The sequence below is a fragment of the Astatotilapia calliptera genome, unplaced genomic scaffold (assembly GCF_900246225.1).
Source record: "Astatotilapia calliptera unplaced genomic scaffold, fAstCal1.2 U_scaffold_20, whole genome shotgun sequence".
Classification (NCBI taxonomy): Eukaryota; Metazoa; Chordata; class Actinopteri; order Cichliformes; family Cichlidae; genus Astatotilapia; species Astatotilapia calliptera.
The window spans coordinates 162,672-234,760 of record NW_020535730.1 but is presented as its reverse complement, the minus strand read 5'-3'; the positions used below and the strand labels follow the sequence as shown (position 1 = coordinate 234,760).

At 42.7% G+C, this 72,089-nt stretch overlaps 1 protein-coding gene and 1 long non-coding RNA gene across 3 annotated transcripts; one reads left to right on the top strand and one right to left on the bottom strand.

Moving 5' to 3' along the window:
- Nucleotides 1-13,865: 13,865 nt before the first annotated feature.
- Nucleotides 13,866-55,289, top strand: LOC113017801 (CMP-N-acetylneuraminate-beta-galactosamide-alpha-2,3-sialyltransferase 1-like). 2 transcript variants are annotated; one of them, XM_026160905.1, is made up of 5 exons: nucleotides 13,866-13,925; nucleotides 21,410-21,698; nucleotides 21,918-22,114; nucleotides 22,307-22,474; nucleotides 54,928-55,289. In XM_026160905.1, the coding sequence occupies exons 2-5, from the start codon at nucleotides 21,450-21,452 to the stop codon at nucleotides 55,004-55,006; spliced, it is 693 nt and encodes a 230-aa protein (XP_026016690.1). In that variant the 5' UTR covers nucleotides 13,866-13,925; nucleotides 21,410-21,449; the 3' UTR covers nucleotides 55,007-55,289. The 2 variants fall into 2 exon arrangements, with proteins under 2 accessions (XP_026016690.1, XP_026016691.1); XM_026160906.1 differs by lacking the exons at nucleotides 13,866-13,925; nucleotides 21,410-21,698; nucleotides 21,918-22,114; nucleotides 22,307-22,474 and adding an exon at nucleotides 41,017-41,572 and having other exon boundaries at nucleotides 54,928-54,986.
- LOC113017802 (uncharacterized) lies at nucleotides 38,316-39,617 on the bottom strand. Its single transcript, XR_003271581.1, has 3 exons — nucleotides 39,337-39,617; nucleotides 39,119-39,261; nucleotides 38,316-38,633 (listed from the first exon to the last, which is right to left on the bottom strand). It is a non-coding gene; the product is annotated as an uncharacterized LOC113017802 (long non-coding RNA).
- Nucleotides 55,290-72,089: the final 16,800 nt, after the last annotated feature.

Here is a 72,089-nt window from a genome sequence, read left to right as displayed (position 1 = left end):
CAGTGTCTGGGAGGCTGTGGTTGCTGCTGCACGCAATGTTGATGGTGAACAGATCAAAACACTGACAGAATCCATGGTTGGCAGGCTTTTGAGTGTCCTTGCAAAGAAAGGTGGCTATATTGGTCGCTGGTTTGTTTTTGTTTTGTTTTTGAATGTCAGAAATGTATATTTGTGAATGTGGAGATGTTATATTGGTTTCACTGGTAAAAATAAATAATTGAAATGGGTATATATATATTTGTTTTTTGTTAAGTTGCCTAATAATTCTGCACAGTAATAGTCACCTGCACACACAGATATCTCCCTGAAATAGCTAAAACTAAAAACAAACTAAAAACTACTTCCAAAAACATTCAGCTTTGATATTAATGAGATTTTTGGGTTCATTGAGAACATGGTTGTTGTTCAATAATAAAATTATTCCTCAAAAATACAACTTGCCTAATAATTCTGCACTCCCTGTATGCTCCGTAAAAAAAAACAAAGTATATATCCACAGGACAACTTTGTTACAAACCTTGTTCCCTCATCAACCAGGTGCTAAGAAACTGCTTCCAACTCATTGTTGCACCTGAACAGCCGTTCTTTTTCCCATTCCCGTCCATTAACCATAGAGCACACCTTCTCTCTGTGCATTAAAACTCGCGCTTCTGCTATATGGTTTACGCCAGTTAATTTACGGCGGCTTGTCGCTCTGTGACTTTCAAAATAAAAAAAATCAATAAAGATCCATTTATGGCAAGCTGTGATGAAGCCAGTTTTGTCTTTAATTATATTCAACAATATGACATATTCGACCACTTTTAAGTGATTTTTCTAACTTTCATACGCTAACGTTAATGTCATATACCTAATTTCTAGTAAGTGGCCCAGCCTCTCCAATATTTTTATGTATATGGCCCTCAGTGAAAAAAGTTTGGACACCCCTGGTGTAGACCAAAATACTAAATTTCGCTCTACAAGGACCTGATATCCACTTACGAGGACATTACACTGCCACTGTTCTATCGAAATTTAAAGTGAATTTCCTCTTATGTGGTATTGTTTTTTCTCTGAAACAAAAATCAGGTAAAAAAATTCTGGTAATTCTTGGTTTTTACATTCATCAGGTCCCAATCAGCCCAAATAGCAAAGATAAATTAAAAATGCATGCCATGAAAGACTTCGGGTCTTAGGAGGATAGTATATACACTATCTTTTCCTTTACAGTTTGGATGGTACTGTAGCTGCCCACTTGGAATTACCACTCGTGACGCAGAGAGCTTCGACTGATGCAACTTTATTCTCTCCTCCTTTAACCACCGACAATATGGCACCATGAAAACTATAAAGATGCACAAACAAATACCATTAAACATTCAAGTAGAAAGTGCAGAAATGTTCGCATTTTACTATAGAAAATTATTTTGATTAACCCAAACAGTGATATTGACATAAATGAATAGTTTTTAAACTATTTATGTTACAGCATTTAATAAAATGAATTAACAACAACCTTTCTGTCTCTTAAATACATAAACAATCGTTTGCAATCATTAACCAACCTCTTTCTGCTTCCAAGGGTGCTAATCATGCTGAATCAGCTAGCCAACCTCCTCCATGCGCATCTTTTAGCCAGTTCTGAAGCAACGTGTTTGCGTCGCCTCACCGAGAACAGAACAGGAAGTCTGACACAATAAAAGAGGAAGTGCTAAGGTACTCTTCAAAATAAAAGCGCAAAGTAAAGTGGCTTTGCCGGCATTTACACTCCCACCAAATCCTGATACAATGAACGAACAAATTCCCAAAGCAAGTGAGTTGTACAGGATTTCTTATACTAATAGATGGATGACTGAATTGAACTATTAGAGGTATACAGGTAAGTGTACTTTATGCATTGAGGTAGTGTATAAACATAACTATTATTGTCTTAACATATTTTGTTTTATTTAATTCTCAAGGAGTAGTACTAGTTTTTGGATTGGTCTCTCAATAATTGAAGGTTTAGAAGGGGCATCTTGCTTTCTTTGAGGCTTTCTCTCTCTCCAACTCGCACTTTAACTCGACGGACTAAGCCATCATGGTCTTGAAAGGTCTCCACAACTCGACCTAGTTGCCAATGGTTTCGTGGGAGATTGTCGTCCTTGATAACAACGATATCATTGACTTTGAGGTTACGCCGAGGTAAGTGCCATTTTTGCCTTGTTGATATGTTGAGCAGATACTCCCTTTTCCAGCGGCCCCAGAACTGTTCAATCAGGTATTGGACTCTTCTCCATCTTTTTGTAGCATACAAATCTTCTTTCATGAACACTCTGGGGGGTGGAAGAGCAACCTTTGTTTTCATCGTGATGAGATGATTCGGCGTTAAAGGTTCCAGTGCATGAGGATCGTTGATTCCGTCAACTGATAATGGGCGACTGTTGACAATAGCCATGGCTTCATATAGCAGCGTTCTGAGGGAGGCATCATCAAGCCGACCTGGGCACTGTGCGAAGGTTGCATTCAACACATTCCTAACCGTTCTTATTTGCCTTTCCCAGACACCTCCTGCATGGCTGGCAGAAGGGGCGTTGAAGACAAATTCGCACTGTTTTTCAGATAAGAAGGTCTCCAATTGCTTGGCGTCGCATTGCTTAAGTGCTTCCTTGAATTCGTTCCTGGCACCAACAAAGTTAGAACCTTGGTCACAGTGTAATTGTTGGACAGCTCCTCTAAGACTGATGAAGCATCTCAATGCATTGATGAAAGAGTCTGTTGACAAATCTTCAAGCATCTCAATATGGACAGCTCTTGAATACAGACACGTGAAAATCAGACCATATCTTTTGTGTTCTTTGCGTGCTGTCTTCACAATGAACGGGCCAAAGCAGTCCATCCCGCTAAATGTGAAGGGTGCTGAGGCTTCAAGACGTTCTTTAGGGAGTTCAGCCATTCGCTGGCTCTCTGTAGGTCGTCGAAGTTTCCTGCAAAGCACACAGGTGTGTATCATTTTGGCCACCAGCTTGCTCCCACCAATGACCCAGAATCCATTTGCTCTAAGCTCCATTTGTGTCTGGCTTCGACCTTGATGGCATGTCTTAGCATGGTAGTGGGACACAATGAGCTTGGTTATATGACTGTTGCTTGGTACGATGAGTGGATGCTTCACTTTGTGGCAAAGAGACGACCACTTTAATCTCCCACCAACGCGCAAGAGTCCATCAGACCAGATGGGGTCAAGACTGAAGAGAGAGCTTGAGTTTGGAAGGTCACCTTTGGCTTGAAACGTTTTTATTTCATGAGGGAAGGCGTGCTGCTGTACGATCTTTATCACTGCTTCAGCAGCCTTCTCACGCTCCTCGATCGTCACATGTTCAGTATGCTTTTGTTGAGATCTCAGTCTTTTGATTCTTGCAACCACCTTTATGAGTTTTGTCCAAGATGAAAACTGATTCAGACGATCGAGAATATCATTGAAGGTACTGACGTCAGTTGCGAGCACCTGAATTGTCTTGACTTCGGGATCACCAACAAGTAACTCAGCTGGAGTGCTAGGTGTTAGACGTAACTCACGTTCCCAGAGAAACTTTGGTCCTTGCAGCCAGTTTGTAGAGTGGATGTCTGAAACATGAAGCCCTCTGAATGCATGATCCGCTGGGTTTTCTGAGGTGTCCACATAATACCATTGATTGGGATTGCTGTTGTCTCTAATGAGTTGAACACGGTTTGCGACAAATATGTGGAACCTGCGAGCGTCATTGTTGATGTAACCAAGTACCACTTGGGAATCGGTCCAGAAGAACTCATCATCAATTTTCATGTCAAGCTCAGCCTTTAACAGGACGCTTACTTTTGCAGAAACCACCGCTGCTGCGAGTTCAAGCCTCGGGATACTTGTGACCTTTGAGGGTGCCACCCTTGCCTTTCCCATCACAAGGCTGCAATGAACCTCGTCTTTGTCATTTTTATATCTCAGGTAAGAACATGCACCATATCCTAAGCAGCTGGCGTCCGAAAAATGGTGTAGCTCTACTCTGACAATGTTTTGGAAGTCGTGTGGGTGGTAACATCTTGGAATTGAGACCTCCTTCAACTTGAAAAGACCATTTATCCATTTCTCCCACCGTGGCTTCACATCTTCTGGGAGTGGGTCGTCCCATCCAATGCCTCTGTGACAAAGCTCTTGTAGGATAAGTTTTCCACTTAGGCTGAATGGAACGATAAATCCAAGTGGATCATAGAGTGAGGCAATGATGGACAAACAACCACGGCGAGTCGAAGACTGATCTTTCAGGCTGATGTTAAAACTGAAGGTGTCTTCCTTTATCGACCACTGAATGCCAAGAGCACGTTCTGAAGGGGATGGGTCGAACCCACGAGGTTCAATGGTTGCTGCTCTTTCAGAAGGGTCCAGGTTGGAGAGAGCAGCTTCTTCATTTGAGTTGAATTTGTGAAGGCGCATGCCTCCCTTTCTGCACAACTCTTGTGACTGAATGATCAGTTCTTTGGCTTCCTCAACTGATGGAACGCTGGTTAATCCATCATCAACGTAGAAGTTTTTTTTCACAAAGGCTGATGCTAGAGGATAATCAGTTTGATGTTGTCGTGCGAGATGCTTTAAACCGAAATTGGCGCATCCTGGAGATGATGCAGCTCCAAACAGATGAACTGCCATTCTGTACTCCTGAGGTTCTTTCTCCAAATCACCTTCTTTCCACCAGAGGAATTTCAGATAGTTTCTGGATTCAGGGGTGACAGCGAATTGATAGAACATTCTTTCAATGTCACAGATTACGGCCACGGCTTCTTTCCGAAATCTGCAAAGCACTCCAACCAGAGGGTTGATAAGATCAGGTCCAGTTAATAGGGTATCATTCAGAGAGACACCATGGGATTTGGCGGAACAATCAAAAACAACTCTTAGTTTGTCCGGCTTCCTGGGGTGATAGATTCCATGATGTGGCAGGTACCACTCGGTCTGCCCCTGAGATGCTATAGGAGCAGGCTCTGCATCACCCCTGTTGATGGTTTCTTCCATGAATGTTCGGTACTGATCGTAGTATTGTTTGTTGGCCTTTAGTTTTTTCTTGAGACACTGTAGACGTACCGTGGCTAACCTCTTGTTGTTTGGCAGGTGGGGTGGGCTGTTCCCTTTGAAAGGGAGAGGCATTTCGTAATGTCCGTCTTCCCTTTGTGTGATGTGATTACTGAGGAACTGTATGAAATGGACATCTTCTTGGGACACATATTTGTTCTCATAGGTTCTCTCAGCAAAATCTGATTCCAGGGCTTTTAGAACATCTGTCGCTGATGGAACAGGCAACTCTTTTACTGTGAGCCGATGCACAAAGCTTTGGTTTCCTTGTCTGTCTAGGTGGGGGTTTGATGAGCCAATTATACTCCATCCTAGTTCTGACCTTTGTGCGAAGGGTTCATGCTTGTCACCTATGATGACTTCAAGAGGAGCCAGCGCAGATGGACAGTCATATCCAATCAGGAGCCCTACATCACAATCTTGGAGAGGCGGCAACTTTTCCGCCAAGCTTCTGAGATGAGGCCACAGTAATGCTGTTTCCTTTGTTGGGATGTACGACTTGTCCACTGGGATAAAGTCGCGGCTATAAGCCTGTTGTAGTTGGATACAACTCTCAGAGTGGAGTCCTCTAACTTGTAAACCATGAACACTCTTACTCGAAATGACTGTGTCAATAGCCGTCATGGTACTGAGTTTCAGTTTTACTGGTTGGACATCCACATTCAGCTTATCAAGTATGTCCTCCAAGACAAATGTTGAGTCACTTTGTGTGTCTAGCAATGCATAGGTGAGTATTTCTCTCTGTGGTTCTTGTACAGAAGACACAAAGACTGGGACAATACTTGAGGTAGCCGAAACGCATTGTGTTGATGTATGAGACATGACCTTGTGTGTTTCCTGGCTTGCAGGTTCTTCTGTGGGGCTATTTGTTACTGCTTCTGCAGGGTTTTGCTTTCTGTTTTCGTGCAAGCAGGTTGGATGATGACGTTCACAAATGTTGCACGTGTGTCGCCTTTTGCAATCTTTGGTGATATGACCTTTTCTTAAACATCCAAAGCAGAGCCGGTTTTCATGGATGAATACCTTTTTATCTTCAACACTCTTAGCTGCAAAGATGGGACACTTTGAGATTCCATGAGTTTCATTTCTACAAACAGAACAAGGTGATTTTGGTTTACTAATGTTTGTGTCTTGTTTCTCCTGAGCGGAACTCTTTGGTTGCATGTTTGTGTTGAAGACTTTGGCTCTCTTTGGGATTCGATCATCTACAGGTTTGAAATTCATCAACAGTAGAGAAGCTATCGGGTTGCAAGCTATCCGTGCTTCTCCACTCAGGAAGTCTGTGAAGCATGCAAGATTTGGATAGGTGCCAGATTCGTCAAGTTCATCTACGACAATTCGACTCCACTTGCGCACGATCCATTCTGGCAGTTTTTTGAGCAATTTGTGATTTTCTTCACAATCGTTTAGGATAGCTAGTCCTTTGACGTGTGGGATTGCTTCAGAGCATCCTTTGAGGAAATCAGCAAACTCTCGTAGCGCTAGTGGGTCATTTGCACTGATTTTCGGCCATCTCATGAGTTTATCACGAAATGCTTTCTGTATAATGAATGGGTTCCCATATCTAAGACCTTCCATGCTCCCTTGTATGCATTTTCTGAATTTTGGTAAAAGAAACCTTCTACCGCTTTGCGTGCTTCTCCTGCAAGATAATTTTTCAGATAAAACATCTTCTCGCTTGCTGGAAGGGGTTTTCGGTCAATCAGATTAATGAATGACATTTTCCAATCGGTAAACTGGAAAGGGTCCCCACTGAATGTGGCAGGCTCAGGGACTGGCAAGCGATTCATACTTAATGAGCTAGCGATTGCTTGTGCTAAGCTGACAGACTCCTGGGTCATTGTCATTTCTGGAATTGCTTGGTGGGGTTGGAATGATGCGGCATTTGGATTCAGCTGAGGTTCAATTTGCCTTCTGTAGCAAGCAGAGCTAATTTTACTATCAATTTCCCCGTTGTGGTTCTCAAACCCTTCAAGGCTGTTGTACGCCTTCACGTGAGCTATTGCTATAGCAACTTCTTTGTCTGCTTGTGACTGCTGTAGTTTTGCTCTTTCTTGTTCCAACTGTTGTTGCATTTCCACCTCTTTTAGTTTAATTTCTGACAACATTTTTGCCTCTTTGAGTTTCCATTCACTTTCTAACTTGTGAAGATGTGTTTGCTGTGCTCGAATTTCTTCCATAGCCTTTGATTGCTCCAGCTTGGCAGCAAGCTCTGCTTCTGCATCTACTCTACTGCTGCGGGTACAGGATGAGCCAGAGTGACGGCTCAATTGCTCTGACAACTCTATAGAGCTTGCAGTTTCCGTTATGCTGTCGCCAAAAACAGACCTATATTCGTTCTTGCTTAACACTTCTCTTACTCTTTCTTTCTCAAGATGGTTATTATATTCCTCATGAACAGTCTTTAGACGGTCACTTATGAGGTTACATACCTCCTTTGTTAGCGTAACACAGGCGTCCATTTTGTTGACAATGTCAGGTGTGGTGTTACTGTTACGCAGGATAGGTTCATACTGTGAACTTACAGCGTCGTGCTTTGCTTCAATGTTTTGCTGCAGTTTATTGAGGTCTTCTGCTGAGCAGAGGGATTTTAGTTTTGTTCTAGTTTCCCTTGCTACGAGCTTCCAAGAGTTATAAGTCTTGTTGAATGATTTTTCACGCTTTCTGATATCGTGCTTTTGCATCTCTAGGCCTTTCTCTGTTAATTTTCTCTCACGTGAGCTAGATTTGCATGGTGCGTTTATAGGGTTGTCTGTTTCTTCTTCTGATGAGCTGGATTCACATGGTGCGTTTGTGGGGTTGTCTGTTTGCTCTTCCGGTAGTGACATTTTGTTTCTGTAGCTGCCTTAAGTCGATTGTAGCTTTGATTGCCTTACTGCTTGACTATACTTTAAAGCTGTAGTTAATCTTTACCACAGAGTAACGCTATGTCAAACATTTACTGATTATGGACATTCAAAGGTATGTTTAGTGTAAGACAGCAACAACAAATGTTCATAAATTAGCTAATGAGCTTCACCTTTTAAACCTTTTCATAAACAGACATCCTGTGAATTATTATTCCACAAAAAACACATTTCGCTCACCAAGAAACATTAACCAGATTCAGGGATATTATGTGTTGGCAGTCCATGAATTATTTTGGCCTCGTAACATTATTTAAAGAGTTTCTAGTTATGCATTAAGCTTGTGCATGTGTGTAAGCAGTCCCGTGTTTCTTCTTGGTAGTCAATGTCTCTTTCAGTATCTGGAGTCTTGAGTTTTAGTATGCTGTTCTTTCTAACCTTGCGAGTGCAGTTTGTGGATGCGAGTGGAATCAGCTGGCTGGTAACAGGTTGGTAGCTGGATCTCTGATGAAATGGTGTCAGGTTCTCTGCAGGGATGGCAGGTCTCTTGCAGTCAGAGTTTTCACTGTAGCTGCCCACTTGGAATTACCACTCGTGACGCAGAGAGCTTCGACTGATGCAACTTTATTCTCTCCTCCTTTAACCACCGACAATATGGCACCATGAAAACTATAAAGATGCACAAACAAATACCATTAAACATTCAAGTAGAAAGTGCAGAAATGTTCGCATTTTACTATAGAAAATTATTTTGATTAACCCAAACAGTGATATTGACATAAATGAATAGTTTTTAAACTATTTATGTTACAGCATTTAATAAAATGAATTAACAACAACCTTTCTGTCTCTTAAATACATAAACAATCGTTTGCAATCATTAACCAACCTCTTTCTGCTTCCAAGGGTGCTAATCATGCTGAATCAGCTAGCCAACCTCCTCCATGCGCATCTTTTAGCCAGTTCTGAAGCAACGTGTTTGCGTCGCCTCACCGAGAACAGAACAGGAAGTCTGACACAATAAAAGAGGAAGTGCTAAGGTACTCTTCAAAATAAAAGCGCAAAGTAAAGTGGCTTTGCCGGCATTTACAGGTACAAGTCAAACCAAAAAAAATTAAGTGAAACGCAGAGCTTTTACTGTTGGGGTGCCTGGGTTGTCAACCCAGAGTTTTCAGTTTTACATTATTATTGAACTTTGATATTATTTATAATTTCTAGTCTTTTGATTCCTTAGAGTTCTCTGTCCTATGGTTTATGTCTCTGTGTTCCAAAGTTGCTGTCTCCCCTGTCAGCTGTATCCCCTTGTCAAGTCCACGTCTCTGTGCTATGTTTCCTGTTTTACTTTGAATGTCCATGTCTCATGTTAATGTATCTGGTTTTGCTTCGCTTGTCTTGTTAGCCCTGATTTGTCCCAGCTGTTTCCCACCTGTCTCCCATTCCCTGATTGCTCACTCTGTGTATTTAAGCCCTGTGTTTTCTTCAGTCAGTGTTGCGATCTCCCTCATCCCACTCTGTGTGGTCCATTTGCCAGCCTGTTTAGTTTACTGGTATTAGTGATGGCCAAATGAAGCTTTCCGAAGCACTGAAGCTTGCATTGAAAAATGGTTCATTACTTGAAGCTTTTCAACACAGTCCTCTCCGGTGACATCTGGTGGCGAATATTTTGAAGAGCAGCTTGAATCTGCAAAATAAAACGGACTGCTCAATCATCACTGCTCACTCAAGAGTGGAGTTCTCTCCGATATTGGGCCACCGTTCCGTTGCTTTGAACATGTAATTGGTTTTGTTTACTCGATTGGGGGGCTGAAAAAATGTAATGCGTATTTGCGTAATACAGTTTGATAAATAAACTTGCCCTATTTAAACATGCACTATGGTGTGGCCTTTCTTTGCTCATAACTCCTTGATGTTGGTAAATACAATAAGTGAGCAATATATATAATATACATATGATAACGCACAGCACATTATGGAGTATGCCCCTGTTGTGGAGTCCTGCCTCCATCTACTTGTCATTTAATCACTGGACAGCTGGACAGGTTCATACAAAATATTAGATGAGGCCGATTGTCCTATACATATTTTTGACCTAGGGGTGGGATTGATTGTGAACTGGAAAGGGAAAATGCTTAGGAAGCTGAGTACGGCTGCATCGTTACTGATTTGTAAAATCATTTTGATTCGATACAGGATCCGATTCAATTTGATTGGAATCTGGAAAGTTTTGCCTCAGTCAGAAATATTACAATTCTGATCATGTATCAGTATATATCCATAATTTCGTATCTATTAAAAGAAAGCTGACACATGTGAGCCTTAATTAGAGATGTAAACAGAGAGTTATGAAACCCGCAGCTGCAGAAGCCAGCGAAGAAAAAAGAGGCAAACACAGCGCGGACCGGATGACACACCAAAATCTGATTCTGACGCGTCGGGTCCGCGCTCTGTGTTCACGTTTGTATGCAGAATCCGTAAACCTACTCCCAGTTACAGTTTTAGCTGTATGGTGTTTGACGACATGTTGTGGGGTTTAACCTGATATGCTGGCGTTTCAGGCATAATAACGTTAATTTACAAATCGACACAGGATTGTAATGAAAAATCAATATCACTTCATTCAATTTAGCATAGATTGTAATCAGAAAAGCGATAATCAAAACCCACCTTTAATCAAGAACTTGCAAAGTAAAAACATGATCTATGTCAGGTAGCCCTTTTGTTATTTACATTTAAAAAGAGGATTAGTGTTACTGTGTGCTGGCTGAGTCTGTTTCTTTTCTTAGAAATAGTTTCTCCTGCCCTGGAGAAAATCCACTTGCATGGAACAGAAGAGGCTGTGGAGTGCAGGAACTACACTGCAAGCTGGTAGATATGCAGGTATCCCTGGGTCCTGCAGACTATCACCTAAAAACAATAAACAAAATGATTTTCTAAACTGTGTAGCAATGTAATGTACGTATGGTGTCAAATACATTTTGTAGTCTTCATCAGCTTTAATTCACATGGAAGTGTTCCTAAAGTCATATGCTGTAATGATATTTCCATTATGAAAACATGATTTTGGACATTTCAGGTGTTTCACTTCGGCAGATAAAATAAATTGACCAAAATCAACTCAAAATATTCCCACACGCCAGAACGTCCTCTCTTCCTTGCTGGCTCCATATCTGTCAGTGGAATGATCACCTCTTCGCTATCTGTCACCATCAACACACTCCACGAATCCCGTGGATGATTCACTTCCTTATATCCGTTTGAATCAGGTACCGAAGCAGTTACGTGCGTAATGAAGCTTCGCATGTCACTGGTCACGTGACTTTTGCCAAACGAAGCAAGCCTCGACACAGTGCTTCTGAACTGTGTGTTGTTTTTTTCGACACATGCTCCGGAGCGTCAGCTTCAAGCGGGCCATCACTAACTGGTATTTTCAGATTAGTTATTTTATCTTCAGCAATAAAGCTGTTTCTGGAATACACTTTTTGCCTCCTGGAGTCTGCACATTGGGTCCTTCTCTCCTGCTGCACACATCACATAACAGAAGTACAGAACATGGACCCAGCAGACTCGGCTTGGTATCAGCAGTTCACGGTTTGTGCCTTCCCCAAGGAGAGGGTGAGGCAGGAGCTCGAGTCTACGGTTGTTTTTTGGCTCGGGGAGCCCCCCCCTCCCCCCGATTATATACTCACCTCGGAGACTTTTGGAATTTCATTTCTGAATGAATTGTCAGGGGTTGCATGTGGAGGCGAGGACTGGTGATTTATTGCAGAGCACGGAGGAATGAACAGAACATGAGATGGCTGACTTACTGGCCAAATGAAAGACTGACTGAATGGCTGACTGAGTATACGGCACACACGGGAATGACAACGTCAATGACAGGATGGTGAACAAGTGGAAACAGAAGACTTAAATACAGACTGATGAGGATGATAATGAGAGACCAGTGAGTACACAGCTGAACATAATCTGGCTAATGACACATGGAATGAGATGGCATGAGAACAAGTGAAAAATACAGTGAACATGAATGAACTGAAAATACTGGGTGAGCAACCCAGGAACCATGACAAGAATTAGACAGGGAGAACTGTTTTCCTTTCGCTCCTTCTGAGCTGACAAAAGACAATCATATAATTCCCTCTTACTTTTGCTGTTTTGCTTCTACAAAGATAAAAATCACTCTTCCTGTACAGCTCTCTCTGTTTACTTCAAGAACAGTGTTCTATCTCAAATCTCTGTTTTCTGCATTATTCATTTGCTTATTATGCGCAAGTCATGTATATCGCTGTTGGCTGCTGTTTTTGTTTGTTGTTGTTTTTTCCAAAAATGACTTACAATAACAAAGCCTCGTTTCTGCTGTTTAAAGCAAATTTTAACTTTTTTAAATGTTGCCAACTTGCAAAACACTTAGCTGTGCATGGATATCTGTTGACGGTCTTTGTTGGCAGCGGATCACATGCTAAAACACCCAGAAAATGAGTCCCCATTACTAATTCTTTTAACATTCCTGGTTAGTCCTATAGTACTCATTTTTGAGTCTTTAGTTACTAAAGACTCAAAAATGAGTACTATAGTAGTAGGCCAGTAGTACTTGTCTCATGTTCGATATCTCAGTGACTGAATCAAAAACAGAATAACAAATGAGTGTGACTGTACGATTTCTGAAACGGGTTTCTAACCTTATGTTGCTCATTTTAATTAACAACACATTCCCTGAATGACCTACATCAGCTTCTACACACCGGCTCACTCCTTGGCGGCCGCTTATCGGGGCCTGGATCCTGGGGCTCGCTCGGGCCACTTCGGAGGTGGGATGCCCCCGGCCTCTCGGCCTGGGGCTCGGTCACTCAGGCACAGCTGGCTGCTGGCGGAGCTCACAGGCGCGTCACTGCAACCCCCCCTGGCTTCTGCTCCACGGCTGCTGAGTGACCCCTCATCTGGGACTCTCCTCAGCTCTTTCTGGGACAGTGGCGCGGCTGCCCCTCTTTTGGTCTTCCTTGGTCTCTTGTGTTCTGGGGGCCTCTGGATGTCTGAAGTTTTAATCTCCTCCATACCTGCTTTATGCCCTGGAGGACGGGGCTGTGGCCCCCCCACACCCTCTAGCAGATCATTACATGAAGGAACCTTTTAACAAAACAAGCGCGTCCATGCTCACAGGTGTACACACGGGTGATCACACCCACAAACTACACCCTTTTTGGCTCCTACCTCAAAGCACACTGTGTTCTGTTGATCTTATGTGCTGCACAATAATGTTTAATATTTAGTATTTACTGTCATATTCCCATATATCATTGTGATGTTGTTTATTCTATTACTCTTGTTCTCTTCTGCTTGTTTTCTTTTTTTTCTTTCTCAACAGGTGATCCAGGTGATCGATATGAGGATTTTTTTTTCTTTTTCTGCCCATTCTGTTGGTTTTTCTTTTTTGCCCTTCTCCCCCGTCCCTCTTCTCAGCTCTTTCTCTTTCTTTCTCCCCTTCTTTCCCCCAGTCAAGTCTGTCCCGTATTCAGCAAGTGAAAATAAAATAAACAATAAAAGGTGAATCAAATGGACCATTACGGCAAGGCTGGGATGGTCAATTTGGTAAAGTAAATCCGTTGGGAATCTTTCTTTGCCTTTAGACAATAATTCTGATGGCAAAAGAGCCAAACGGGACAGGCAAAAAAAAAAAAAAAAATTGCCTGCTGCAAGCCTTAGGGAATAACATTTGTGTGATTCATTTACAAATTCTTCTCTTGAAAGGTAAACTCTTACAAATAAATTTGCCATAAGGCTGGGGGTTAAAATATACCCCCAATCATAAAATTGAGGTGAACTGTAGTGAACTAAAATGCCCTTTTGTAGTCCAGCTCCTGCACATCTGTAGATAATTACAGGGCTTCACCACAAGGAGGAAGCAGTTCTGAGTATGCCAGGATACTGCAAGTCTTTACCACAAGGTAAAGTTTTTCAGACAAGAAAGAGACTGCAGACTGATCACATCTCACAACTACTCTCTCCACTTTCTTTGTATAAAACAGGTTAGTGTTTTCTGATCTCAACACATTTATAACGACACAAAACTCTTTTCTATGTTATTATAATGAAGTTTTTATTTTATCATTATTTCTATTTTATTTTTTCTCAAATGTAGCTCCTAGACACTTTTGATAGAAATTAGGACAGAAAGTCTTGAATAGATTGACAGATCTAATTTCCATATGATAGAATGATCACTCATGTGATTCACTACTTTAAATAAGGTGTCGTGTACTTTTATTTTGGGAAATGGCTCAATGTGTTTTTATTTATTTCTGTTAGTTCTTTTTACATAAGATTAAACAGATGGTTTTAAAAAGATTACAAATTAGGTAATCTCAGTGTTAGCGTTGCTGCACAGATATATTGGTTAAGCTGGACCAGTGCAGAGTTAAGCTGCAACTTGCGACAGATACTTTGAAATCAGACAGAAAACATTAACCTCCTAAGACCTGGCGTCCACATATGTGGACATCACATTTTGGGTTGTCTCGACCAGTGATTCCCAAACTTTTTCCAGCCACGTACCCCTTGAGACATGTCACCCTCAGCCGCATACCCCTGCTACCAACGACTCTTAATTAGTGTCTATACATTGCAATACCGCATGCATAAAAATAAATACTGCACAGTCTTATTTCTCATCACAAAATGAATTTATTAATATATTTTAGTTATGACAGAATTTTAATAACGAACTTTACTACTTAATACTTGCAGTTTATCAAAAGATTTATTAGAATTCACCGTTTTGTCTAGAGCATAAAGGCCATATATGAACTTTCATTAAACAGAACTTTATTTAATGTGATGGATGTGCTTGAGCAGAGGCACACAGCTCTTCGATGTTTGGCTCAATTTGGGAAAGACTGAGTCTTAAATCGTTTTCCACACAAAGTCTTGCTCTGTATTTTGTTTTCATGTTTGTTAAAGCAGAAAATTCCCTTTCGCATAAGTATGTGGTGGCGAAAGGCATCGGTCTTTGCAGAGCGCTTAGCCAGCGCGGGCTGTTCAGTGCGCAGCCCTATCCAGAAACCCGCCAGGGTCTTTTGAGCGTGTTCAACTTTTAGAGATCCATCTGTGGCGATCTCAATTAGGCTCTCCTGATCGGACGGCGATAACGAAGTAGGCACGGCGGTGAACGGGTGACGTATCCAATCATTTGAGCCATCCGTCTCTGGGAAGTATCGGCGTAACTGCACCGCCAGCTCCTCAAGGTGCACGTTACATTCGCACTTTCTTACTACAGCGGAAAAGGAGTTAAATATATTAAAAAACTGGTTTGATGTAAATAAGTTATCATTAAATATAAAGAAAACAAAATTGATTATTTTTGGCACTAGACAAATGAAAACTGTATCTAAAATAAGGGTTAATGGAATTGAAATTGAAAGAGTGTACGAAAATAAATTTCTTGGAGTGATAATTGATGATAAGCTGAGTTGGAAGTCTCATATAAACCATGTGAAAACAAAAATGTCAAAAACCATTGCTATTCTCTATAAAACAAAGCATGTCCTGAACAAAAAATCATTATACACACTTTATTGTACTCTGTTTCTTCCATATATGACTTACTGTCTGGAGATATGGGGTAATGCATATAAAACGAACACTCTTCCTATTTTCAAGTTACAAAAAAGAGCTATACGAATTATAAACCAATCAAACTATATAGAACCAACTAACATTTTGTTTATTAATCTGAATACCCGGAAATTTTATGATTTAGTTGAATATGAAATGGCACAGATAATGTATAAAGCACAAAATAACTTGCTTTGCCCCAGTACTCAGAAGCTGTTCAAAGTCAGAGAGAGTCAATATGACTTAAGGGGAACAGATTTCTTTAAAAAAAAACAAGATGAGGACAAATATAAAGCAGAGATGTGTTTCTGTTAGAGGAGTTAACCTGTGGAATAGTTATGACAGTGATTTAAAAAGGTGTGGTTCATTTTCCTTGTTTAAAATCATGTTTAAAAATAGAGTATTAGAAAAATATATAAATCAAGAATGAAAAGAGCAAAAGAAAAAAAACCCCTCTTGATTCTTTTGATTTGATGTAGTTACTTAACTAAGGTGGAAAGTTTTTTGTTTGTTTGTTTGTTTGTTTGTTTGGTTGGTTTTTGCTTTGTTTTATTATTTGCTTCAAGCCCTGTGTACAGGAGCTGCATGCAAAAAGATATTTTGTGAAAAGGGTTGGCGTAATAAGCAATGCTTCAGCCAATACCTTTTGATTAGCCTTGACTCATGCTTTCTTGCTTTGTGGTAGATCTTTGTTCTGTTTTCGCTGAGATATTTGAATGCTAATCAATAAAAAATCAAAAAAAAAAACTTTACACTTTTTAATAGTGTGAGATCATTAGAGCGCAGAAAATTATGCAGCACGGGAAAGACTTCAGTGTTGTTTGTATCCATGCAGTTCTTCCAAAGGTTTAACTTCTTTATCATGGCCTCAACTTTATCTTGGACATTGAATATAGTTGCAGAAACGCCTTGTAATCCGAGATTGAGCTCGTTCAGACGAGAAAATATATCACACAGATAAGCCAGGCACGTAAGGTACTCTTCATCATGCAAATGTTTAGACAGCTCAAAGGGATGGTTACTGAAGAAAACTTTAAGTTCATCCCTCAGCTCAAAGAAACGGGTCAGCACTTTCCCTCTGGATAGCCAGCGAACCTCTCTGTGGAGTAATAATGTCTAAGCTGCTTAAAACTGCAGCGCCCGGATTACTTGCGTTGCCAGCTACTTCCGTGTGTAACAAGTGTCACCTGGCAGTTTGTTGCTCTCTGCCAGGTGATTGGCTGAAGAGCTGTAAAAAGGTAGTGGGTGTGTGGGGTAGTGATGGGCAGATGAAGCCTCATGAAGCACTGAAGCTTTTCATCCAATTGGTTCACCCCAACGCGAAGCTTCATGAAGCTTCATTTGCTCTAGTAGGACACCTACTGGACGTAAAAATATTAGTTGGCATGAATTTGAAGAGTGTGGCCTTTTGCACACAGCCTGTAAATGTCAACAACAAAAGGAGTGTGTAAAACATGTATATTGTAGTGATGCAGTGTACTGTGTATATTTATGCTGGCAGTATGGAACATGATTATTTGGAAATGCCTAAAATGGAAATGATCATTTACTGTGAGGTGAGGTGTGGACAGTGGTTGTGCTTTTGTAACATTGAGGCAAGGACAGTGATTAGTGTTTAGGGGACACATCATTGGTTTCTATTTAAAAATAACAGTTTCTCCACTGTGGCAGGTCGTAGGAGATTTCTTTTTTTTCTAAACTGTCTCTAACTCTCCATCAAACACCCACATTTTGAATGAAGTCTGAGGGGTTTATACCGCTGTCATAGCTCGCGGCAAAGTTCGAACCGCTTCCTGAACCAGTCACGTGGTACAGCCGGACAGCGAGGCTTCGGACGTCATCATTTTCAGCTCCTCCCATAAATGAAGCATGCCTCGATACGCGCTTCGCGGAAACGCCCCCTCCATTACTTGACACACGCTTCGAAGCCTCGATACAGTACGTCACATCACTAGTGTGGGGTAAAGTCAGCGCTCTTCTGTGGAAAAAACCAGAGGCAATTAATTCACTCAGGTGCGAGTGGGTATACTGTCGGTAAGAGACTTTTGCCATTATTGTTTGGATCGTTTGCTATTGCATGTGCCTGTTTTTAAGGTGTCATTGGACTTTTTCTTAGTGTGACCACGAATTTTAATAGAAGAATTGATCAAGTCCTAGATCGACTGCGTGCAGGGAAACTGATCAATATTTTAGGTATATTGTTTGTTTTAGCTTCATGATTTTGAATGGTTTTATAAAATTGCTATTTTATTGGGTAATATTTTAATTGATAATGTTGTTTGTTTTTCAGTTGTGCTGTCTCTGCTGTCCTTTTTTCGTTCTTTTGATTGATTTGTAATTTTGTTTTGGTTAGTCCGTCCAGCCGTAAAGGTCGGTTATTGATTGAGAGTAAGTTGTGTAAGGGCGGACTAACCTCCCTTTTTGTTTTTTTTGTTTAATTGTTTGTGCCACTTCCCTTTATCTCCCAGATCGCAGGTCATGCATAGCATGTGTTAGCCCTGTGACAGACTGGCGACCTGTCCAGGGTGTACCCTGCCTTTCGCCCTATGACAGCTGGGATAAGCTCCAGCGCCCCCCGCGACCCTGAAAAGGATAAGCGGAAGCGAATGGATGGATGGATGTTTGTGCCACTTCCCTTTATCTCTCAGATCACAGGCCATACATAGCACTGATTCCCAGGTGCGCTGAGACCCAAATAGTTTGCAGTGTGTGCCACGATTGCAGTGTCGCTAAGCGGGGTGTGACGGTTTGCAGTGTTGTGTTATTTTCACAACGTTTGTGTCGTAAGTCTCATGTGCAGCTGGGATATCAGCAGGATGTGTTGTAAGTCCTGTCTGGAAATGACTGGGAATTATGATCAATTATTTCTTTGCCCCATTTACTCATCCCTTGTCCTCGGTTACATGTGCAACTGATATAACGTGGGGGGGAAAAAAACCCAAACACATTTATGCCTTTGTTATTAGGCAAAGGTGTGCATTTATGGAGCTTTAACGTTTCTTGTAACCGAATTATGACGCTTATCAGAAGGTTGCTTTCAGTGTGTAGCGCAGTCAAGAATGACTACACGCATCACGATGGAATAATTAATGCCTACAGGTTTAGTATGTCTACTCTCGTTGTTCATATTTGTTATTAAGACTGTCGAATAGTAGTTAAAACAATAAAGACCTATTGTGCCAGTATCACCATGACTCTTTCCTGTTTGTTCAGAATAACGACTGAGAACATGGCATTTTAGCGCTACCAAAAAGTGATTGTGGCCTATAACTTGTCACTGAAACAATATTTCGGCTTCAAACTTGTTGGATATATTCCAGAAGGGTTACATGTGATATATTATATCCCCAAAACTCCAAGAACTGCTGAATAACTTGTACAGGAACAATAAAACTGATAATATGCCATTTTCAAGCTGCCAAAAAGTGATTGTGGACTATAACTTGTCACTGAAACAATATTTCTCCTTCAAACTTGGCGGATGTCATTTAGAAGGGTCATATGTCAAATATTACTTCTCAAACAGTCCCTCAGAACTGCTGGATAACCTGTAAAGGAACATTAACATTGATAATATGCCATTTTCAGCCTGCCAAAAAGTGATTGTGGCCTTATCCCCTTATCTATAAGACAAGGCACTATGTGTGTACATATATATATACACACACACACAGGGAGTGCAGAATTATTAGGCAAGTTGTATTTTTGAGGAATAATTTTATTATTGAACAACAACCATGTTCTCAATGAACCCAAAAACTCATTAATATCAAAGCTGAATGTTTTTGGAAGTAGTTAGTTTGTTTTTAGTTTTAGCTATTTCAGGGAGATATCTGTGTGTGCAGGTGACTATTACTGTGCAGAATTATTAGGCAACTTAACAAAAAACAAATATATAACCATTTCAATTATTTATTTTTACCAGTGACACCAATATAACATCTCCACATTCACAAATATACATTTCTGACATTCAAAAACCAATCAGCGACCAATATAGCCACCTTTCTTTGCAAGGACACTCAAAAGCCTGCCATCCATGGATTCTGTCAGTGTTTTGATCTGTTCACCATCAACATTGCGTGCAGCAGCAACCACAGCCTCCCAGACACTGTTCAGAGAGGTGTACTGTTTTCCCTCCTTGTAAATCTCACATTTGATGATGGACCACAGGTTCTCAATGGGGTTCAGATCAGGTGAACAAGGAGGCCATGTCATTAGTTTTTCTTCTTTTATACCCTTTCTTGCCAGCCACGCTGTGGAGTACTTGGACGCGTGTGATGGAGCATTGTCCTGCATGAAAATCATGTTTTTCTTGAAGGATGCAGACTTCTTCCTGTACCACTGCTTGAAGAAGGTGTCTTCCAGAAACTGGCAGTAGGACTGGGAGTTCAGCTTGACTCCATCCTCAACCCGAAAAGGCCCCACAAGCTCATCTTTGATGATACCAGCCCAAACCAGTACTCCACCTCCACCTTGCTGGCGTCTGAGTCGGACTGGAGCTCTCTGCCCTTTACCAATCCAGCCACGGGCCCATCCATCTGGCCCATCAAGACTCACTCTCATTTCATCAGTCCATAAAACCTTAGAAAAACCAGTCTTGAGATATTTCTTGGCCCAGTCTTGACGTTTCAGCTTGTGTGTCTTGTTCAGTGGTGGTCGTCTTTCAGCCTTTCTTACCTTGGCCATGTCTCTGAGTATTGCACAACTTGTGCTTTTGGGCACTCCAGTGATGTTGCAGCTCTGAAATATGGCCAAACTGGTGGCAAGTGGCATCTTGGCAGCTGCACGCTTGACTTTTCTCAGTTTATGGGCAGTTATTTTGCGCCTTGGTTTTTCCACACGCTTCTTGCGACTCTGTTGACTATTTTGAATGAAACGCTTGATTGTTCGATGATCACGCTTCAGAAGCTTTGCAATTTTGAGACTGCTGCATCCCTCTGCAAGATATCTCACTATTTTTGACTTTTCTGAGCCTGTCAAGTCCTTCTTTTGACCCATTTTGCCAAAGGAAAGGACGTTGCCTAATAATTATGAACACCTGATATAGGGTGTTGATGTCATTAGACCACACCCCTTCTCATTACAGAGATGCACATCACCTAATATGCTTAATTGGTAGTAGGCTTTGGAGCCTATACAGCTTGGAGTAAGACAACATGCATGAAGAGGATGATGTGGACAAAATACTAATTTGCCTAATAATTCTGGTGTGTGTGTGTGTGTGTGTGTGTGTGTGTGTGTGTGTGTGTGTGTGTGTGTGTGTGTGTGTGTGTGTGTGTGTTCCTTCTTACCACACAAGAAACAGATCTTTCAGAAAGGATGTGCCTATAATAAAGCCTCCCCCAGCACCAGAGTAGCTGGAGAGTTGGTCAGAAACAAAGGGATGTCTTTGATCATGCTGCTTGAACTAAGACTTTACAAATTTAAGAAACACAATGACAACATTTAACAATTTGACTCCAACACATACTGTACCCTGTTAAGTGCCAGGAGGATTTCCAGGATTTATATATCGGGGAAACCAAACAACCTCTTGCGAAGTGGATGCCATAACACAGAAGAGCTACCTTGTCAGGCCAGGACTGCTCATTCTATTTACACCTACAGGCCAGTGGACACTCTTTCAATGATGAGGATGTACACATCCTGTACAGGGAGGAACGCTGGTTTGAGTGGGGCGTTAAGGATGCCATTTATGTAAAAAGGGAAAGACCATCTCTGAATTGAGGAGGGGGCCTAAAGGACATTAGTTGCATCCTATCATTAAGTCTAAGGGCTTGTTTTGAGTATCATTGTGATAATAAACAGTTTGGTCTTGTTTGCAGCGTGATGACGTGATTCTGTATGGTCATGTGTTATCACATTGTTAAATCCTGTGTTTTGTGTGTATCTACAGAACGGATCAGATCCTCTTTCAAGAATATCAAGGTGTGAAGATGCTTCAGAGGAAACTATTAGTTTTTTTTGTCTTGCTGTGTGCCACTGCCATTGGAGTCTTTTCTAGAGCTTCGTGGATTTTAAATGTGTACCAGGATTTCTTCCCCCCTCAGAATGAAAGTGTTTGTGCCTGCAACAAATGTTTAATGGAATATGACCCATGGCTTAGTGAACTTATGAAAGAATCTCCTGAGCCCTTTCTATCACCCACAAACAATATCTCAGAGGATACATTTAATTGGTGGAAGGTAAATGTTAACTTCTGTATTTTAAACGTATGTATGTAGGTGTGTATACTTTTTTACTGATTTCAAAGACAAGTCGTTATCATCTTTTTAACCAAATTTCCAGTGCTAATAGGGATGGGTTTTTTTTTATAAATATACTCTCAGAATAATCAGTTAGTAAAAAAAAAAAAAAAAGCTAGTGAACTCAACAAAATTAATTAATTACTTTTGTTATGTCAGAACATACAGACAGACAGACGCAACTTCACTTTCTACAATAAAACAGTGGACAAGGTTTTTCAGATCTTCCCAACCAAAGTCAATTTCACAAGATCCAGCCCTGACCTTTGTAGAACTTGTGCTGTGGTTGGGAATTCTGGTAATCTCAATGGATCGCGTTATGGACCACTGATAGACTTTCATGATATTGTCATAAGGTAAGAGTAGAACATACTGTTTTGAAATCTTCATGCATGTGTTATCTTTAAATACCTGTAAACATTGCTAAAACCTTTAAAACTATCTTATTCAATTGAATAAGATATTTTCTTTCCCCAGTATGGACATTCATTCTACATATATCATCCAATAGATGATAATATGAACAATATATCCTCTGTGCTTTTTAGAATAAACCTTGGGCCCACAAAAGGCTTTGAAAGAGATGTTGGAAACAAAACAACATACCATGTGATGTATCCAAGGAGTTTCAAAAAATTGGACAACACCACACATCTTGTGTTTTTTCCATTCAAAATTTCCGATCTACTGTGGCTTATCCGGTCTTTTACTCAAAGGTATGTGTGTATTACAAAGGTAATATTTTTATTTGGTCCTGTATCTTGGTTATTTAACATTTATAATTTGAAAGTGTAGTCTTAATGCATAACTGCAAGACAAAACCCTTTGAATATACACTTTTGTATATATAAAAAGCAAAACATGTTTTATATTTTCTAAAAGAAAAAGATGAATGAAGAAAGGAGAGCCCACAAGAAACAAAAGTAATGGGAAAAAAATGATCAGAATCCGAATCGCATTTATTAGCCAAGTATGCATGCACAAACACATACAAGGAATATGGTTCTGGTCGCTGGTGTCTCTCAAGCACAACAAAGTAAAATACACAATATATGAGCGACACAATGAACAATATACATAAACCACAATATAAAAATGTCTAAATCCTTATATACAGAAAATACAGGATTACAGACATGAATACCACAGAGTGTACATAAACTGCAGTTGCAATCTGGCAGTGTGAAGCAATGTGAAAGTTCAATGGTTTAGTAGGGAAATGGCAAGGGGAAGGAAACTGTTCCTGTTTTGGGTGGTCCTGGTCTGCAGGCTTCTATACCATCTGCCAGAAGGCCACAGGTCAAAAGGTCTGTGTCCAGGGTGTGAGAAATCTGTGATGATTTCCCCTGCCTGTTTTCTGGTTCTTAAGAGGTACGGGTCCTCAATGGAGGGCAGGGGGGGTTCCAATGACCCTTTCTGCTGCCCGTAAAGTCCACTGCAGTCTGCACCTGTCCTTTTTAGTGGCTGCTCCATACCAGACTGTGATGGAGGAGCACAGGACAGACTCAATGACCGCAGTGTAGAACTGGATCAGCAACTCTTGTGGAAGACTACACTTCTCCAGTTGTCTCTGGAAGTGCATCTTCTGCTGTGTCTTTTTGAGGATGGAGGAGATGTTAGTCTCTCACTTCAGGTCCTGGGATATAGTAATACCCAGGAACATGAAGATCTTCACAGTAGACACCGGGTGGTCTGATATGGTGAGATGGAGCAGTGTTGATGTTAATGTCTCCTGAAGTCCACTATTATCTCTACAGTCTTAAGCATGTTCAGCTCCAGATTGTTCTGACTGCACCAGAGTAACAGCGGCTCAACTTCCTGTCGATACTTACAGAAAGACATAAAAGAGAGAAATAGAAAAGTGACATGTATTGAGTTAGGTCGGAGGGGGGGGGGGACAATGTAATTTCACATGAGATAAAGTGGCAGTAGTGAGCAGCAGTACAAATTTGAGCAGTACAAGACTAAAAGTGGCAATTAGTGCAATATTGTCTCATGAAGGGTTTGTTCCCTTCGCCTCCGGGTCGGGGAATGGATCCTGACTGTCATCTGTGCTTATGCGTTGAGTGGCAGTTCAGAGTACCCAGCCTTCTTGGAGTCCCTGGGTGGGGTACTGGAGGGTGCTCTCCCTGAGGACTCTGTTGTCCTACTGGGAGTTTTCAATGCTCATGTGGGCCATGACAGCAAGACATGGAGGGGCGTGATTGGGTAGAACGGCCTCCTTGACGTGTTTGGAGACCACAGACTGGGACACAATGAAGGCTGCTTCTAACAGCTTGGACGAGTTTACGGACACTGTCACCTCCCATATCCACTTCTGCGAGGACAGCATTGTGCCATCACGCACCAGGGTGAGTTATAACAATGACAAACCCTGGTTTACTCCTAAACTCAAAAAGCTGTGGCTGGAAAAGAGAAAGGCGTTCAGAAGCGGAGACAGGGACTGCTACAGAGAGGCCAAGTACAGGTTCACTAAAGAAGTGGACATTGCTAAACATCAGCACTCTGAGAAGATGCAGCAGCAGATCTCAGAGAATGACTCGGCCTCTGTGTGGAAAGGTTTTAGGAATATCACAAACTACAAGCCTAAAACCCCCCACTCCACTGATGACTTGCTCTTGGCCAACACCCTTAACGACTTTTACTGCCGTTTTGACGAGCCATCAGGCAGCCTTCACACCTCCAACGGCCCCAACAATAGAGGCACTTTGGACACTCATTCCCCCACCTCTCCCCCCTCCATAGAGCCATCACCACCTTCAAACTGTTCACCTACAACACCCCCCTCCTCACCCCACACAAAAGAGGATTTCACACCACCTCCTCCCACCACAACTCTTCATATTCATGAAGCAGATGTGAGGAAGCAGTTTAGGAGTCTGAATGCTCGGAAAGCTCCCGGCCCAGACGGTGTGTCTCCTGCCACCCTCAGACACTGTGCAAACGAGCTGGCCCCAGTGTTTTCTGGCATTTTCAACTCCTCACTGCAGGCATGTCATGTGCCTGCCTGCTTCAAGTCCTCTACCATAATCCCTATCCCCAAGAAACCTAGGATCACTGGACTAAATGACTACAGACCCGTGGCTCTGACATCTGTGGTCATGAAGTCATTTGAGCGCCTGGTTCTCTCCTATCTCAAGACCCTCACGGCCCCCCTCCTGGACCCCCTGCAGTTTGCATATAGAGCCAACAGGTCTGTAGACGACGCCATCAACATGGCCCTACACTTCATCCTGCAGCATCTGGACTCCCCAGGAACCTACGCCAGGATCCTGTTTGTGGACTTCAGCTCTGCCTTCAACACCATCCTTCCAGACCATCTCCGAGGCAAGCTTTCCCAGATGAATGTGCCTGATCCCATCTGCCGGTGGATCACTGACTTCCTGACGGACAGGAAGCAGCATGTGAGGCTGGGAAAGAATGTCTCGGACTCCCGGACCATCAGCACCGGCTCCCCTCAGGGCTGTGTTCTTTCTCCTCTGCTCTTCTCCCTGTACACCAACTGCTGCACCTCCACCCACCAGTCTGTCAAGCTAATCAAGTTCGCAGATGACACCACCGTTATTGGGCTCATCTCGGACGGGGATGAGTCTGCCTACAGGAGGGAGGTTGAACGTCTGGTGACCTGGTGCAGCCACAACAACCTGGTGCTGAATGCCCAGAAGACAGTGGAGATTATTGTGGACTTGAGGAAGCACACAGCCCCACTCCCCCCCATCATCCTGACTGACACCCCCATCACCTCTGTGGACTCATTCCGCTTCCTGGGTACCACCATCACCCAGGACCTGAAGTGGGAGCCCACCATCACCTCCGTCATCAAGAAAGCCCAGCAGAGGATGTACTTCCTGAGGCAGCTGAAGAAATTCAACCTGCCAACACGGACGATGATGCAGTTCTACACTGCAATCATCGAGTCCATCCTCACCTCCTCCATCACCGTGTGGTACGCTGGAGCCACTATCAGGGACAAACAGAGACTGCAGTGTGTTGTGCGCTCTGCTGAGAAGGTGATTGGCTGCAGACTCCCATCTCTGCAGGACCTGTACACCTCCAGGACACTGGGGCGTGCAGCTCGGATCTCAGCTGACCCTTCTCACCCTGGACACAGTCTGTTTGACCTGCTCCCCTCAGGCAGGAGGCTCCGGTCCATTCGCACCAGAACCTCTCGCCATAAGAACAGTTTCTTCCCCTCTGCTGTTGGACACATGAACAATAACCATATGACTGTCCCCGCCACTAACACATGACCCCACGCTGTGTCACTGCATCATTTCATGTTTGGCACTGATCACCACCTGCACTCATGTATATATCTTTCTACGTAGCACTCATAATTCTTATTCTCATGTATATATCTCATGTATATCTCATGCACATATCTTTCTACATAGCACTTTTAATTCTTATTCTTACTTTTATTTTTTTTCATGTCTATTTAAGTGCTATTTATGACACTATGTTTGCACTGAAGCACCGCAGCAATTTCCTAATGTTGTAAACCTCAACATCTGGCAATAAACCCCATTCTGATTCTGATTCTGATTCTGATTCTGATTGATCTGAGCCCTAGAAGTGTTTTGTTATTGGACTCCTGTGCAAACCACAGTTTGGCGATAACGAACACCATGTCCCTAAGTGCACAAGGCACCAGGACACACTAAAAAGCAGGTCGATGATCGATTTTGTTTGTATCACCAGACCTGAGGCCACATGTTTGGACATTAAAAGTAATGAGAGGGGCTGAGCTGTCAATTGATAGTTTGATCAGGTGGAGGGGGAAGACAATGGACAGACCTGGTGAACCTAAACGCACAGTGGGGGTGTGCTGGGAATGTCTAGCAGAGGTCTGTGAGATCCTCAACAGCATTGAGTCCGAATGGACCATGCAGCCGCAGCTCAGTGCAGCGGCTTCTGCAATGGAGATGCTGAACAAGGTAGTTGGTGCCTGTTGTGGTGGTAATCTCTGAACCAAATGGTGGACACCAGAGGTGAGGGGAGCCACCAAGCTGCAAAAGGAGTCCTTGGTTAGCCTGTGGGACTCTGGAGGCAGCTGATAGGTACCAACCTGCACTATGTATAGTGCGGGTGGAGTGCGGCTGACTTCGATTGAGAAAATTGTCAGGCAGTGGAAGGAATACTTCGAGGACCTCCTTAATCCCACAGGCACGTCTTCCGTGTAGGAAGCAGAGTCTGGGGACAAAGGGGATAAACTGCCACTCGTGGCAGAGCCCCAGGGATGCATAAGGTCCGCCCCGAGTTCCCGAGCGGAGGGTGTGTTCAAACTACAGGCGAATCACACTCCTCAGCCTCCCTCGGAAAGTCTATGCCAGGGTGCTGGGGAGGAGAGTCCATCCGTTAGTCAAACCTTGGATACAGGGGGAACAATGCGGTTTTCGTCCTGGTTGTGGAACACTGGATAAGCTCTTCATCCTCTCAAGGATTTAGGGTGCATGTGTTTTGTGGACTTGGAGAAGGCATTTGACTGTGTCCCTCGGTGGGTCCTGTGGGGGGTGCTCTGGGAGTATGGGGTTTCTGGCCCGTTGCTATGGGTCATTCAGTCCTTATACAACCATTGCAAGAGCTTGGTCAGCATAGCTGGCAATAAGTTGTACTCGTTCCTGGTGGATGATGGGCTCTGCCAGGGCACCAATTCTGTTCATAACTTTTTATGGACGGAATTTCTAGGCGTAGTCAAGTGGCAGAAGGCTTTCACTTGGATGGTCTCAGGATCTCATCTCTGCTTTTTGCAGATGATGTGGTTCTGTTGGCTTCATCGGGTGATGGCCTCCAGCTCGCACTGGAACGGTTCGCAGCCGAATGTGAAGCGGTGGGAATGAGAATCAGCACCTCCAAATCTGAGTCCACGGTCCTCAGCCGGAAAAGAGTGGAATACCCACTCCGGGTCAGGGACGAGTTTCTGCCCCAAGTGGAGGAGTTTGAGTGTCTCGGGGTCTTCACGAGTGACAGGAGAAGGGAACGGGAGATCAACAGATGGATTGTACCAGACATCCAAGAAAGGGTCTCCAGTATAAAGAGTTGGACAGCACCAGTCTGCAACATGGTACACGCCTACTGGCTGAAGAAGCTGATTGCACTTCATGAGCACCTGACCGCACAAATGAACCAGCTGCTAGTTGACGAGAGACACCCAGAATGGCTTACCAAAGGCCAGACAGTCCTGATCCTCAAGGACTCACAGAGGGGACCGGTCCCATCCAACAACCAACCAATAACCTGTCTCAGTACCCCATGGAAGCTCCTATCAGGCAGATGAGCAGGCACATGGCTCAATACATGAGTGGGGCACAGACAGGGATTGGCAAGAATACCAGATGTGTAGACTGTTGAATTCTTCCAATTCTTTGAATCTTTGGGCTGAAGGAAGGACAATACTCGGTGTATAAATGCTCAATCAACAATCATTTATTTCCATACAATTCAACAATAAGAGCATTACAACGTCCGGACGGGAGAGATGCTACCAGAGGGTCAGGCACATGTCTCAAAATGGTGACGGGTTGCTCAGCTTTTTATAGTCTCTAGTGGCCCCCAGCTAGTCGTAAAAGCCAAAACATCACATTTTTTCTCTGTTACAGCGCCTAAGTTATGACCTCGGCAGTTGTTTCTCTGCTTTCTGTAAGGTGGGGGTGTGGAATGTGGTCTATCTATCTCCCCTGTCTTTAGACAGAGTCTCCTGCTTACAACCTTCTCTTCATGATTCAACAATTAAGCATGTCAAGAAAACAGTGTAACACATTCCCAGCAGATCAAGGATACAGAGTGATGCACATTTATCTAATGAACTAATATGTGAATATGTTCTGTTAACTCAAAAGTATAATGAGAACTAAACTACATACAGATCACACACTCTATATTAAAGGGTATAATGTGATCTACAGCAGTATTCTAATTCAACTACTTTGATTACATATATAAGGTAACATATGATAACAGAATAATCTAATAATTCCCCCTTTTGATCTCTGAAAGAGATCACTTACAACATGCACTCCAGGGTCGCAAGGTCCAGGTTTTCTTGATCCTGAGGCCCTCTGTCCCCCTTTAACGGGTGGACAATATGTGCGATGACCTCTGTGTTCATGCAGTTCAGATGCAAGCAAAGTTAGATTTACAACCATAACAGCAGTTACAGATGACTCTCCCATCACTCCCCAATTCTCCCACAGCTTTATTTTGGTGCTCCAGTTTTCCACTCCCATTTTAATGCCCCCTTATACCTTTCAAATGTACTTAGACTAGAACCTCTGTCTAAGGAGCTTTTAACCTTTATTTTTATTGCTGCAGCTACCAGTGTCTTCCAGTTGGGTGATTCTCAGCTTCTTTCTTCGACCTCCGGGGTTAGACCACCCTTTAGTCATTGCACAGTTCTGGGGATTATTCTGCCCCGATTTCAAACAAAGATCTGTGTATTTTGGGGTCACCGGCGTGTCCCCCTTTTTGCCAAGAGCCTCTTGAACCTCGTTGGTCTGGTGTTCCTGGTTTTCGCCAACCCCTTCATGGTTATTGCTGTGTTTGTGGGATCCGTGTTCTCCAGGAGCCCAAACGCCATGACACTTGACCCCAGTTGCTGTCTCGGCAGTCCCTACATCTATCTGTCCCTGCTGTGAAGGGTCCTCACATCTCCGGGTCCCCGTCTGGTGTCTGTTCCTTTCTCTGCAAGAGACAGAAAACCAAAACACCTCTCTCCCTAGCCTTGATAATCTAATATTGTTATCCATTGTTCTTCTAATGATTCAAATTTGGTTTAAAATATTATGTTCAGGACTTATTCTAATCATAATTTATGTGTGTGTAAAAGAAATCAAAAATTAGTGAACCCTTTCTAAGTCTAACACATTATAAGCTTAAGTTTTACCATAGCTAATTTATTAAACACAAAAATAAACTGTGTGTGTGTGTGTGTGTGTGTGTGTGTGTGTGTGTGTGTGTGTGTGTGTGTGTGTTTGTTTCTCTTCATTCTGAGTCAGTGCATGTAGATGTGTGTGTTTGTGTGGGTGTTTGTGTTCATCACTTTCCTGTTCTGGTGTTCTGGGTAAACCACGGCCTGAAGCATGCCCTGGGGTCCTGCCCCCCTCCTTTTCAGTTTGTTTGCAACCATTGCTGCTGCTGCTGCTCAAAATTCAGTCCGTCCTGGTTCTGACCCCAATTGGGGCAGTCCTTTCTCCAGTGTCGAGGTTCACCGCAGGTGAAACCTGCATCTTCTTCTGTGTTTTTGTCCATTCTGAGGTGCCTTCTGTCCTCAGTTACTCCTCTTGTCTCGGTCACGCCCTTTTTCGCCACCCGATCATCCGTGTTGGTCCATCACTGTCCTGCACAGTGTGAATGCAAAGTTATCAAGGTCAGCATTCTTTCGCTCGGCCTTACTTTTCATTCGGGCTTGGCGGGCGTCTCGTCACAGCTCTGTCAGCTGACGCAGTCTGGGAATTTTCCCCCGTGTAGTGAAACGGGCCTTAGGTTTAGTGCTCTCCGTCTCGGCTGCCTGAGATCACATTCCTGCAGGTCTGTTGACATTCTCAAGTCGTTGTTGTGGGTCCAGCTGTTGCAGCATTTGGTCAGTGTCACGTATGGGGGAGAGCAGGAGTCCAGTCAGCCTCGGCTTTCAGGGCCGGCAAAGCAGCCTGTAATTAAATATGTATAGAAAAAACAAAAACAAAACAAAACAAAAACAAACAAAAAACAAAAACAAACGAACAGGAAAATGATGTTGTGTTGGCTGTGTTATTCAGAGGGGAGACAACGGGGCCAGGCCCTGTGTCAGCCTTCTCTCCCCCTTTTTTTTTTTTTTTTGTCTCCCGATATAATCAACTCCTAACCCACCAAGTTGACAGGACAACACCGGTATATGTTAAAATTCTTAAGATCATGTTTAAAAGCCCAAAAAAGGAACTTTCTTTCATTCAGTAATCACTTTTATTAATCAATCAACAGAAAACATGTCACAATTTGAATCTTTTTACCACTAAATTTGTTGCGTCTTGCCTGGTTGGTTAGACCAGTGTTCCTTTTTTTTTTTTTTTAGTTAAATTGTTGTCCTGCAACCCAGAGGGTTTCTTTGTCAGTAATGTATAGACTTCATCATTTAAGTATGTTAATTTTTCTTTAACCTTGCTGGAAAATCTTCACGTGTTCATGAGTGTAAGCTGTTTCTTCATTGTGTGTATGTGCATTTGTATAAAAGCAGGTTAATTTTATCTTTTCTCAAACTAGGCGTTACCTTAAAAGGAGCCTTTCTCTCAGATTTCTCTGCTTGTGTGTGTTTTTGTTTCACCTTTTTGTTGTGATGCTCCGGACGCCTTCCCAACCTCCACAAGTCCGTTGGCCCCAATTTTATGTGTTAAAACTTCTCTTAATTTCTCCTCTAATTCTCTCCTCGGTGCTGTCTTTTTCACAGCTGCTGATTCGTGCTGGGTGTGGTTCCCATTACCTATAATTTTGCTTCGACCGCTGTGCTTGTGGGGGCAGTTGGTCCAGGTCCGCAGCTTCCTGTATTAACACACTAAGAGATTTATTTCATTTCATTTTCATCACATGTTAAACAGATAAGCAGGCAACCCGCCTACCTTGACAGCGTAAACTGTACGCCAGTCTCCCAACACATTCCTCTCTGTACTCCTCCATAATTCTCCACTGCACACCTCTTACTATCTCTCCTTTTTATTTTTATTACACCACAGAGTAATACACCCAATTATGCCCGTCTATCTCTATGTGGCTCCAAATTCCCTCTTTATTTTAATTTCACACTCGTCAGGGGACAGGCACACAACAATTTCAACCACTGAAACGAGGAATTCAACCTTTTTATATTTCTTTACTAATCTAGACTCAACCTTTGTTCGCAAAATGTGTCTTGTTCTAGTCCGGAATAAATGTGAACCCGTGATTACACGGCCGTTCCAGTGTTATTTCCGTAGCTATGCGGGGGCCCTCACCTCCCCAAGTCACCACCTCGGCACCCGGACGCCGCCGGTCCTGCCCGCGCGTCCACGAACAGGAGGGTCGCTACTCCATAGGCAAAATGTTCCACAGGTACACTAGGCATCAACCTTTGATCCTAAAATGTGTCTTTGCTCTAATGTCCTCCTAATCAAACACATCAACCGTCACTGTCACTGTGTTCACACTTCACACACAGAAACACACTCAGAGCACGCCTCACCCATAGCCAGAGCGCGCCTTACACACACAGCGCGTTTCACCATCAGTGAGACACACAGAGAGCGTTCCTCATCAGTGGAAGATTACACAGAAACTTCTGAGCTCAACTGTTAGATCTTCTTAAAGCACACTGCACCATAGACCAAAATACCCCTTTCTCTGCGCTTATGACCGCCACAACGGGGCAAAGTCGCATCATAAAAGTGATGCTTGCATCCCCGAAGTTATACCTGACATCATAAACCAGGTATTGCTATGTACTTAAAATTTTACTTTGTATTATGACCGCAGCCCTTAAAACTCGACTGACGCCACAAACCACCGTCAAAACCTCTATCCAATGTACTAAAACTAGCACCAACCACTACTGCACTTCACGGCCGCACCACCGGAACACGCCGTATCATAAACCAAACCTACGGACGTGTTTCGCTCTCGCGTTGCCAGCGTTCAACTGCACCGTGAAGCCAGCATCTGCTTTTCCTTAAATCAACTTCTATTTCATAGCCGGCAAAAGCCAGGACGTCACTGACACCATAAACAAAATAAACAAACCTCGACTTCAATGTACTGAACTAATGGCCGCGTCTTCAGAATAAATTCTAACGTATTATTGCTACAGAAGCCAGTATTAGACAAAATTAAATGTGGAAGGTAAAGTGGCTGCAACTAGTCCAACGTAGTATGTTATTAGTATCTCGGTAGAAGCAGTTTACTGCAACTAGTCCAACGTAGTATGTTATTAGTATCTCGGTAGAAGCAGTTTATTTAACACACTGGAATTCAGCCTCAACTTATGTTGTTAGTATCTTGCGCCAAAAACCAGACACCGACAAATTTACTGTGAAAATACATGTGACTCAGTGAACAGATTAATTTGGAAAGCCCAATATGCACATTTGGTATTTATAATACAACAGGCTGTGCTTACCTTTTTATTTTTGGACCGGTCCTCTGTTCACCTCGCCTCACGATCTCACCAAAGGTCAAATCTGCACCTCCTCAGCACACCAAAGATCCGGGTCACACGGCACCAAGTTGTTGAAATCTCCCAATTCTTTGAATCTTTGGGCTGAAGGAGGGACAATACTCGGTGTATCAATGCTCAATCAACAATCATTTATTTCCATACAATTCAACAGTCAGAACATTACAACGTCCGGACGGGAGAGATGCTTGCAGAGGTTCGACAGCATGTCTCAAAATGGTGATGGGTTGCTCAGCTTTTTATAGTCTCTAGTGGCCCCCAGCTAGTCGTAAAAGCCAAAACATCACATTTTTTCTCTGTTACAGCGCCTAAGTTATGACCTCGGCAGTTGTTTCTCTGCTTTCTGTAAGGTGGGGGTGTGGAATGTGGTCTATCTATCTCCCCTGTCTTTAGACACAGAGTGTCCTGCTTACAACCTTCTCTTCATGATTCAACAATTAAGCATGTCAAGAAAACAGTGTAACACATTCCCAGCAGATCAAGGATACAGAGTGATGCACATTTATCTAATGAACTAATATGTGAATATGTTCTGTTAACTCAAAAGTATAATGAGAACTAAACTACATACAGCTCACACACTCTATATTAAAGGGTATAATGTGATCTACAGCAGTATTCTAATTCAACTACTTTGATTACATATATAAGGTAACATATAATAACAGAATAATCTAATAATTGGAAGACAGAAGCAATTTTATTTGGCCCAAGTCATTCTTCTCATACTCTGGATGTTGATCTTGCAGCTTTGACTTCCCAACTAAAGAGTTCGATCACAAATCTTGGAGTTAAAATTGATTCTGCACTCACCTTTGATGACCATGTAAACGGGGTGGTAAAATCAGCATTTTATCACCTCAGACATTTATCAAAGGTTAAGCCCTTTCTTTCCAAACGTGACTTGCAAAGTGTTATTCATGCCTTTATTACCTCACGTTTAGATTATTGTAATTCTCTTTTAACTTTTAAGATGGCGGCGCGTGAACAACGCGAGGCTCAGTGTCTCTCCAGAATCTGCTATTTAGCAGTTTTTTATCTACTTTTAACCGGATTATTCGTCCAGAATTTCTGTGCGTTGCTGACCTACAGCAGCCAAGAGCTTCTGGACATCTGGACTCACAACTCCAACAGTTTTATCGCCGATCTCCGACTCATCCCAGAGATCTCCAGAACACCGGAGGCTGCCCACTCTCCCCGGCCGGGCGGAAGTGCACGCAGACAGCGCCGAGATCGTAAACAAAGGCGAGGTAGGCGCGGAGGGCTAGGGGCTCAGCTAAAGCTAACACCACACCGGCTGCCTTTACCCAGTATTTTCCTCACCAACGTCCGTTCTCTGGCAAACAAAATGGATGAGATACGGCTCTCCATCACTAACAACAGACGGATTATGGACTCAAATGTCATGTTTTTCACCGAAACATGGTTGAACAACAGCTGCCCGGACAATGCTATCGAGTTAGCAGGATGCCACACACACTGAGCCGACCGGCTAGCAGATGACTCCGGCAAGACCAGAGGTGGAGGTTTGTGCATTTATATTAACAATGCTTGGTGCATGAACTCCACTACTACCGAGAGTCACTGCTCACCTAATGCGAAGTTTTTAATGGTCAAATGCAGACCTTATTATCTCCCCAGAGAACTCACTTCGATCATACTCACTGCCGTGTATATCCCCCCCGACGCTAATGCTAGGTTGGCCATGAAAGAACTTTCTGCAGCCATTAACAAACACCAGAATAAACACCCCGAGGCTGCTTTTATTGTTGCTGGTGACTTCAACCACACCAACTTAAAGACAGTCCTCCCCAGATTCCACCAACATGTCTCCTGCCACACCAGAGGAGACAAGACTTTAGACCATGTGTATTCCAACCTGGCTGGAGCCTACAAAGCCACACCCCTCCCCCACATTGGACAATCGGACCATCTCTCCCTTTTCCTCACACCTAGGTATTCACCACTAGTCCAACGTGTGAAACCTGCTGTGAGGACAATTAAAGTGTGGCCAGAGGGGACAGAGGCAGTGCTCCAGGACAGATTTAAAAACACAGACTGGAATATGTTCACCCACACAGACCTGGACCAGTATGCTTCATCTGTACTGGATTACATCTCCGAAACCACAGACAGTGTCACCACCCAGAAACGGATCACCATGTACCCTAACCAGAAGCCTTGGATGAACCGGGATGTTCGTCCCCTCCTGACGGCCCGCAACACTGCCTTTAGGTCAGGAGATGCACACGCCTACAGTACAGCCAGGGCTAATCTAAAGAAGGGCATCAAAAAAGCCAAACACCATTACAAAAAGAAGGTAGAAGAACACTTCTCCAACTCCAACCCCCGACGCATGTGGCAAGGACTCCAGACCATTACAGACTACAGGACCACCAAACCCTCCCCCGCATCCTCTGATGTCTCCTTCCTCAACGAGCTCAACAACTTTTATGCTCGTTTTGAGCGAGGGAACCCCACAACCACAACCAAAGCAGACGTGACGCCAGACCACCAACCTCTGACTCTCTCCCCCACCGATGTAGGAGTGGTGCTGAGTAGGATCAATGTCCACAAGGCTGCAGGTCCTGATGGCATCCCCGGGCGTGTTCTCAGAGCGTGTTCTGGGGAGCTTGCAGGAGTGCTCACAGACATATTTTTTTGTTTTTTTTTTTTAAAAGAAACAGAATACATGGTTTAAAAAAAACAAGGTTAAGTATAGGAAGCATGCAGAATAAGAATAAGCAACCTTTGTAAAACTCCGTAACCAAACGCAGCTCCCCGATTTTAACTACATCCTGACCCACCAAATTGTCATAAGCGTCTGTGATGGCGTCAAAGACTTTCCTCACCGATTTCAGCTCATGAAGCAAGGTCTCCGCAACCATCCCGACTTTAACATCCTCAGTTTTGATGTTGCGGGCAATCAGCAGACGTTGAATGGAAGGGACAAAGCGAGGAGTGAGCAGTTTCTTTCTGATGTTATAATAATTGTCGGAATAAAAATCATCCTCCAGAATTTGCAGGCACTCGTGTTGTCTCTGGCTGGGATGGTCTATCTTACATCCATTACATTCGTCGGTGCGGTGCTTGTTTATCACCAAGTTGACCAGATGATACACAGCAGTTTTCACAGTGTCGATGAATAAAGAAGACGCCCAGCCGTCCATCTCGTCGGTATGCTGCTGCCGCCTCTGGCGCTTCAGAGGCCAGTAACCGGGAGTGTCGGTTACCAGTTCACCCTCGTCAGAAAAACAATCGGTGAAGCTGGTCTCCTCATTGCGAAGCAGGGGTGCAGAGTCCATCTCTCTCTCTCTGAGCTAAAAAAAAGGCTTTTTGATCGGACTTTTAAAACAGAAGGAAGGGGGGCGTGGTCCGGGAGGGGCGGGGATTTTCAGAAGTTGAGACATTTCCTTACTCCTACGGCATCCCTCCAGCAGCGGCAAGTTTGAAAAAGAATTGTAATATCCTTCCTCACTTGCAGCATTCTTACGACCCACTCTTTGGCTGGTATAACCATCATGCTGCGAAATAATCCGCAGTCGGGGTTGAATTTGGCTGTGGTTCCTGAAGACCAGACAGTTGACAAGATTGTTTTAGTCTTGATCAGCTGCTCATCGTTGAAGCGTATGCCTCCGTTCCGCGGCGGGGGAGGGGGAATAGCTTCTATTTCTTCTTCCGTAGCTTTTTCTGGAGCCGGGGGAATGTTTTCTTTATTCTCAGCGGTTGCTTTCTCCTCTTTTATTTCTGGAGCTGGGGGAATGTTTTCTTTTTTCTCAGGAGCTGCTTTCTCCTCTTTTATTTCTGGAGCTGGGGGCTCATCATCTTCTTCTGGAAGTTTTTCAGCCAGGGGCTCATCATCTTCTTCTTCTTCTTCTTCTGTAACTGTGTCGAGAGGATGATCATCATCATCATCAGCTGATTCAACAGCTGATTCATCAGGGGAGGAAACATCCTCTACAGAGGGGGTCTTTTCTTTATCCTCATCATTCTCAACAGCAGTATCCTCTTTTTCATCAGAGGAGACAGAAGGAGGGGAAGGAGGGTCTTTTTCATCATGCTCTTCTTCATCACCGAAGCCGGAAGGAGAAGGAGGAGGAGGGGGAGGAGAATCTACCTCTCTCCGGGGTCTTTTAGCGGCAACATCTTCCTCTTCAGGAATGGGAAAATCCTCATTTGCCTCTCCGATAGCCATCGCAACCAGCAGCTTCAGCACGGCCCAGTCATTGGGAGTCAGCTTCACAATGCTGCTCGATTCCGTCAAGCTTTCTCCTTCGTTCAACTGATAAAACCAGAGCTCCCCCGATTCATATTTGAATATGTAGCCCCACTTTCCACAACCCTCAGCAGGCAGAGTCCATTCTCCTCGCAAGTTTCTCGGTGCTGGAATTTGGCTGCGGAACATGAAGACGCTCTTACTTCTTCCTTCTTTCCGCGGAGTGTCGGTTGCTTCGGGTCGGGTACTGTAGACAGAGACGGGCGTATCACTGATAATCGACGAGGCCCACTCGCTGCTGCTGCCGCCCATGCTCGAGGAGGGTTCTGCGGGAGAGCAGATTTCTTCACCGTCCAAGTAAACAGGACCGCTGGAGGGCTGCAGAAGGAAAGAATCCATCTTGTGTGTGAGACTTAGAAATTGTGACGGGGCTCCACCTCTCTGGTTTTTATTCTCCTCCCTCGCTGCAGTCCCTCCCACTAAAAACTTTTTTTCCCAACAACAGATGGCGCTCTTCCGGAGGTTCACCCCTCCTTTTTCAGGATGCAATTCGACACGGTTAGCAACAGATGGCGCGCTTCCGGGGTTCGCCCCCCTTTCTCAGGATATAATTCGTCACGCGGGGGGTTTCCCACCCCCCCTTCTCCGGATACGATTCGTCACGCTCATTACACGCTTCCGGGGGGGAGGGGCGGGAGGTCAAAAGGTCGTGATTAGGGCCATCAATCACTTCGGATCAAATTTTGTCATAAGCTGTAGGGTATTAACTCTCTATCTGTTGACAGTCCTGTGCCAGGAAGCCAGCTAATTAAAATTACCTATACTACCACCAAGAAGAGTGGTGAAATATCTCATCGGATTTATATTAGGAGCTTGTTTACGGCTTCCAAAAGCATGTAATCAAGCAAAAAAACTGGCTATAATATAATACTAATGGGCTAAGCTATATTTTTAACCCTACACAGTTGTATGAAAAAGTGTTTCCATCCTGAATTCCTTTTTTTTTTTGTTACATCTTTGTCAGAAATGTTTCATCACTGCGCTGATGCCTTTACCAAACAGTCTTAAATTTGGATAGAGATTCACAAAAACATATCTCAGGGTTAGTTTTCAAAGCGGCTTAAGCCCGATGAGAAGTATTGAACTGCCATCTTAAGTAGTGTTAATGAAATCAGGTAGATCAGCGGGAGGTTTGGTAATCAGGGCAGGTGCGTGGGTCAGAGGCGGGAGCCTAAGATGAGCTCCACCCAGACAGAGGAGAGGGGGAGAGAAAGAGCGTACAACAACAATAAAACTGTCATGCACCACAGTGCGCTCACACAAATGGGATCCAAAAGGAGACTCAATAAGTCAAATGCGAGCAAGAAAACAGTTTATTGCTTTAACAAAAAGGTGACCCGGAACAAAAAAAGAAACAAAACGAGGAACTGAAGAAAAAATGGGAAGATAAACGACACAGGGAAGCCATAATCAGGACCATGGGAGGCTGCAACAGAAAGGGGAGAAAATTACTAGTGAGCTGGTGTTGGGGGAAAACTCTGTAAAAGACCCAGGAGAAATAAAGACACAATGAGACAAGATCACTTTTTATGCTTTAACGTGCACACGGGTAAGCTGTTCAGAACAACTCACAACGTGTACAGAGGCTGGGCACTTTTTATAGGAAAGACAGTGAGAACAGGATAAGAAAATACAAAACAGATAAAATAAACAACTCCATATGTGGCGCTAGTCTCGTCAGCAGAGAGCTGGGAGAAAGCTGTGAGAGATAAAACAATCTAAAACAATATGTCCCAAAACAGTATGTCTTTGCTGAGAAAGTCTAAAAAGATAATTCTAAACTAATCTAACCATAGACAAAAGGGCATGCTTGCACATTTAAAAGAAGGTAAAGAAACATAGAATCATTTTTCCTGTAACAGCTGGGAAATAGGGAGACACAACAAGACAGGGCTTTTGTAATTGGCTTACGATCAGAGCTGGACAGTGGGACTCGGAAGGGGGGGAAGTCTTCCGTGGGAAGCGAATCCGAGGAGGCAAGGATGAGGTCAGATGATGCACTGCTCGCAAGCAGGAGGACAAGCAGGTAGCAGACACAAACGGCGGATCGTACCCTAGGCACATGAAGGCAGAATTAACGCAGTTCAAATGACACATATGTACAAAGCTTTTGCGGGAAGCCTAGTTACCCCTGAGGGGTGATTAACGGACTGGCGTGGAGCATCCGTCAGCGTGGGTTAAATAGTCCTCCAGGTAATAGCCCAGAATGGAAAGCAGGTGTGCAGGTGATGGCCCAGCCCGGAGGTGTGGCCACCAGGGCAGCCCACACACTCCACAGACATAGGGCCACAGACCATGACAAAAACACAATATATACACTCACAGTTGTGTCATGGTCTCGGTGCCTCCCTGGCAGTTTAGAATTAGAAAACAAACAAACAAACACAAAGCACAAAGGTAAACTGCACCATATTTTAAAATGCAGTTGCATTTTTGAGCTTGGACTTATTTCATGTTATTGTTATATCCAACAGGCAAAAAGAAACTGCTAAATCAGGTGTGAAAAACTAACACGAATTTGGTAGTAGAATGACTTATCTTCAAACATCCAGAATATGATATGTCATAAGAAAGGTATTCTATATTTACTAAACTGTCATTGAAGTCTATGTAATCTTTAATAGGGATGATCCTCACCCTGCTTTCATGAAATATTCTATTATGTTCTGGCTAAAAAAAGCATGGCGATGAGAGAATGATCCGATGCACTGGCATCGATGGAAAGTGAGTTCTGAAACAAATAAGTGAAGCATGGATATCCATGCCATGGTTCTGACTTTGTCTCGCTGTACTTGTGAGGTAGGTTCAAGAAACGCATATGATAATTCATCGCTACACCATTCATTATTGGCCCATTGGTTGTACATGAGAGCATAGATATCATTTCCCACCTTAAGCATTATGTACAGGCATGGCCCTTAAGAATGAAGCCTGATGGGAAATGTATCAGTTTCAGTATTTTCCTACGCCTCCTTCGACCTTTGCTACCGGAGTTGACCTGTATAGTAAGCTGTTTCCGGCTACGAGTCAGTTACAGAACCTTCAAGTAACTGCCAGAGGTTTCCTTACTACGGTTCGGAGCCGCGGATCTGGCATGGCAACACTGGGGACTCTTTTCCGGGATTAAACTCCGCAAAGCGCCGAGAGAGAGGGAGCAAACTTTTTTTTTCTTTTTTTCTGTTTTCCCTCGGACGACAGTGACAATGGCAGCTCCGGGACTTCAGTAAGAGCAGCAACCCATTTTTGTCAGAATCCCCAGAGAGTGGCACAGCTAATTTGGACCGTGCCACTTATGTAAACAATAGAATCCACAGTAGCAACCCCTTCATCACAGACATAGAGTTAACGCCAGCGGCGAGCATAGCAGCAGCGAATATGACAGAGTTTGAGGCTGCATGGCATCTCACCCCGCCACCTTCAGTCCACACCAACCCTTTCTTAACACCAATAGCAAAGCAGAATGCAGTGTGCAGTGAGTTTAAGCAGTTTCAGTGCTCAGAATGTGAAGGCCCTGGTAACACTACATCTACACCGCTTACAGTGGGACGGCATGGCACACATGACCACATATCTCGGATTGTTACATCTCTGCCATGCAGCCAGCCATTCACCGCCAGGAACTGTACCTGCAATGTCCCTAGAAAAACACAGTTTACTGAGACAGCAAAGCTACACATTATGCCGGGTACACCCCAACCTGCGCAAAAATCAAATCAAATCAAATCACTTTTATTGTCACATCACATGTGCAGGCACACTGGCACAGCACATGCGAGTGAAATTCTTGTGTGCGAGCCCAAGAATTTCACTCGCATGTGCTGTGCCAGTGTGCCTGCACACAATACAGCTATGAAATGCCAGCTCAGGGCTATTTTTTCCCCAACACCTCGCATGGTAATACCAGCACCAGATGGGGGGTGTGGGCTTTGTAAGCATGGCCAGGGTCACAGTTCAAAACAAGCCACGCCAGGGCGACGGGGCTGTTTTCCTTGTGCAGTGCAAGACGGTGGCTTTGCAGATTGTAGTGCTGATGAACAGACGAGGGGCAAGGAGAAAATTCCCACATTACAACCAGACCATTTCGATGGGTCAGGGTCATGGAAAGACTTTTATCAGAGACTTTTATCATAAGACTCTATCAGTTCGAGACCTGTGCAAAGGCCAACTGCTGGACGGAGAAGACCATGGCTGTCCAACTGAGATTCAGCCTGAGGGGCGCAGCTGGAGCCATAATCTACAAAAACCCCAAATCTGCTCACTGGAGTTACCAGAGGATTGTGGAGGAGGTGGAGGCTGCCAATGGGCCGTGTTCAGAGCATGCAGCAGCCATTGGCATTGAGCTATGGCAGAGAATCAGGAAACCAGGTGAGGCCCTGCACACCCTCAGAGGATATATATGAGAAGGTTTCCATTGTGTATGCCAACCGCTCCAAGCTGGAGCAGGACTGTATTGCTGTAGAGATCTTCACTAATGCTTTGGCAGATGCTGAAATGGTCCAGAAATTGTTGGAAGAACAACCACGCACCCTGGCAAGAGCCTATGAAATCGCCCACAGGTTCGAGACAACGAAAAGGGCCGCCAGGGCAGTCACGCAGCTTATTCAATTCAATTTCAATTTATTTAATTAATATAGCGCCAAATCACAACAAAGTCGCCTCAAGGAGCTTCATAGATACAGAGAAAAACCCAACAATCATGACCCCCTATGAGCAAGCACTTTGGCAACAGTGGGAAGGAAAAACTCCCTTTTAACAGGAAGAAACCTCCGGCAGAACCAGGCTCAGGGAGGGGCGGCCATCTGCTGCGACCGGTTGGGGTGAGAGAACGAAGACAGGATAAAAGACATGCTGTGGAAGAGAGACAGAGGTTAATAACAGATATGATTCAATGCAGAGAGGTCTGTTAACACATAGTGAGTGAGAAAGGTGACTGGAAAGGAAAAACTCAATGCATCATGGGAATCCCCCGGCAGCCTATGTCTATTGCAGCATAACTAAGGGAGGATTCAGGGTCACCTGGTCCAGCCCTAACTATATGGTTTAGCAAAAAGGAAAGTTTTAAGCCTAATCTTAAAAGTAGAGATGGTGTCTGTCTCCCGAATCCAAACTGGAAGCTGGTTCCACAGAAGAGGGGCCTGAAAACTGAAGGCTCTCCCTCCCATTCTACTACTCATGATGTCAGATCAGCATCCTGATGTGGCACACCTGTGAGGTGGGATGGATTATCTCAATATAGCAGATGTGCCCACTACCACACATTTGGACTGATTTGTGACCACTGTTTGGGGGGGATGGTTATATTGTGTATCTGGAATGAATTTTAGGTCTCTACGTCCATCCCATGGGGAATGGGAGCAGTAACAAAGGTGTTGCGTTTATATTTTTGTTGAGTGTATATGCACAGACACACACAATAACAGCAGCTGTACAAGTATTAACTGGAAATGAAGAATATAGTGACCAGTGTTGTGCAATCCACATTATGTCTTGTGCAGTGCAAATATGCTTAAAGTGATTTAAGTGATAACAATGTCCAGAATGTCCAGTGTGTGTGTAAGACCTATATGTGTGAGTCAGTACTGTGTGGTGGTGTGATTGAGAGACTGTATCGCCTGCGGGAAGAAGCTCCTCCTCAGTCTCTCTGTGTTGGTCTTCAGGGAGCGGAATCGCTTTCCTGACCTCAACAGAGAGAACAGTCCGTTGTTGGGATGGCTGAGGTCCTTCACGATCTTCCTGGCCTTGGTCCAGCACTGCCTGCTGTAGATTGAGTGCAGGTCAGGGAGCTCGGAGCGGATGGTGCGCTCAGCTGACCGCACAACCCTCTGTAGAGCTCGTCTGTCCTGCATGGTGCTGTTCCCGAACCAGGTTAAGATGTTTCCCGTCAGGATGCTCTCTATGGTGGACGAGTAAAAGTTCCTGAGCACCTTGGAGGGCAGTTGGAAGTCTCTCAAGGTGGTAGAGACGCTGACCGGCTTTTTTCACCACGGTGTTGATGTGACAGGACCATGACAGGTCCTGCGTGATGTGAACTCCGAGGTATTTGAAGCTGTCCACTCTCTCCACTGGGCACTCGTTGATGACGGGGGTCTGGTAGTTCCTCTCCTGCTTAGTGCTGAAGTCCACTATCAGCTCCTTTGTCTTACTGACATTTAGAAGGAGGTTGTTCCTCTGGCACCAGTTCTCCAGATTCCTAATCTCCTTCAGGTAGGCCGTCTCGTTGTTATCAGAGATCAGGCCCACCACGACGGTGTCGTCAGCAAACTTGATGATGGTGGTGGAGCTGGTAGTGGCCACGCAGTCATATGTGTACAGAGAGTACAGCAGGGGGCTCAGAACACACCACTGGGGGGGCTCCAGTGCTGAGAGTGGTGGAGGCTGAGACATGTCCACCCATCCTTACTGCCTGTGGTCTGCCAATTAGGAAGTTGGAGATCCACTGACACATAGATGAGCTGAGTCCCAGATGCTCCAGCTTGGTGGTGAGTGTGGAGGGAATTATGGTGTTAAATGCAGAGCTGTAGTCTATGAAGAGCATTTTAACATAATTCCCCCTTCTAGTGTCCAAGTGAGTGAGTGATGTGTGGAGGAGATGAGAGATTGCATCGTCTGTGGAATGATTTGGACGGTAAGCAAACTGTAGTGGGTCCAGTGTGTCTGGTAGTGAAGAAATGATGAAGTCTCTGACCAGGCGTTCAAAGCACTTCATCACTACTGAGGTGAGGGCTACAGGGCGATAGTCATTGAGAGAAGCAGGGTGGGGTTTCTTCGGGACAGGAACAATGATGGACTCTTTGAAGCATGTGGGGATCACCGACTGAGATAAAGAGATGTTGAATATCTCAGTGAACACAGGAGCTAGCTGGTATGCGCAGTCTCTGAGGATACGACCTGGGATGCCGTCTGGTCCTGCTGCTTTCCTGGTATTCACTCTCTTGAAGGCTCTCCTTACTTCATGCTCGGAGATGACGAGCACGTTTCCGGTGCTGGCAGTATCTTCCTGTCTGCAGCCGTTAGCGCCGCTAGCACTAGCATTGTTGTAGTCCTTAGCTGCAGCCTCGAAGCGAGCATAGAAAGTGTTCAGCTCATCTGCCAGAGTCACGGCCGCGTTCGTCATACCAGTTGTTGGTGCTTTATAGTCCGTTATTGTCCTTAGTCCCCGCCATAGGCTCCTAGAGTCACTCTGTTGGAGTTGTGACTCTAGTTTCCTCCCGTAGCGCTGCTTCGCCTCTTTCACCGGCCTCCACACGTTATATGACGCGGCTTTGTACGGGTCCATGTCCCCCGTCGTGAGTCCCGTGTTGTAGGCAGCGGTGCGGGATCTCAGAGCGTCGCGGATGGTTTTATCCACCCACGGCTTCTGGTTGGGAAACGTTGTGAAAGTCTTTGTCTCCACGGTATCATCCGCTAGTTTCCCGATGAATCCCACAACCGCTTCCGTAAACACGTTGACATCATCATCGGAGCTGTTTCTAAACATGCCCCAGTCTGCGTCATCGAGTGCGTACTTTAACGCGGATCTTCCTCTGAATCGGAACTTCCTGTTTTAGCATTTGTTTGTATTTTGGCATGAGGAAGATGGCGGCGTGATCGGATTTGCCAAACGGAGGGCGGGATTGTGCCTTGTAGCCGTCCTTGACCGTAGTGTAGCAGTGGTCCAGTGTCCTTTCACCTCTGGTGGGGCAAATGCTGTTGTGTGTGTGTATTTTTTTTTCTTTCTTTGTGAATACTGTATATGTGAAGGACGGGATATGGACATTGACTTGCACCCTCCTCAAAGTGAACCCTGTACATTCTATGTTTTTTTTTTTTTTGTGCGCAAGATATGGACAGTTGTCTACTTCAAGATTGTTCCCTTCTAAGGATCGCCATTTATGGACTGGGGGCATGACTGCTGTCCCGCATAGAATGCTGTATGTTTCCTTGTTAATGGGGGGTTCATGTGCTGGAATGATGTTAAGGGTTTAATTATCATCCAGAGTGGGGGTAGTGTTACAGGCATGGCCCTTTAAGGAGGAAGCCTTATGGGAAATGTATTCGGGATGTGTGTAGTGGGACTGCCGGGGGGTGTGTGGGTAGAGAGAGAGCGGAGAAGGGGAAAAAGTAACGGTTAGCTACAGAAGAGACGAAAAGAAAATAAATAAAAGGAATATAATAACTTCTTTGACAGCCAGAGTTGTGTCGGCGATGCTCGCTGTGATTAAACTGTTTCAGCCCACTGTACACGGTGTTCGTGCCTTAGAGAAGAAATAAAGTTCGGTGAAGCAGTTTCCTACGCCTCCTTTGACCTTTTTGCTAGCGGAGTTGACCTGTATAGTAAGCTGTTGCCTGCTACAAGTCAGTTACGGAACCTTCAAGTAACTGCCAGAGGTTTCCTTACTACAGTTCGGGGCTGCGGATCTGGCGTGGCAACAATTACCACAAGGGATCTTTACCATCTGGTTATTTCTAGAGCAGAATTACCTAAATACCATTAAACTAGCTGGGACAATATCCCTTATTTAGATTTGACAATCACAGATAGATAATCTGTGATTGTATTTGGAAGGCCTCATAGGGAATTGAATTTGGAAGGCCTCATCGGGAACTGGCAGTTGCCCCTAGGCTGGATGACGCGTGTACTAATGAGAAGTGAATGAATTAAAAAGGTGTGGAGGTTGGAGCATTAAAATGTGAACCAAATTTTACATTGCAGCCATTCCCCAACTGTCTGTGAATGGTACTCCTGGAGAATTGATCTATGATCATACAAATGTGTGTATTAATAATCATAAAACTGACCTCAAAGCCGATTGTTAGCGAGTGATGCTCTCTTCAGTCATTATGCAAATGTACTGTTAAGGCTTGGGAAACCTGTAGGACATTTTTACCAATGAAAATGCTATGTCCAGATGAATAGAATTAACTTACCAAGATTTCCATACACAGATGATTGAGGATACATCAAGACATAAGTTTTTGAGGCTTTTACTTTTAGAGTCCTTTCCTCCAAGGAAATTAGGGGACCAAGGGACTTGCCTCCCTGTCCTTGGTCCCCTAATAATAACTTTTTTAAGAGCAATGCAGAACACATTAGTGGGGGGATAAGCTCACTCTTTACACTGATGCATCAATCAGTTAATCAGTCAGGAACAGGTAGCTATTAACTGTTGGGTCTAAACTCAGACCCCGCTGTATCTAAGACTTATTCCCATGAAAGAAAAGCAAGGCAACAACGTTCGATTTCTTGCGCAAGGGAGGCCTCTCGTCTGTGACCAGCACGTTGAAATGACCACACTGGTGGCCTCCTCTCGCCGCCTTTTATTGACAAACTTCAAACAATAGTTTACAAAACACCTCCCCTTGCAACCCCCCTTTGGTTACAAAGACAAGGCACTGTATGTAAATGTATACACTGAGTGTGTGTGTGTGTGTGTGAGAATGTGTGTGTGTGTGTGAGAATGTGTGTGTGTGTGTGTGTGTGTTATGTGAGAATGTGTGTGTGTGTGTGTGTGTGTGTGTTATGTGGTCAAAGGGTCATAAAACCTAAAAGCAGGAACAACATCCTTGGTCATAAAGAGGGTAGTCTTCCCCCACACCCAATGTATGGTTTACCAAAGATAACACAGTGAAACCATACAAAGGGTAGGAAGCTCTACCAAACATCAAACAGCTCTTCAAGTTAGGATGTATCTACAATAAAACCTCCCCCAGCACAGAGTGGCTGGAGAGGTGGTCAGGATCAAAGGAATGGCTTTGATCCTACTGCTTAAACTAAGACTATACAAATTTAAGAAACACAATGGCGACATTCAACAATTAGACTTAACATTTCCCTCCTTTTTGTCATTGTATACTTAAATTTCAACTTATGCACCCTTTGTTTAGACAGTGTCAGTGTAGATTTCATTCATGCACAGTAAACTACATCCTATACATAAGCAAATCAGTATCAACAGTTCAAAAACAGGAATTAATATTTTCAAAAGAAGATGCCACCAAGGACCAGACGGTAACCAAGCTATCCAGCCTTGTGGCGGATCTACTCCTGTCGTACAATTCATTATGTATTTCTTCAAGTACACAACTGAATGTCAAAGGTCAAACAAGAAGAATCATCATTCTCAAAAATCATATGTCTCTACAATCCAACTGTATACAGACATAGGTATTTAAACGCATCAGTTGACTTTATTGTTTGTCCATGTGGCTCTCAGCTAACTTCAAAGCTGCAGCAAGTCAACACCCTTCTTTATTGACTCCTATCAACCCCCCAAATCTTCTCACTGTAGGCATCCTGTGGGGGTTAGAGTCAACTTGTGAATTATCTGCATTTACAACTCTTCTCCTGTCCTGTTGTCACCACAGAAAAAGCTTTGTAAAGGAAATTGGATCAAGCTGTTTTGATCTTCTTGGCTCAAAACCTCAAGTGTTCATGATGTAAATGTAGACAAAAGGCTTCTCTGTTTACATCCTTCTTGCAAAAGACAAAAGAATAAGTGATGTTGCTATGTTCCATGGTTAATCTCCAACTTGGGCTAATCCATTGTCCTTCGTACACATAGGCAATTGGCCTGTTTCCAGTTCGTTTAACTGTATAATGTCCTGCAACAAGTCATATTCTTTGAGTCAGACGAGCAGGTCTGTCTCACCAGAGCAGTTCACCTTCCCAGCTACTGGTGAATCAACCTTCCATTCAGGTTCAGAGCAGTTGAAAAGTTGGCAGTGTTCCTGGATGTGTTGCTAAAGCAACCAAACAAACTGTCTCGCTCCAAGTGATGCTATCCGGTTGTGTTCTTAAACTGCCACCAGTAGTTGGTTGAAAACCCATGCGGGTACTGGGTGTGATTTGCTCTGTCCCAATGCGCTCCTGTCATCCCACTCAGGGTCCACAGGCACAAGAAGATGCACAGCACATTCCCAGCCATTCTGATGAGTACCTGTGGCTCAGTTGGTTTCTTCACCGGATTGAGACGAGGGGCCCTGGAGGCTTTCCCCCCCCTTTGTTCCCGGTCTTCCTGCCACTTACTCCGAACTGGCCTGGATGTGTGTCACCTTCTTGCAGTGCGCTTGATGTATCCAAGTGTTCCTTCCGGCAATCTTCACTGCTGTGGTCGTCGTCAGCAGCATCCGATATGGACCTTCCCATCGTGGACTGGACCAGCACTTCCTCTCCATGGCCTTATCATCATCCAATCTCCAGACTTCAGGCTCTGCTCCTGCGAAGAAACAGAATCATCTGGCAGATCATTTGTTCTCATGACTACTTTACTTTTAAACATTTCAAGCATCTAATCCGCTAATATGCTCTCTCTTCTGCTTTTCTATCATCACTACAGAAGACTGGAACTCTAAATGCTCTAACATGTGTAATCTCAAAGAGTCAGACCATTCTCTGTTGGAGTAATCCTCATGTACTTATTCTATACAGTCTAACCATGTCCTGCCTGTCTTCCTAAATCTTAACTTTACTGTTCCATTAGTTCTCTCTGCAAAAAAGCTTTTTTTTAAAAAAGTATTTAATAATCCTAGAGTGAGTATAACGACTGCTCATCTCCCTCCTGTTTGAGACATGGCATAGCCAATGGCTCAAAATAGCAGCAGTCTTATACAAATTATTAGGCAGTACTGGTGTATCACACAGATAAAAAAAATCATCCTGCAAGCTTGCTCCCTCTGTAAGTCACAACTGTTTTCCTGCTGTAGGTGAGTGGATGTGCATGTCTGCTGATGCTGTATTTCTAAAATGTTAACACCATGTTTAACTACAGCTGCCTCTTTTGCGATCTTATCTGCAAAATCTTTTCCTAATGCAACTGGATCTTTCCCTCACATGTGTGCTGCACATTTACAAACGGCAATTCCACTGGTTAATAATGCTGCATCCAGCAGAATTTGCAAGAGTTTGGTGTGTTCTGCAGGTTTCCCTGTAGAGGTTGTCACACCTCGTCTCACTCACTGCACTACAAAGAAATGTACAGTAGCAAATGTATACTACCTATCAGTGTATATTGTCTCTCTACAGCTTTACACGCTTCCGTTAAAGCTAGCATCTCTGCTGCTCAAGCAAATATGAAACATGCTAGTTGTCCTACATAGATAACTCTCTCTCACTGTCTGCTACAGTAAAACCTGTTCTAGTCTGTCCCTCTGCTGTTATAAAACTCAAATCATCAACAAACCAAACCTTTTCCTCAACGAGTGGCACATCTATTAAGTCATCCCTCAGCTTACACGTCTTCTCCTCGCGCTCTCTACACTCATGAGAAGTGCCCTCCTCCGTTGGCAAAAAGGGTTGGACAGATTCAGAATTCTGCACCACTTTATGGTAATATGTGTGGTTGTGAGAGTAACAGTAACATTAAAGACAAGTGTCTTGTAGGTGACAGAAATGTAAGTTTAGTCTGCAATAGTAAACATCTACCTCGTGTGGAACTAACAATTGCAAAAGGTGAAATAAACTATTGAAACATTGTACAGCTTAAGCTGCTGCACATACTGATCTCACGCATGGAGGTAAAGCACGAGCAACTAGAGCTAATCTTTTAGGATAGTAAGTTACTGGCTTCACTTGTGGAAAAAGTGCTGTTAGTTATTTTACAGTCACCTTGCATTTGTGCTGTTCACAGAACCACAAGTCCATCGCTGGACCTCCTCTGCGCTGTCACTTTTTGGAGCTTGGCACGCTCCCTCAGGTTCCATTTTGTGGGCGATCCTCTCAGTCACTCCTTCTCATCATGGCATCTCACGACATCTACAAATTGAAAAAATGACACTCCTCTCGCCACACGGCTTTCGCCATGTGTCAACTCCCCAATGAGACATGTACAAGAATGTTGCACAGTCTCCCTAAAACAATCTCCAGGGTTTGTCCCTTGGAGCAGCTTCACTCCAAGCTGTAACCCTGTGTAAAAACATTAATCAGCACTTAAATGTTCAGCTTGTTTAGCTCCCAGCTCCTGTATCACAGAAGACAAAGTCTTAAATTTAAAACAACTTCACATTCGCAACCAACTGTAGATCATAAGAGTAATAAAGTATTCAGCATCACAGAGACAAGTATCATTGCAGGTTTATTCTAAACTCATTAAACTCCTACGTTTTCCCATAATTTATTCCAAATTATTTAACATCTCAATGTTATTCCACATTGTAATCAGTGAACTTCACTTATAGGCCATCAAAGCCTCATCTGAACAAGGATGCACCACTTGCATAGGTTTAATACTTGTAAATAAACAGCTAATCACACAAATCACTGCAACAATAATAGAAAACATTGTTTAATGTTACTTCTGGACCCCACCTCTTGACGCATGGACACTCTCATGCGTCAACTCACCAAACCTGGATCCCTGCCTTAAAAACTGGCTCCACCAGGAGCCTGCATACTCACCATCATGGCCTGGAAAACAAGATCTGGAAGTAAAATCAAACTTCACACTTATAAACAAGTATATCACAAGAGTAACAAGCATTCAGCATCAGCAAGATAAGTGTCATGTGCAGGTTTTCTCAAATCATTAAATCACTATTGTTACCATAATTCGCCTCAAACATGGATCATCCCATGTGCTCAGTTAACATTAATGTAATCGGTGACTTCCCTTAAGCAAAGTCACTCCACTCATATATTATTATGGGTCCAAAAGTGGCCAGCAAATGAGCCCATAATAAACTATTCCATAAATATCGTAATCTCTTATTTGTTTTACTCATGTCACTTGTCCACTTCTGCTGAATGCTACATGCACTCTTAAAGAAAACAAAACCTGAAATAAAGAAACAAACATCCACCAGTTGTTCTGCTAAAAACCACATCATCAAATCACATGAAAAACTGCAATGCTGTAAGAAAAAATGCAAATGTTAGCGCTGCACAGGTGTGTACACACTTTCTCACAGTAACTTATGTGAGTACCACAAGCCCATGAATAACACACCTCTGATAGATTCACAAACATAAAAATGGCATTTAAAAGGTTAAACCATCACGCAACCTCAGATGTTGCTATCATCTTTCTGCTCCTGTAACAGAGACACACACAGAGATACATCCACACCTTTGTCAAGTGGGGGTTGACTTCACACAATGGTGTTAAGTCAGTCAGTCAGTTCCCCATTTATTTTAAAATTCTTACTCATTCACTCAGTGATTCCTTCTTTTGCTAATTGTGGAAATTATCGTCGCATTCGTTTCCACGCTCAGCAAAACAACGTCATTTCAAAAAGAAAAATAATTTAGACTGGATTTCCTCGTTGAATCCTTTTGGACAGGAACTTGTTTCCTGATTGTCCCAAATAAGAGCCCATTTTAATTTTGGGGAAGCTCACTTTGCAACAGTTTTCTCGACGACGCTTCGATTCTAATCGTGCAGATCTGCTCAAACAGAGATCATCAAACAAAACTTTCAGTGCACCATGAAAGTAACAAAATAAAAGAAAGAAAATAAAGGAAATCAAAGAAAATAATGGAAAGAAAGGCCTTGTTTAAGTCATGACACGTGTTCTTCATGCCAGGGGGATAAATCGTAACAACCCAATTGGCAGGTTCAACTTTAGTAATAAAGACAATCAAACAGCCAGTTTAATCTCAAACATTCATCCAATCAGCCATACACACAACATACAGCATAACCCTGTTGTCTTAGCACATAATCAGTTTTAGTTCTCATGTAACTAAATGTGTGTCATGGTAAAACTTCTTCACACACCAGAAACTCACAATCAGCTCACTCAACTCACTCATTTAAGACCTCTCATCAGCATTCTGCTTTCTCCTCTATAATGCAACCATCTGTCCTCCTATAATATTCAGTCCACTAGTCTATGTATCACTTTCATCTTACTAGTGACTTGGACAAGATGACAAACAGAATCTCATGCTTAAGATGCTGTCTGGTCTCATGAGTATCATTGTATGTGTATATGCATGTGGGGTTAGTATGGTTAATGCATTTTCAGTATGTTTTTGTGTTCATCTCTCATCACACTTCCATTATTCTCATCACTGCTTAAAACAACACACATCTCTCTGTTTTTTTCTTTAACTGTACTTTTCTCCAAAACAGAAAATAGCATTACAGCTGTTTCAGACTGAGAAACACCAAACACTCTTCGTGCTATCATTCATCCACACAACTATTTTATTTCTTTTTGTCCACTGGGCAGGTGACATGCAGAATCACGTCTGCCCCAGCTGGATACCTTTCACACACACCATGACGTCAGACACTCTCACACTCGCGGAATTGATCAGGAGAAAAACTTTCTTCATCTTCACACTCTGTTACAGAAACACCATATGGTTTTTTTTTTTGTGTTGTGTCAGGGATGGATATGTAGTTGTAACGTTTGTGTTCACTTTCTTTCCTTTCTGTCTCCTCTCTTGCCTAGTCTGTCTTGGACTCAATGCTGCTCCTAATATGCCTTTAATCTCTCCTCCACTTCTGCTCTCTCACGCTCTTCTCTGACTCTACTTTCTGCTAACATTCTTGCTTCTCTCCTCTTCTGAACCTGCTCCAGCCACAACTTAGCAACTGCTAACTGCAATTCCTTCCTCTGCTTCGCTTTACCTGTTTTACCTGCTACACTTACAGCTATTCTTTCTACCAGCATTTTACACTTAACTTCCACTAATGTCCCTTCAAATCCACATTTCTTACGCCAACAACCTACATACTGCGTGCTGCCTGGTAAAACTTTCTGCATAAATTTTACATCTCCTTCTAAGGCAGACTTACACATTTTATTCTCCATTACAAGACAACAATCAGCCACACTCACGCAGACCACGTCTGGCCCGCACACACACAACATAGGCCTATCGCTTGCGTTTGCACGCACAGCTAGCGCTCTCTGTTGAAAACTCTCAAACGCCCCATATGGCGGAGAATTCAACCTTCGGACACTCTCCAACGCCCCAAATGGCGGAGATTCCGGACTCTGAACCTAGGTTCTCTCCACGCCCCAAATGGCGGAGAACTCTCTACGCCCCAAATGGCGGAGAAGCCTGCGTCTCTCTCACGCGGCTAGCGCGTTCCCGGACTCACGTTTAACGCACAGCCCGTAGCCGCTCTCTATTGTTTTGGGTCACGTGCGCTCTCGTGACCAGCGCTCCCCCGGACTCAAACGTTTCACGCAGAATCACGGTGACGCGTATCTAGGATCCACATTCATTCACACGGTTATAGAGACGCTCTCTGATTGCTTACCGTTGTGTTGCGTTTCGTTCACAGGAGAGTCCTAGAATCCCGTCAGTCGCCGTCCACGAGGGGAGTTCAGACGCTATTCCACCGGCCTGGTCGCGAATTTAACACTCCAGGGCTTTGTCAGGCGTCCTAACGGCCTGGTTGTTGACAGTCTGCGGCGTGTCCTCTCTCCCCTCAGTGTGCGGCGAAATTCTTGGACTCCGGCTTCGAAGGACCAATTAATGTTGGGTCTAAACTCAGACCCCGCTGTATCTAAGACTTATTCCCATGAAAGAAAAGCAAGGCAACAACGTTCGATTTCTTGCGCAAGGGAGGCCTCTCGTCTGTGACCAGCACGTTGAAATGACCACACTGGTGGCCTCCTCTTGCCGCCTTTTATTGACAAACTTCAAACAATAGTTTACAAAACACCTCCCCTTGCAACCCCCCTTTGGTTACAAAGACAAGGCACTGTATGTAAATGTATACACTGAGTGTGTGTGTGTGTGTGAGAATGTGTGTGTGTGTGTGTGTGTGTGTGTTATGTGTGTGTGTGTGTGTGTGTGTGTGTGTGTGTGTGTGTGTGTGTGTGTGTGTGTGTGTGTGTGTGTGTTGGTCAAAGGGTCATAAAACCTAAAAGCAGGAACAACATCCTTGGTCATAAAGAGGGTAGTCTTCCCCCACACCCAATGTATGGTTTACCAAAGATAACACAGTGAAACCATACATAGGGTAGGAAGCTCTACCAAACATCAAACAGATCTTCAAGTTAGGATGTATCTACAATAAAACCTCCCCCAGCACAGAGTGGCTGGAGAGGTGGTCAGGATCAAAGGAATGGCTTTGATCCTACTGCTTAAACTAAGACTATACAAATTTAAGAAACACAATGGCGACATTCAACAATTAGACTTAACATTAACATTCATTTCTTTCCTATTTCTCTTTCTTCAGTTTATCTGTTTATTACTAATTGTATGTATTTAATATAGTTTTATACTGTTACTGTATTTGCATGTTGAAGTGTTTGTTTCTTGGCCTTTCCTATTGCCTTGATAAGGCTCTTGGTATGAGAAAATTCCAGGGGATGGTGAGGGTGCTAGTAATAGAATTTATGACAAGTACTGACAATCCTAACTTACACAGACTGTATTTTTATTTTTGGTTTTAATAAAATATACTTAAAAAAGAAAAAAAGAAAAATGGAATGGCAAATCACCTGCACTGCATTAAGCTAAAGCACAGGTGTCGAACTCAAGGCCTCGAGGGCCGGTGTCCTGCAGGTTTCGATGTGTCCTTAATCCAAAACAGCTGATTTAAATGGCTAAATTACCTCCTTAACATGTCTTGGGGTTCTCCAGAAGCCTGTTAATGAATTTATCATTTGATTAGGGTGTGTTGACCCAGGGTGATATCTAAAACCTGCAGAACACCGGCCCTCGAGGCCTGGAGTTCAACACCCCTGAGCTAAAGCATGTTAATGAAATCTATAATCTATAATTATTTTATGTTAATTTCATTTGTGATTAATAATCCACATTTTTGTGTCTTCAGGTTAATGTGTTTGGATTTGGAGCAGACAAGAATGGAAACTGGAATCATTACTATGAGGAAATCAAAAACACACGTCTGAGAACTGGACAACATCCTGGAAAGCTGGAATATCAATATATCGAGAAACTTCATAAGCAACGGAAAATCCATTTTTTCAGAGGATGGTAATCTGGCTTTTGGTGTCTCTCAGGGGCATTAAGATAAGCAGCCCCCAGAACTGTAGAATTAAAATACTTAAGAATAGTAGATCTAAAAAGAAAAAAAAAATGTGTAGTTTTGTTCATTAGTTGCATGTTGGGTATCAGAGATTACTTATTTTTGGAAGTGTTTACATACAATAAAGTCCTTTCAGTATACCACCATACAAAAGATCTTTTCCATTTTGTTCATAAAACAGTTTTACTCCCCTTCGGCAACTTATTCTTCATCATATTTTGTCCAGTATATCCACTATCTGTCCTCTGCACATGTTGAAACCATTTCAGTCTTGTCTCTCTAGCTACCCTATCTGAGCTGTTCCACTGATATATTAATCACACACACACACACACACACACACACACACACACACACACACACACACACACACACACACACACACACAGTATCTCTTACATCTCTTGGTGAGATGTAAAATGATTAAAATCATAGCTTCATAGCTTCTGATGACAAGCAAGATGATGCCTGTGCTTGGCTTCTACCTGTCTGCAATTTCCTATTACATTTTATGCTATTATATCAACCCTGACGTTTAATAAATGCACCTCTGCCGCTGTGACGTATGACTGTTCTCAGAGAGTGTGTGTGTGTGTGACAGAGTTCAGTGAGACCGTGGAGGAGAGAGGGGAGAGGGGGCAGAATCGGGAGGGAGTTAAGCTTCCTGACAGCCTGATGGATGAAGCTGTCCTTCAGCCTGCTGGTCCTGGCCTGGAGACTCCGCAGTCTCCTCCCCGACGGCAGCAGCTTGAAGAAGCTTTGCATTGGGTGCGTGGGATCAGCCGCTATGCAAAGGGCTTTTTTAGTGAGACGGGTGCTGTAAATGTCCTGGAGGGAGGGGAGAGAGACACCAATGATCCTCTCTGCAGCTCTCACTATGCGTTGGAGGGTTCTATGACAGGACGCATTACAGGCTCCAAACCACACAGTGATGCAGCTCGACAGGATGCTCTCGATGGTGCCTCTGTAGAAAGTGTACATGATGGGGGCTGGTGCTCCTGCTCTTCTTAGTTTGCGGAGAAAGAAGAGACGCTGCTGTGATTTCTTGGCCAGTGCTGTGGTGTTGTACGTCCAGGAGAGATCCTCTGTGATGTGCACACCCAAGAACTTGGTGCTGCTCACTCTCTCCACAGACGCTCCGTCAATGGTCAGAGGAGTATGTTGGGTGTGCATTCTCCTGAAGTCCACAACAATCTCCTTCGTCTTCTCCACATTCAGAGAGAGATTGTTGTCAGCACACCACGTGGCCAGGCGTCTAACCTCACTTCTGTAGTCGGTCTCATCCCTGTTGCTAATGAGACCCACCACCGTTGTGTCGTCCGCAAACTTGATGAAGAGGTTGGAGCTGTATGATGGAGTGCAGTCATGGGTCAGCAGAGTGAAGAGGAGGGGGCTCAGCACACATCCCTGCGGGGCCCCCGTGTTTAAAATGATGGTGCTGGATGTATTACTGCCGACCCGTACTGTTTGAGGTCTTCCGGTGAGGAAATCCAACAGCCAGTTGCACAGTGAGGTGTTGAGCCCCAGCTGGACCAGTTTTTGAGTGAGCTGTTGGGGGATTATAGTGTTGAATGCTGAACTGAAATCTATGAACAGCATTCGAACATATGAGTCTTTTTTGTCCAGGTGTGTGAGTGCCGAGTGGAGTGCAGTGGAGATGGCATCATCGGTTGAGCGGTTGGGCCAATACGCAAACTGGAAGGGATCCAGGGAGGGGGGCAGGACAGTCTTGATGTGTTGCATGACTAGTCGTTCGAAGCACTTCATCAGGATGGGAGTAAGTGCAACAGGACGGTAGTCATTAAAGCAGGAGGGAGATGACTTTTTTGGAACCGGAATGATTGTGGTGGCTTTAAAACATGTGGGGACGACAGCCTGGATGAGTGATATGTTGAAGATGTCTGTGAAGACATCAGTGAGTTCCACTGCACAGTCTCTCAGTACACGACCAGGAATGTTGTCAGGACCCGGAGCTTTACCTGCATTGATCCTGCTGAGGGATCTCCTCACGCTGTCCGGGGACAGAGTCATCACCTGGTCACCAGGAGGGGGTGGGGTCTTCTGTGCATTGGTGCTGTTTTGGACTTCAAAGCGAGCAAAGAAAGTGTTCAGCTCATTCAGCAGGGGGATAGTGCTATCACAGGTCTGTGGTGGGGGCTTGTAATCTGTGATGGTCTGAATGCCCCGCCACAGGCTCCGTGAGTCTCTGCTGTCTTTGAAGTGATGCGATATTTTCCTGGAGTACTGTCTCTTAGCCTCTCTGATGCCACGGGAAAGGTTGGCCCTAGCTGTCCTCAGGCTTGCCTCGTCTCCATCTCTGAAGGCAACTGCACTTATTGTAAATAAATCACTGTCACAAAATATAAAGTGTGTGACATGCTGCTTGGGGTTGGACGGGGATGGATCACCCTTTATGTTGTGGTCTGGCCGCGCCTAGACAGGCCATAACATAATTGGGGGCTCGTCCGGGAAAAAGTTCTTTTCAAGGTTTAATTCAATTCAATTTTATTTATATAGCGCCGAATCACAACAAAAGTCGCCTGAAGGAGGGTTAGGGGTCAGTTATCTTTACTTTGAAGATAACTGAAAAAAATTTGTAACACAAGTAGCAATATAAATGTGATTTTTTTTGCCTGTCCCGTTTGGTTCTTTTGCCATCAGAATTATTGTCTAAAGGCGAAGAAAGATGCCCAACGGATTTACTTTACCAAATGGACCATCCCAGCCTTGCCGTAATGGTCTATTTGATTCACCTTTTATTGTTTATTTTATTTTGTATTTTCACTTGCTAGATACAGGACAAACTTGAATGAGGAAAAGAAAAGGGAAAAAGAAATAGGGAAAGAAAAACAGCACAGAAGAGGGATGGGGATAAAGGGCAAAAAAAAACCCCAACAAAATAAGCAGACAAAAAATACATATATCAATCACCTGGATCACCTGCTGAGAATGAAAAAAGAAAACAAGCAGAAGAAAACGAGAGCAATAGAATAAACAACATCACAATGATATATGGGAATATAACAGTAATTACTAAATATTAAACATTATTGTGCAGCACGTAAGATCGACAGCGCACAGTGTGCTTTGAGGTAGGAGACAAAAGGGTGTCGTTTGTGTGTGTGAGCACCCGTGTGTACACCTGTGAGCATGAACGCGTTTGTTTTTGAAAGTTCCTTCATGTAATGATCTGCTAGAGGGTGTGGGGAGCCACTGCCCTGTCCACCAGGGTATGAAGCATGTATGGAGGGGATCAAAACTCCAGACATCGAGAGGCCCCCAGAACACAAGAGACCAAGGAAGACCAACAGAGGGGCAGCCGCGCCACTATCCCAGAAAGAGCTGAGAAGAGCCCCAGATGAGGGGTCACTCAGCTGCCGTGGAGTAAAAGCCAGGGGAGGTTGCAGTGACGTGCCCGTGAGCTCCGCCGGCAGCCAGCTGTGCCAGAGTGACTGAGCCCAAGGCCGAGAGGCCGGGGGCACCCCACCCCCAAAGGGGCCCGAGCGAGCCCCAGGCTCCAGGCCCTGATAAGCAGCCGCCAAGGAGTGAGCCGGTGGGTACCCGGACGCCCATCCCCGGACACAAAGAGCCACCAACGCACCGATGTCTGAGGGCGTCTGCCACTGGCAGGGGGAAGTGGTGGGGGAGATACTGTAGCCTTGTTGTACAAACAAGCCTGCATAATGTAATAAATATAGAATTTGTAAAATAGTAAACCTAAAAAGAAACACTAGGTACAAGATACATGAGTACCTATGATACGGTGATACTTTTGGTAAACAACCATTTGACTAACATGTGTGTCTCACCTGCTCTTGTTCCATCTCTGTTCTGTCCTCATTCTCCATCTCCCTCTCTGTTCCTCTCTCTCCCTCTTTGTGCTGACAATCAAGCCATACACCAACATCATCAAATATACAGTTGAAACCAGATATTTATGTACTCTTCAGATAAAAACGCAAACACTTTTTTAATTGTAACATCAAATCAGACTAAATGTTAATTTTTTTAGATTGATAAATATAAAAAACATATTTGTTAACTTTAAGAGTAAAGTGAGAAACTGTCTGTATTTCTTAATTGCAAATGGCACCAAATTGTATTCAACATTGAGCCACACTTAAGGAACTCCACAATTCTTTTCCTGGTGTTTTGGTTGATATCTCTTGATTTTCCCATGTCAAAGAAACAGGCTCTGTGTTTTGCCTTATATGCATCCACAGGTGTGCCACCAATTTACTCACATGGACTCTACTAACCTATCAGAAGCTTCTTCAGCTCAGAATGGAATCGTCTGGAGTTTTCTTATTAATTAACAATAAACTTAGTGTACATGTACTCCTAAATTTGATGAAAGTGATAAAAAATAGACAGCTAGCTCAGTCTCTCTTTATTCTGACATTTAACTAATTCAAAAGATATTTCAATATTTATTTATCCAAAACAAAACAAGTTTACTCTAAATTGATGTTGTACAGTAAAAAATGGTCTTGTGTTTTCCATAAAGTGTATGTAAATATCTGTTTTAAACTGTGAATATACTGCTGTATTGAAATTCTTCTTGTTTTGCATAGAAATATACTGAACAACATACAAAGCATAATATATAAAATAACATCTACCTGAGTTTTTTTCTTTGAAAGAAGCTCCTAATGTCCATTCTTGTATATCAGTGCATTACTGAAACCGATTTATTTATCCGTGGAGGGTAAGAACTGAAAATATGAAATAAACACACATGTAAGCTAAGACTCTCTAAAGAAAAAGCATTGTTGTTGTTCGGCTTTTCATTTCGCCATTTGTTAATTCACTTGAAGAGCAAGTAACGTAATATTGCTCAAGCGATCAGTTTGATAGCAATCTTTCGTGATGCACCGTCATATTTACATTATTTGTACGGTACGAATGATTTGTTTTGGTACCTGGTCAAACTTAAGCTCTCCTTAGTATGCCTGGCTCCGTTTCTCCAACAGCGCACTCACAGGCAGCAGCTGGCCCGCCCCCTCGCTCGGTCGCTTAGTACTTAGTACTGCTTCTTACTGTATTTACTTCCTCTTCAACACTTATTGAGCACTTTCAAGGACATTTCGTATCACTGCTATGCAGATGATATTCACGTATATATCTCCTTTAAGCCCCATGATGTTTCCAAGCTACAGATTTTGCACAAGTGCATAGACTCCATTAGATGTTGGATGGCTGGAAACTTTCTTCAACTAAATGAGGAGAAGACTGAAGTTCTTGTTTGTGCTCCTAAAAATTTTGTACCTAGTGTTATGGAAAACTTGGGTCCACTTGCTATATTTGCAAAACCGTCTATCAGGAGCCTTGGTGTTAGTATTGACTCAGCTCTGACTTTGGATGCCCATGTAAAATCTTTGGTTCGCTCCTGTTTTTATCATTTGAGAAACATTGCTAAGCTGAGTCCAATTGTATCGCGCTCCGAATTAGAAATTATCATTCATGCATTTGTTTCATCTCGTCTGGACTACTGTAATTCTTTGTTTACTTGTTTATGTAAAGCCTCTTTGGAGCGTCTGCAAGTTGTTCAGAACGCTGCTGCAAAGCTTCTGACCAAGTCCTCCAAGTTTTCACATGTCACACCCCTGCTGATTCAGCTGCACTGGCTCCCCGTTAAATTCAGGATCCAGTTTAAGATTTTGATCTTGACTTCCAGGGCCCTGCATGGAAAAGCACCAACATATATAAGTGAACTTTTGCATCCATACATTCCCAGCAGGTCCCTGAGGTCATGTGACCTGGGCTTGCTTGCTGCCCAGCACACGAGGCTGAAAACAAAAGGCGACAAAGCTTTTGGAACTGTGGCCCCCAGATTGTGGAACTCTCTCCCTTTGAGCCTGAGATCTGTGGACTCAGTGGTCGCTTTTAAAAAACAGCTAAAAACCCATCTTTTTAAACTTGCTTTTGGTTGATTTTTATTTTTAGGTTTTAGCTTCTGTGAAGCATTTTGTGATTTTTATCTTGAAAGGTGCTATATAAATAAAGTTTTACTTACTTACTTTACTTACTCTTTTTGGGACAGTGGCGCGGCTGCCCCTCTGTTGGTCTTCCTTGGTCTCTTGTGTTCTGGGGGCCTCTGGATGTCTGGAGTTTTGATCTCCTCCATACCTGCTTCATGCCCTGGAGGACGGGGCAGTGGCTCCCCACACCCTCTAGCAGAACATTACATGAAGGAACCTTTTAAAAAGAAGTGCGTTCATGCTCACAGGTGTACACACGGGTGCTCACACAAACAAACTACACCCTTTTTGGCTCCTACCTCAAAGCACACTGTGTTCTGTTGATCTTATGTGCTGCACAATAATGTTTAATATTTAGTATTTACTGTCATATTCCCATATATCATTGTGATGTTGTTTATTCCATTACTCTCGTTTTCTTCTGCTTGTTTTCTTTTTTCATTCTCAACTGATCCAGGTGATCGATATATGTATTTTTTTTGTTTATTCTGTTGGTTTTTGTTTTTTGCCCTTCTCCCCCTTCCCTCTTCTCAGCTGTTTTTCTTTCCCTCTTTCTTTCTCCCCTTCTTTCCCGCAGTCAAGTCTGTCCCGTATTCAGCAACTGAAAATAAAATAAACATTAAAAGGTGAATCAAATGGACCATTACGGCAAGGCTGGGATGATCAATTTGGTAAAGTAAATCCGTTGGGCATCTTTCTTCGCCTTTAGACAATAATTCTGATGGCAAAAGAGCCAAACGGGACAGGCAGAAAAAAAAAAAAGAAAAAAGGAACAGCTAGCGGGGCCTACACTTTCTTCGGCTGCACCAGCTATAGGGGCCTGGCTAGCTACGGGTGAATGAAGGGTGCGAAGCCAAGTCTCCAATTCAGTAATCCTGGCTTCCAGAGCTGCAAATATGCAAATATTCCCATGAGAAAAGTGATTCTCGAGTATTGAACGATTTGTTCATGAATCGCGCATCACTATTGCATACAGAACTTTCTACATAACCTTCTATGTTATGTCACTCTGACTGTGATGTGATACTACACTATCATGCTTTATGCTATCAAGCTAGAACAGTGTAGGTATAAAACAATATCTTTAGTGATGGGGATTTTTAAAGTCAAATTATAGTACAAATATATGTAATCTATTGGTATCACTTGACTGGTTTTAAACAGTAATACATTGGTATAGTTTTATGGTGATTGTTTTATACTTTCTGTTCTACCATACAGGATACTCTACTGCACACATAACTGAAGTCACAGAATTTTTTTTTTCATATTTTGCAATTCCAGGAGCCAGACTTTCTTGCAATTCTTAATCTGGAATCTGGTCTTGTGTGACCCTAGCTCAGGGGTCGGAAACCTGCGGCTCCGGAGCCGCATGCAGATCTTTAGTCCTTTTAGTGCGGCTCCGCGTGGTTTGGGAAAATAAATTGTTTTTTTTAAGAAATTAGCTGAAGTGTATTTTATTTATGTTACTTCTTTTTTTAACTTGTAGTTCTAAATTGGAAGATTATTGTGATATTGAAATATAAATATACAATTTTATTCAATTTTTTCAATTTGTTTTTTAATCGCTCAAAATAAGCGTCACACTTGCGGAAGCCGATATACCCGCTGAAACACCGTGCATTTATCGAGACTTCCAACCCCAGGTAAGACAATTCTGGATCTTCGGATGCACATTATGTCAGTGGGTCCACTGTGAACTATGTAAAAAACAAACGCCGCTCAACTTAAAAATGCCCTGCCAAGTTAGCTCTGTAGCTGACATGGAGTTTAGCTGCAAACAAATGTCCTTGCATGATTCACCTGTGTGCTCCATCCCCCATAAAGAAGTAGCACACCTTTTTTGGTTGTGTGTTGACAGCCATAATCTCTGAATTCCTCGGCTCAAACAAGTACACGTACTGATTCAAGATCACACACTGAAAGAGGATTTTTAAAATTGTAGTTGAGGGCAGGGTTCAGCAGTCTTTGTGAGAACATGCACATTGAAAAGAGAGAGAGAGAGAGAACAACAAAAAAAACAAAACAGGAAAGACCAGAAAATGCACGGATGGGTATTTGTACTATAGTCACTCATGTTATTACATTTGGCAAACTAGAACACTGTGTTCTAACTTCAACATTTACAGTTTAAACTCTGATGAAAGGAATTTTTTTAAGAGTTGCCAAAATATTTCAATAATGACTTTATATTCTACTTGCAGCAATGAAAATTAATAGTTCAAAATCAGTCAGCTTGATGAGAGTGTTTCTACAATCAAAGGAACACATCTAAAAATGTTTGAGAGGCAGACATGCATCAGTACATTTTGGGAGTGAAAACTACTGTAAAAAACTAAACTAAACTGAAACTGATAAGGACTGTGTTAGGGCTTGTTAAGTATGCAGGTTTCATCCAGAGAAGAACTGGTTTATATATTTTTTAAAACTACAGTTACATTATTTCCTGTGTTGCTTTGTTGAAAGACCTTAGATGGATTCACTCCTTTTTACCTCTTACCTCTGTGCTTACTTCTTCTACAAGAATGACATAATTTTGATCTGTTGAATGGTATGTTTAATGACGTCAAAAGGTTTAAGTAATGAGAAGCACTAACTCAGAATGATAACACATTGAAACATAATTTGGATGAAACACATTTCATGCTGCAGCTGAAATGTGGTAATGAGTAGGCGTAACAAAGCAAGAGAAAAACAAAAGAAAACATGCCCAAACTGGAAAGACTGGGAAAATTACACGGTAGGTATTTGCAATTATCACATTTGGGCACTGCAGAAGAAAGCGCTAGCAGCTTTCCTAATCATGTGTTACGACTGTGACCATAATCATGTGTGAATTTGAGTGTCCAGGTGCTCCTCCGGGATTGGTGCATCCAGGGTGGATGGCTCACACCAATTGGCTGAGGACTGGGAGGCAGCGGATAAGAAGAGACCGCCAGGGACTGCCAATTCATTCATCCTCGGCCCAACCCAACCGGCAGACCGTTCACTGTGTCAAAATATTATGTTAATGTAAGAGCATGTAGGGGTGGACCGCCTTTTTGGTTGATCAGTTTTCTCCTGTTTTTGTTAGGCAGGGAGGAAAGTGATTGTCATTTGGTTTAGTTCTTTTGAGTAGGTAAGTTGTGTTTATCCCTGAGATAGGTTACTTTTTGTTTGTTGTTTTGGCCTCGGGTTCACCCTGAAGTTATGATATGCTCCCTTCCTTTGTTTAAGTCAAAGTCAAAGTCAACTTTATTGTCAATTCTGCCACATGTACAGGACATACAGAGAATAGAAACTTCGTTACTCTCAATCCCTAGATAAAATAGCAAATGAACATTTAAATATAAGAGTGATTAAAAATGCAAGTAAAATAATTAAAGTAAAAATTTAAATAAATACAATACAATTTTACATATAACAAGAAAGCTATACAATATACAATATAATGGGTAAATGACAATGAGTGCAAACCAGGCAGAGTAGTGCAAATAGGCAAATAGTGCAAATGGAGATTTAGTAATGTACGGTATGAGATAGTGTAACAACAAAGTCTTATGAGGTAATGGCAGTCCAATGCTCCACAAAGTGACTGGTAACTGGTGCAGGCCAGTGAGTGAGTCAGAGAGTGTGTGTGTGTGTGTGTGTGTGTGTGTGTGTGTGTGTGTGTGTGTGTTGATCAAAGGGTCATAAAACCTAAAAGCAGGAACAACATCCTTGGTCATAAAGAGGGTAGTCTTCCCCCACGCCCAATGTATGGTTTACCAAAGATAACACAGTGAAACCATACAAAGGGTAGGAAGCTCTACCAAACATCAAACAGATCTTCAAGTTAGGATGTATCTACAATACGGTTAGATCATGAGAGGGTGAAGACGCGTGTGCCACAGCTCCTGCACCTGATTTTACGAAATTTCGACAAATATCAAAGTAATACATCTTCTTCCCACAAAGCAACATAGGGATTGTGAAGAGTGCATTCTTCTCCAAATGCCTCCAAAAAAACTAAATCCGAAGCTAGTGGCGACAGAAACGACCGAATTTGATGTGGCCTCAACTGAAAATGACGGCGCCAAAGCTGGCACGCCAGTTAACTCCGCACTCGAGGAATATACACAAGGTAACAAACAAGTACTCTCTGCGATTACTTCCTTGGATAATAAGATAACTCAAATGAAAATAGACGTTTGCGACACCCTACGTGGGGAAATCGCAACGCTAAGGGCTGAAAATAATGAAGCCATCACAGCTCTAAAAACGGTAATGGAAAATTACAATGCACAGCTGAAAGATCTATCAGAATCAGCGACAATCACTTCTAACTCCGTGGTGAAACTAGAAGAAAAAGTCAAACAACTTTCTAATAAAGTGGAACAACTGTCCGAAAAATGTACTGATCTGGAAGGGCGTTCAAAGAGGAAAAATATAAGGATAGCCGGAGTACCTGAAGGTAGAGAAAAAGGTCAACGTCCTAGAGACTTTGCGGCAAGGCTACTACGAGACCTACTAGACCTGGACGAAACCCCACTGGTGGACCGTGCACACAGAGCCCTACGAGTGACCCCAGAAGAAGAGGCCCCGCCACGACACTTGATTGTGAGGATACACTATTGCCATACTATGGAAGAAATACTTCGAAGAATCTCCACCAGGAAAAATCTGAAGCTCGGAGATATCCGCGTTCAGATTTTCCGCGACCTACCCCAGGCGGTGGTAAAACGACGTGCGGCGTTTACTCCAGCAAGAAACCTGCTTCGAGACCAACCCGGAGTCAAATATGGACTTCTATACCCTGCTAAACTTAAGGTGACATACAATGGTACGGAACTGGTCTTTATAGATCCCAACGAAGCACTTCGCTACGCACAAGAAAAATTTGGATCTCAATAAGGACGGCATAAGGTAGATAAACCAGAGCTCTGCATCTGGCCCAATGACACGTACTTACTTTGATATAAAAAATCATCATTTGCTCAGGAGCTATGGACAAAGGAAGTTTTGAGATAGAATATTTTGGTAAGCTTAGTTTTTGTTATAGCATCCCCTCGAATTTTTTTTTTTTTTTTTTTCTTTTTGGGATACACGGAAGAGGATGCATTGCTTACGTCTTTGTTTTTTTTTTCTCTTTGTTACGGTTTCACATGGGTAGGGGGGTGGGGGGGTGAGGGTTGGGACCCGTATCTCGACTGCATAAATATGGAAAACACGAGAACTAAGCCGCCTTAAATTATACAAATGCAAGATAACGGAAAGGTAAAAAATATGGACTTAACTTTTTGTACTTGGAATGTGAAAGGTGTAAATGAACCTGTTAAAAGAGGTAAAGTGTTATCATACTTGAAATCTCTCAACGTGGATATTATTTTTTTACAAGAAACCCATTTGAAAAATGTGGCTCACAACAAACTTAAATGTAGATGGATAAATCAGGTGTACTACTCAACACTTTCCGCCAAAACTAGAGGGGTAGCTATCTTAATCAAGAAAGATACCCCGTTCAAACATAACTCCACTATAGTTGATAAGAATGGGAGATATGTATTAGTGACTGGGGAGCTGCATACTACTCCGATCACTTTACTAAATATATATGGGCCCAATCATGACGATCCAGAATTCTACAGAAAGGTCTTCAGCTTAATTCCGGATATACCCAATAGTAATTTAATAATTGGAGGGGATTTTAACCTAGTATTAGACCCATATTTGGATAAATCCTTGTCCAAAAAAACCACACCGTGTAAAGGCAGTAATTTTATTAAAACATATATGAGGAATATGAATATCTGTGATGCGTGGAGAACTTTAAATCCATCAGGTAGAGAGTATTCTTTCCATTCCCACGTACACAACAGTTATTCAAGGATTGATTATTTTTTGGTGGATGGAAAAATGCTCCCCCTAATTCGAAATGCAACCTATCATAATATTATTATTTCTGATCACTGTCCCGTTACTTGCTCCTTTGTATTTAATAACCCCACTAAAACATACAGAAACTGGAGATTTGACCCACAATTACTGAACGACTTAAAATTCAAACAATATATAAACTCTCAGATGTCCTTATTCTTTGATACAAACGATAATGCCGAGACCTCTCCAGATATACTGTGGGAAACGTTTAAAGCTTATATTAGGGGGTTTATAATTTCATATCAAGCGTCACGGAATAAAAGGAATAAACTAGAACAACTAAATTTAGAAAAAAGAATCCACGACCTGGACGTCAACAATGCAATGGCTCCCTCTTTAGATAAGTATAACACCATTTGTGCACTAAAATATAAATTAAATCAAATATTAACTAGTAATATTAATAGAACTTTCACTTTTGTGAGACAGAACTATTTTGAATTTGGGGATAAACCTCATAAGTTGCTAGCCAGACAACTAAAGAAATTAGAAAATGACAGAGCGATTCATAAAATTAGAGCAAGTAATGGAAATCTGGTCACATCACACAAAGATATTAACGATAACTTTAGACAGTTCTACGATTCCCTTTTATACTTCTCATCCCACTGCAGGGCCTAATGATATGCAGGAGTTCTTAGATAAATGTGATCTTCCTGTGTTAGACCAGACAAATGCCAATATTTTGAATGCTAAGATCACAATTGAAGAAATCACTAAATCTATCGGATTACTAAAAAATAACAAGAGCCCAGGCCCAGATGGGTTAGGGAACGAGTTCTATAAATACTTCAAGATCAAACTAAGTCCATACCTATTTAAATTATATAACCATGCATACAAAATGAGCACCCTACCTCCAACATTGAATGAAGCAACTATTATAGTACTTCCAAAAAAAGGCAAAGCACCGGAGGAAGTGGGATCATATAGACCTATTTCTCTATTAAATTCTGATCAAAAAATTCTGGCTAAAATACTAGCGAGTAGACTTAAAACAGTAATAGATAAATTGGTGCATTCAGACCAAACAGGTTTCATTCCAAACAGGAGTTCTTTTAATAATCTTCGACGTCTATTTAATATAATCTATTCCCCCAAGGTACAACAGGACCTACTTATACTTAGCTTGGATACCGAAAAGGCATTCGATCATGTGGAGTGGTCCTACCTCTTTGCAGTCCTAGAAAAATTTCAACTGGGACAAGATTTCATCTCTTGGATAAAACTAATTTATAATAATCCCACAGCCAGAATTCTTACAAATCAGACATTATCAACTCAGTTTAAACTCAGCAGAGGTACAAGACAAGGATGCGCTCTTAGTCCATTATTATTTGCCCTGGCTTTGGAACCCTTAGCACAGACAATTCGAACCCATATGGATATACACGGTTATGATACAACATACACTTCTAATACTATATCGCTCTATGCTGATGACATATTATTATATATAACAAAACCATTAACATCCCTCCCAGCAATACTCTCCGTTATTGATAAATTCAGTACTTTCGCAGGCTACAAGATTAACTGGGGAAAAAGCGAAATACTGCCCATTAAATTAGAGAATAAACAATGGCTTACATCTCTTCCATTTAAAATAACCTATGAAAAAATTACCTACTTGGGCATCACAATAACAAAAAGATACAGTTCTCTAATGAAAGAGAACTTTCTTCCCCTACTGGAGAAACTTAAAAATAACATCCAGTACTGGAGGACGCTCCCTATTTCTCTAATAGGGAGAGTGAACTCAATAAGAATGGTATTCCTCCCGCAGTATTTGTATCTGGTCCAAAACATCCCAATTTTCTTGCCCAAATCTTTTTTCAAAAAGATGGACGCCATCATTATGCCATTTATATGGAATTATAAAACACATAGAATAAAAAAAGACCACCTATGCAAACACAGATCACTTGGTGGACTGACACTACCTAATTTCATGTATTATTACTGGGCATCAAATTTAAGAACAATTTCCCTTCTACTGGATGATACAGCAATACTCCCTAATGGCCTACAGATGGAGCGGGAGGATTGCCTTCCTTACTGTGTTGGTGGAATACTACTCTCTCCTATCCTTTTGACAAACTCATATTACAATTCGAATCCAGTGATTCATAATACCGTACAAATTTGGAGACAAATAATTAAGCACTTCAAATTGAAAAAACTATCAATGTGTACATCCATTACAGCTAACCCCTCTTTCCTTCCATCATGTGTAGACGGAGCTTTCAATATATGGCAGGAATTGGGAATTTGTAAATTAAAAGATTTATACCTAAATGATACTTTTATGTCATTCCAACATTTAAAAGATAGATTTGGATTGCCTCACAGTCATTTTTTTAGATATCTTCAACTAAGAGACTATATCCGTACATACCTGCCACAATTTGAAAACATATCGTCCGATCCTTTGGACAGATGTCTTAGTGATGGAAGGGGGTTTGAACAGAGAATTTCATTATTTTATAATTCAATACAGGAGATGAGTATACCTTCAACTACTTCAATCAAAGAGGAGTGGGAAAAAGATTTTGGGACTCTCCTATCAGAAGATTTCTGGCAGGAGGCCTTACACAACATAAATACGCCTTTTATTAATTCCCGTCACTGTTTAATTCAGTACAAAATTATACACAGACTACACTATTCAAGGGAAAAACTTCACAAAATGTATCCAGAGTGTTCCACCCTCTGTGAAAAATGCAAGATACACTATGGAAATCTGTTACATTGTTTTGCACTATGTCCAAGGCTTCAGGGTTTTTGGTATGATATTTTTACCTATATGTCTAATATTTTTAAAAGTAAGATTGAACCAAATCCGATAGTAATCATCTTTGGGATTTCCAAAGAAACACAAAATTTACAAGACTCTCAAAAAAGGTTTATGTCATATGCACTGACCATTGCAAAGAAACTGATCCTGCAGCTTTGGAAAGGCAACGAGATCCCTGTATTAAAAATGTGGCTTACAGAACTTATAAACATTCTTCACCTTGAAAAAATAAGATATAGTATGAATGATAATGTAAAAGATTTTGAATTAATCTGGCACCCTTTACTTATATACCTTGGGAAAATATAAAACATTGCTTACTTGTTTCTCTTCCCTTTTGCTGACAGCCAGGGTATTGGGACTCCTTATGGGTGACTGCGGGTTTTTTTTTTTTTTTTTTTTTTTTTTTTTGTTGTTGGTGTTGTTTAATTATTTGCCTTGTTAGTTTAGAGAAAAAAAGGAGCATAAGCTATGTTATGTCAATTTGTAAAAACTACAATCATGATACTTGCTCTCAATAAAAAATATTTGAAACAGGATGTATCTACAATAAAACCTCCCCCAGCACAGAGTGGCTGGAGAGGTGGTCAGGATCAAAGGAATGGCTTTGATCCTACTGCTTAAACTAAGACTATACAAATTTAAGAAACACAATGGCGACATTCAACAATTAGACTTAACATTAACATTCATTTCTTTCCTATTTCTCTTTCTTCAGTTTATCTGTTTATTATTAATTGTATGTATTTAATATAGTTTTATACTGTTACTGTATTTGCATGTTGAAGTGTTTGTTTCTTGGCCTTTCCTATTGCCTTGATAAGGCTCTTGGTATGAGAAAATTCCAGGGGATGGTGAGGGTGCTAGTAATAGAATTTATGACAAGTACTGACAATCCTAACTTACACAGACTGTATTTTTATTTTTGGTTTTAATAAAATATACTTAAAAAAGAAAAAAAGAAAAATGGAATGGCAAATCACCTGCACTGCATTAAGCTAAAGCACAGGTGTCGAACTCAAGGCCTCGAGGGCCGGTGTCCTGCAGGTTTCGATGTGTCCTTAATCCAAAACAGCTGATTTAAATGGCTAAATTACCTCCTTAACATGTCTTGGGGTTCTCCAGAAGCCTGTTAATGAATTTATCATTTGATTAGGGTGTGTTGACCCAGGGTGATATCTAAAACCTGCAGAACACCGGCCCTCGAGGCCTGGAGTTCAACACCCCTGAGCTAAAGCATGTTAATGAAATCTATAATCTATAATTATTTTATGTTAATTTCATTTGTGATTAATAATCCACATTTTTGTGTCTTCAGGTTAATGTGTTTGGATTTGGAGCAGACAAGAATGGAAACTGGAATCATTACTATGAGGAAATCAAAAACACACGTCTGAGAACTGGACAACATCCTGGAAAGCTGGAATATCAATATATCGAGAAACTTCATAAGCAACGGAAAATCCATTTTTTCAGAGGATGGTAATCTGGCTTTTGGTGTCTCTCAGGGGCATTAAGATAAGCAGCCCCCAGAACTGTAGAATTAAAATACTTAAGAATAGTAGATCTAAAAAGAAAAAAAAATGTGTAGTTTTGTTCATTAGTTGCATGTTGGGTATCAGAGATTACTTATTTTTGGAAGTGTTTACATACAATAAAGTCCTTTCAGTATACCACCATACAAAAGATCTTTTCCATTTTGTTCATAAAACAGTTTTACTCCCCTTCGGCAACTTATTCTTCATCATATTTTGTCCAGTATATCCACTATCTGTCCTCTGCACATGTTGAAACCATTTCAGTCTTGTCTCTCTAGCTACCCTATCTGAGCTATTCCACTGATATATTAATCACACACACACACACACACACACACACACACACACACACACACACACACACACACACAGTATCTCTTACATCTCTTGGTGAGATGTAAAATGATTAAAATCATAGCTTCATAGCTTCTGATGACAAGCAAGATGATGCCTGTGCTTGGCTTCTACCTGTCTGCAATTTCCTATTACATTTTATGCTATTATATCAACCCTGACGTTTAATAAATGCACCTCTGCCGCTGTGACATATGACTGTTCTCCCCTGCTCCACATCAAAAAGTCTATGGAACGCCTTTATGATGATTGGGATAGTTCAAGGAAACTTTCCCCCTACTATTTGTGTGCTTTTCCTGATAGGAAAAGGAGCTAATTACAAAAAGTGCCTCAGGAAATCCTAAGAAGAAATCAAGGAAAAGAGGCTGTAGGGTTGGC

Excerpts from the sequence above, each read along its gene's own strand:
- LOC113017801 (XM_026160905.1), top strand. The coding sequence starts at position 21,450 with ATGCTTCAGAGGAAACTATTAGTTTTTTTTGTCTTGCTGTGTGCCACT. Across the intron at positions 21,699-21,917 it reads ATACATTTAATTGGTGGAAG|AACATACAGACAGACAGACG; the intron begins GTAAATGTTAAC and ends TTGTTATGTCAG. Across the intron at positions 22,475-54,927 it reads ATCCGGTCTTTTACTCAAAG|GTTAATGTGTTTGGATTTGG; the intron begins GTATGTGTGTAT and ends TTGTGTCTTCAG.